The sequence below is a fragment of the Ovis aries genome, chromosome 1 (genome assembly GCF_016772045.2).
Source record: "Ovis aries strain OAR_USU_Benz2616 breed Rambouillet chromosome 1, ARS-UI_Ramb_v3.0, whole genome shotgun sequence".
NCBI classification, from domain to species: Eukaryota; Metazoa; Chordata; class Mammalia; order Artiodactyla; family Bovidae; genus Ovis; species Ovis aries.
In genome coordinates, this window is record NC_056054.1 from 117683401 (window position 1) to 117743939 (window position 60539).

Consider the following 60539-nt stretch of genomic DNA (forward strand, 5'->3'; position numbering starts at 1 on the left):
CATCACTTCATGACAAAAACAATGGAAACAGTGAGAGACTTTATTTTCTTGGGCTCCAAATCACTATGGATGGTGACTGCAGCCATGAAATTAAAAGATGCTTGCTTCTTGGAAGAAAAGCTATGACAAACATAGACAGCATATTAAAAAGCAGAGACATCACTTTGCTGGTAGTCATGTATGAATGTGAGAGTTGGAGCATAAAGAAGGCTGAGAGATGAAGAATTGATGCTTTCAAACTGTGGTGCTGAAGAAGACTCTTGAGAGTCCCTCAGTCTGCAAGGAGATCAAACCGGTCAATCCTAAAGAAAATCAACCCTGAATATTCATTGGAAGGACTGATGATGAAGCTGAAGCTCTAATACTTTGGCCACCTGGTGCAAAGAGCCAACTCACTGGACAAAACCCTGATGCTGGGAAAGATTGAAGGCAGGAGGAGAAGGGAATGACAGAGGATGGGATAGTTGGATGGCATCATCAACTCAATGGACATGAGTTTGAGTGATCTCTGGGAGATAGTGAAGGACAGGGAAGCCTGGAGTGCTGCAGTCCATGGAGTCACAAAGAGCCAGACATGACTGAACAACTGAACCTAGGGATATATAGCCATTTAAAGATATTGATTCTTCTCATCCAAGAACATGTTATATCTTTCCATCTGTTTGTGTCATCTTCAGTTTCTTTCATCAGTTTCTTATAGTTTTCAGAGCAAAGGTAGGTCTCTTGCCTCCTTAGGTAGCTTTGTTCCTAGGTATTTTTTTCTTTTTGATGTGGTGGTGAATGGGATTGTTTTTTAATTTCTCTTTCTCATCTTTCATTGTTACTGTATAGAGATGTAGCTAATTTCCGTGCATTAATTTTGTATCCTGAAACTTTATCAATCTCATTGGTGAGCTCTAGTAGTTTTCTTATAGCATCTTTAGGATTTTATAGGTATAGTATCATGTTGTCTGCAAATGGTGAGAGGTCTACTTATTCTTTTCCAATTTGAATTCCTTCTATATCTTTTTCTACTCTGATTGCTGTGGCTAGGACTTCCAAAACTATGTTGAATAATAATGGTGAGAGTAAGTACCCTTGTCTTATTCCTGATCTCAGAGAAAATGCTTTAACCTTTTCATTGTTGAGTATGTTAGCTTTGGGTTCGGTAATTATACAGTGGAAGTGAGAAATAGATTTAAGGGCCTAGATCTGATAGATAGAGTGCCTGATGAACTATGGAATGAGGTTCGTGACAGGAGACAGGGATCAAGACCATCCCCATGGAAAAGAAATGCAAAAAAGCAAAATGGCTGTCTGGGGAGGCCTTACAAATAGCTGTGAAAAGAAGAGAAGTGAAAAGCCAAGGAGAAAAGGAAAGATATAAGCATCTGAATGCAGAGGTCCAAAGAACAGCAAGAAGAGATAAGAAAGCCTTCTTCAGCGATCAATGCAAAGAAATAGAGGAAAACACCAGAATGGGAAAGACTAGAGATCCTTTCAAGAAAATTAGAGATACCAAGGGAACATTTCATGCAAAGATGGGCTCGATAAAGGACAGAAATGGTATGGACCTAACAGAAGCAAGAAGATATTCAGAAGAGATGGCAAGAATACACAGAAGAACTGTACAAAAGGATCTTCACGACCCAGATAATCATGATGGTGTGATCACTCATCTAGAGCCAGACATCCTGGAATGTGAAGTCAAGTGGATCTTAGAAAGCATCACTACAAACAAAGCTAGTGGAGGTGATGGCATTCCAGTAGAGCTATTTCAAATCCTGAAAGATGATGCTGTGAAAGTGCTGCACTCAATATGCCAGCAAAGTTGGAAAACTCAGCAGAGGCCACAAGACTGGAAAAGGTCAGTTTTCCTTCCAATCTCAAAGAAAGGCAATGCCAAGGAATGCTCAAACTACCACACAATTGCACTCATCTCACATGCTAGTAAAGTAGTACTCAAAATTCTCCAAGCCAGGCTTCAGCAATACGTGAACCGTGAACTCCCTGATGTTCAAGCTGGTTTTAGAAAAGGCAGAGGAACCAGAGATCAAATTGCCAACATCTGCTGGATCATGGAAAAAGCAAGAGAGTTCCAGAAAAACATCTATTTCTGCTTTATTGACTATTCCAAAGCCTTTGACTGTGGGGATCACAATAAACTGTGGAAAATTCTGAAAGAGATGGGAATACCAGACCACCTGACCTGCCTCTTGAGAAATCTGTATGCAGGTCAGGAAGCAACAGTTAGAACTGGACATGGAACAACAGACTGGTTCCAAATAGGAAAAGGAGTACGTCAAGGCTCTATATTGTCACCCTGCTTATTTAACTTATATGCAGAGTACATCATGAGAAACGCTGGACTGGAAGAAACACAAGGTGGAATCAAGATTGCCGGGAGAAATATCAATAACCTCAGATATGCGGATGACACCACCCTTATGGCAGAAAGTGAAGAGAAACTAAAAGCCTCTTGATGAACGTGAAAGAGGAGAGTGAGAAAGTTGGCTTCAAACTCAACATTCAGAAAATGAAGATCATGGCATCCAGTCCTATCACTCCATGGGAAATAGATGGGGAAACAGTGGAAACAGTGTCAGACTTTATTTTTGGGGGCTCCAAAATCACTGCAGATGGTGACAGCAGCCATGAAATTAAAAGACGCTTACTCCTTGAAAGAAAAGTTATGACCAACCTAGATAGCATATTCAAAAGCAGAGACATTACTCTGCTGACTAAGGCCTGTCTAGTCCAAGCTATGGTTTTTCCAGTGGTCATGTATGGATGTGAGAGTTGGACTCTGAAGAAGGCTGAGTGCCAAAGAATTGATGCGTTTGAACTGTGGTGTTGGAGAAGACTCTTGAGAGTCCCTTGGACTGCAAGGAGATCCAACCAGTCCATTCTGAAGGAGATCAGCCCTGGGATTTCTTTGGAGGGAATGATGCTAAAGCTGAAACTCCAATACTTTGGCCACCTCATGTGAAGAGTTGACTCACTGGAAAAGACTCTGATGCTGGGAGGGATTGGGGGCAGGAGGATGAGATGGCTGGATGGCATCACGGACTCGATGGATGTGAGTCTGGGTGAACTCCAGGAGATGGTGATGGACAGGGAGGCCTGGCGTGCTGCAATTCATGGGTCGCAAAGAGTCAGACAAGACTGAGCAACTGAGCTAACTCTATGGCTTTTATTATGTTGAGGTATGTTCCTTCTGTGCTTACTTTCTGCCGAGGGCCAGCGTGAGGAATCCCACCCGTGACAAGGTCATGGGGAAGGAAGCCTGACAAAACGCAAGGACGTGATCAGGCTTCAGGGCTTCCCCCTGGAATTTCCTGAGCATCCATCCCCCAAGACCAGAGTCTGCCTGCTTTACTGTGTTATGCTTTCCACCTACTCTTCTGTCATTAACAGGGGGCTGTCCCCCCACCACCTTTTTCTGGAAAAAATTAGAGCTTTTAGATAATAATTTTCCTGGGCATAATATGAGTGTTTCAATCCAAAAACCCCTCTGATGTCTTTCTAGCCTGCCTGCAGGACTCGTACAGCTGTGCATGTGATTGTTTACAGTCTCCCAACCTCCAGAGGCACAGGAAGCTTAAAACATCCTAGGAATGTAGGGGCTTCCAAGGAGTCAAAATCATTAGAATAGGACTGATTAAAGGTTTCATTTGTTGAGCCAATACTTGCTGCCAAATTTTCATATCTTTTATTTGTTGATATAGTTGGTATATATAAAAAACAAGTAGCAACATTAGATCTTTGAGTTAAGTAGCTTCTTTGTTATAATCCACTGCACCTTTGTTCTATAGAGATGTAACTTTTGTGCTTTAAGGAGATGCAGATTAAAAGAAAAACACTTCAGGGGAAACGAGATTAACATTCATTAAGAAAGAGAGCCAAAAAGTGTTAACAAGCCTCTTGGCCAGAAGATAATGTAAATCACCTGAGACATTTTGTATACAAAAAGATATACAGAAAGAGTCTGGGCTGCTAACCCCGCATAATTTTGTATTACCCCTTGATCTCTATGTACAATCAAAAAGGTATAAAAGGCCTTTCTAGACAATAGAGGCTGGGCCAGTCATTGGAAGGACTGGTTTCCCCATGTCTCCTCTTTACTCTAATTTCAGGCTGAATTCCCATCTGGGGCATGAAGGCTCACCATGTCTGCTTACTTGTCCTGGCTTCTAAGATCCATAAGAGAGAGAGCCCAAGGCGGGGCACTCTCCGATATTCAAACGGGCGCCGGCGCCCTAACGTAAATGGTGCAAGTTCCTTGTCTGGAACTTTATTGGTTTTCCACGTAAACCAAGTTAATCAGCCTCTTTTCTCCACTCATTTTCCTACCACACTATTTCTTCCTAATCTAATCTTATATTAATAAATAAATGTTTTTCTTCGCCAATGCTGTCCACGCTTCGAATTTCCCTGGATCCACTGGGGCTGGACCCCGGCAACTTTCTGTAGAGTTTTTATCATAAATGGATGTGGAATTTTATCAGAAGCTTTTTCTGCATCAAATGAGACGATCATATGGTTTTTATTCTTTAATTTGTTAATGTAGTGAATCACCCTGATTGATTTGTGGATATTGAAAAATCCTTGGATCCCTGGGATATATCGCCCTTGATCATGTTATATGATTCTTTCGATGCATTTTGGATTCAGTTTCCTAGTATTTTGTTGAGGATTTTTGTATCTATGTTCATCAATGACATTGGCCTGTAACTTTCTTTTTTGTGATATCCTTGTCTGGTTTGGTATCAGAGTGATGGTGGTTTCAGTGAATGAGTTACAGTGTTACAATGTTGCATCTTCTTGGATTAATCTCTTGATCATTTTGTAGTGTCTTTCTTATCTCTTTTAGCGGTCTTTACCCTAAAGTCTGTTTTTTCTGGTATAAGAATTGCTACTCCTGCTTTCTTTTCTTTTCCGTTACGTGGAGTACCTTTTTCCATCCCCTTACTTCCTGTCTGTGTGTGTCTCTAGATCTAAAGCAGGTTTCATAGACAGCAAATATACAGGTCTTGCTTTTGTATTGGTTCATCCTGTCTGTGTATTTTCACTGGAGCATTGAATCCATTTGCATTTGAGGTAATTATTGATATGTATGTTTCTATTTTCATTTTGTTAATTGCTTTTAGGATTTTTTGGGTCTTTTCCCCCCTTTCCTCTTTTGTTCTCTTCTCTTCTGATTTGATGATAATTTTTAGTGTTGTGTTTTAAATCCTTTTGTGTGTGTGTTGTTATTGTTGTTGTTGTTTAGTCACTCAGTCATGTCTGACTCTTTGCGACACCATGGACTGCAGCACGCCAGGCTTCCCTGTCCTTATCTGTCTCCCAGAGTTTGCTCAAATTCATGTCCATTGAGTCAGTGATGTTATCCAACCATCTCATCCTCTGTCATCCCCTTCTCCTCCTGCCTTCAATGTTTCCCACCATCAGGATCTTTTCCAATGAGTCAGCTAATGAGTTGTTTGGATGGCATCACCAACTCAATCGACATGAGTTTGAGCAAACTCTGGGAGACAGTGAAGGACAGGAAAGCCTGGTATGCTGCAGTCCATGAGTTCGCAAAGAGTCAGACATGACTTGGAGAAGGCAATGGTAACCCACTCCAGTACTCTTGCCTGGAAAATCCCATGGGCAGAGGAGTCTGGTAGGCTGCAGTCCATGGGGTTGCACAGAGTCAGACACGACTGAAGCAACTTAGCAGCAGCAGCAGCAGACATGACTTAGTGACTAAACAACAAGCCCACATGATTACAGGTTCTGATATCACATTTTACATCTAATTGTTTTGTGTGTCTCTTTATTGCTTATTGTGGATACAGGTGGTTTTTACTACTTTTGCCTGTGAACCTCCCTACTAGATTGTGAGTGTTGATTTCCTACCTTTACTGTAGGTTTGCCTTTCAGTTCAGTTCAGTTCAGTTCAGTCGCTCAGTCGTGTCCGACTCTTTACGACCCCATGAATTGCAGCATGCCAGGCCTCCCTGTCCATCACCAACTTATGGAGTTTACTCACTCACGTCCATCGAGTCAGTGATGCCATCCAGCCATCTCATCCTCCGTCATCCCCTTCTCCTACTACCCCCAATCCCTCCAAGCATCAGGGTCTTTTCCAATGAGTTCACTCTTCACATGAGGTGGCCAAAGTACTGGAGTTTCAGCTTTAGCATCATTCCCTCCAAAAGAAATCCCAGGGCTGATTTCCTTCAGAATGGACTGGTTGGATCTCCTTGCAGTCCAAGGGACTCTCAAGAGTCTTCTCCAACACCACACTTCAAAAGCATCAATTCTTCAGTGCTCAGCCTTCTTCACAGTCCAACTCTCACATCCATACATGACCACTGGAAAAACCACAGCCTTGACTAGACGGACCTTAGTCGGCAAAGTAATGTCTCTGCTTTTCAATATACTATCTAGGTTGGTCATAACTTTTCTTCCAAGGAGTAAATGTCTTTTAATTTCATGGCTGCAGTCACCATCTGCAGTGATTTTGGAGCCCCCCAAAATAAAGTCTGACACTGTTTCCCATCTATTTCCCATGAAGTGATGGGACCGGATGCCATGATCTTCATTTGCCTTTACTGGTGAGCTTTTCCATTTTGTAATTTTTTTGTTTCCAGCTGTGGCCTTTTTTTCTGCTTAGAAATTTCCGTTAGCATTTGTCATAAAGTTAATTTGATGATGCTAAATTCTTTTCCTTTTACTTGTCTGTAAAGCTTTCTATTTCCCCATCAAATCTGAAAGACACTTACTCTTACAGTTTTCTTCATTGAAGGTTTTTCCCTTTAATCACTTTAAATATATCATGCCAATGCCTTCTGATCTGCAGAATTTCTACTGAAAAACTCAGCTGATAGCTTTATAGGGATTTTCTTGTATGTTATTTGTTGCATTTCTCTTGTTATTTTTAATGATTTCTCCATCTTTGATTTTTATAAACTTGATTACTATGTGTCTTGGCATGTTTCTCTTTGGGTTAATTCTGTACAGGACACTATGTTAATCCTGTGTGAGACTTGGGTGACTGTTTCCTTTCCCATGTTGGGGAAGTTTTCAGCTATTATCTCATCATACACTTTCCCAGGCCCTTTCTCTCTTCTGAGATTTGTATAAGGTGAATTTGGGGGCATTTGATGTTGTTCCAGAGGTCTCTTAAACTGCCTTTTTATCTATGTATTCTTTTTTTCTTCATTCTATTCCATGGCAATGATTTCCACCACTCTTCCAGCTCACTGATCCATTCTGCTGCTTCATTTATTCCGCTATTGATTCCTTCTAGTGTGTTTTTCATTTCAGTTATTATATTGTTCAACTCTATTTGATTGCTCTTTGCATTTTCTAATTCTTTGCTAAAAACTTCTTGTAACTTTTTGCTCTGTGCATCTATTCTTCTCCTAAAATTTTGGCTCATCTTATGATTGTTACTCTGAACTTTTTTCTTAGATTTCTTGCTGTTCTTGGGTTTTATCTTGTTTCTTCATTTGGAACATATTCTTTTGCCATCTCATTTCCTTAAAAGTTCTAGTTATACTTTCATGTATGTGGTAGGTTACATTACCCAACCTTGAAGAAGTGGCCCTCTGTATGGGGGTGTTCTATCTAGCTCAGCAATATACTCCCCTCTCATCACCCAAGGGCCAGCTGACCCCAGGGTGAGTTCAGCCCTGTGTTTGGGGACTCTTCCTTAGCTGTAAGCTCCTGGCTCTCTTGCTTCTGGTGTCTGCCCCTGGCCCAGATGCTTGTGCAGGCTTTCCGGTGTGGTAGGTCCATGCCTGCCCACTGGTGGGTGAAGCTGGGTCTTGGCCCTCTGATGGGCAGTGCCAGGAGCCAGCGTGAGGAATCCCGCCCATGGCAAAGGTCATGAGGAAGGAAGCCCAACAAAACACAAAGGTGTGATCTGGCTTCGGGGGTTCCCCCTGAGTCTTCCTGGACATCTACCCCCCAAAACCAGAGTCTGTCTGCTTTATTACTATGCTTTTCACTCTTCTGACATTCTCTGGAAAAAAGTTAATTCAGGGCTTCAGTCTCCTGCATCAGCTCAAACCCCTTTGATAGCTCTCTAACTTGCCTGACAGGTTCCCCCGGACTTTTTACAACTTGTGAATTGCTTACAGCCCCCCAACCGAGAAAGGCACAAAGCTTAAAGCATCTTAAAGATACAGAGCCTTTTCTAAAGAGCTAAAAATATATACTGGTGACGGGTTTTCACTGTTGAGTCAATGACTGCTGCAGGCCTCCATTTTCTTTATCTTTTAGGCACCTGAAGGATATTAATCAATGTAATTGGGATATAGAAATAGGAATATAGTAGTTTTGATGTTAGCAACACTAGACTTTTGAGTTAATTATTTTTCTTTGTTATAAATCACTGTACTCCTTTTACTTATTATAAATTGTTGTATCTTTGCTATGTAAGAATGTAACTTTATTTAGTGCTTTCTGAGAGTGGCACCAGACTTTGGGAAGAACAACACTATTAGGAAAAATAAGTCTTCTGGTTGACAAATCCTTATCAGAAAAGGGCCATAAAATGTTAATTGGCCTTCTGGCCAGAAGATGATGTAAATCACCTAAGACTTGTGTATACAACTAAGTATGCAGAGAGAAAAGCCTGGTCTCGATAAGAGTCAGGGCTGCTGACGCTGCATAATTTTATATTATCCATTGATGTCTATGTACAAAAAAATGTATAAAAGGCCTTTCTGGACAATAGAGGATGGGCCAGTCGCTGGGCTGGTTTCCCCCATGTCTCCTCTTTACTCTATTTTCTGGCTGAATTCCCATCTGGGGCATGGAGGCTCGCCATGTCTACTTACTTGCCCCGACTTCTAAGATCTGTGAGAGAGGGAGCCCAAGGTGGGGCACTCTCCACTATTCAAATGGATGCTGGTGGCCTAACGTAGATGGTGCAAACTTCTTGTCCTAAAAGTTTTATTGGCTTTCCATGTAAACCAAGTTATTCAGACTCTTTTCACCACTAAATTTTCCTACTATACTATTTCTTCTTAATTTCTTTTATATTTCTAAATAAATAAGTCTTTCCTCGCCTACGCTGTTCACCCTTCGAATTCCCTGGATCCACCGGGGCAGGACCCTGGCAGGGCAGGGCTGTGTCAAGGAGCAAGTCTATAAGTGGCTGTGGGCTCTGGAATTCTTTAGGTAGCCTGTCTGCTGATGGCTGGGGCCAGGTCTTGGTGCTAATGTCCCACAAGATGTCTGCTTCCACGATAGCTTAGGCAGATGAACACTTCCTAACATCTCCACCATCAGTGCCCATGCCCCAGGGGTAAATGACAGCCACCCTCTGCCTCCTCAGGAGACCCTCCAAGCCCAGAAGGAGGTCTGACCCGGGTTCCTATGAAGTCACTGCTTTTGCCTTAGGTCCTAATGCACACAAGACCATACATGCACCCTCCGGGAGTGGAATGTCTATCCCCCCAGTCCTATGGAGCCTTTGTGCTCAAGCCCTACTGACCTTCAAAACCAAATGTGCTGGTGTCTCCTTTTTCTCATGCTGGGCCTGCAGGCTGCAGAGCCTGACATGGTCCTTAGAACTCTCACTCCCATGGAGAACTTCTGTAATTTATTCTCCAGTTTGTGGGTTGCCTGCCTGGGTGGTACAGCATTTGGTTATACCACAAGTGCACCCTTATTTACCATCTCGTGTGGTTTCTATTATATGTCTTTGGGGGTAAAATGCCTTTTTTGGTAAGTTCCAGTCTTTTTATCAATGGTTATTCAGCAGTTAATTGTAATTTTGACGAGCTTATGAGCAGAGGTGAGCTCAAGTCCTGCTCTGCCATCTTATCCCAAAGTCCCATCTTTCTTATCATTTAGTCCATAATGCCTCATTCACAATTCTGAAACCCAAAAATCTCTGAAAACCGAGTTTTTCTATGGCTCATTTCTATAACTTTATAATGGTGAAACTTGGCCTAAATTGATGTAGATTATATTTAGTTTTTACTTATCCTGCTTAATGTGAATGATCATACATCTAACTGCAGAACCAGAAATGTATTTGATTATGGGGTGCTGCCCCCAACTCTGCTAGGGTGTTTTATACTACACAATATATGTAGTAGTAACTTTCTAAACTTCAAAAAATTCTGAATTCTCAAACACATCTGGCTCCAAAGTTTTTAGATCTACACCTTGCTAAAAGGAGCAAGCAGCAGCCAACTCACCCTAAAATTCTGGCTCTTTCCAACTGCTTCTTCCATAACTACAGGCTCAGGAGAAACTTGTAACTGCCTTCCTGGTTATATCAGAAAGTGTTGTACCAACGGCATTTCCCTCAGATAACAATGATCTAAAGCTCTCCATTTCCTCACTGCATGCTGCCAAACTGCTAAGTCAGTGCTACGTATTTTTGACTTTTATTACAGCAGCACCTCCTCCTCATTCTAATTTCTAAATTTTTAGAGTAGTCTGAAGTGCTGCAATAAGACAGAATACCAAAGTTAAATGGCTTAATCAAAATAAACCGTTATTTCTCATTCATGTAACATCCTGGGAAAGCTATTCCAGGTTGGCAAGCAGCTCTCTTCATAGAATCGTGCAGGCCCAAGGCTGATAGCACCTCTACCATCTAAGGCTATTCTGGTCATTGCCATTCTAGCTCAGGAGAAGCAAGAAAGGAAAGTGCAGGTAGTCTTCTGGGTCAGGTCTGGAAACAGCAGACCTCAGCTTCTGTTTACACTGCATTGCTCACACAGCCACACCTGATCACAAGAGAGGTTAAGAAATGAAGTATAGGGGATCCCCTGGTGGCCCGGTAGTCAGGACGCTGTGCTTTCACTGTCAAGGGCATGAGTTTAATCCATGGTCAGGGGACTAAGATCCCACAGACCACATGGCATGGCCAAAAAATAAATAAAAATAAATGAAATGGAGCTGGACAATCTTTGCCAGCTACCATTTATGTACAACCAAACATTCCTGATCACACTTGTTCTAGCCAAGGATGAGCTTGGCTAGGTTATTTTTGGGGATTTTTAGGGATACAAAATATGGCAGAAATGGAAAAGGAGGGGCTAGTGATCCCTGTTAAGGCCAGGGGAAGGATTTGGGGAAAATCTGGAAGAGAGGAATGAATGAGAACATCTGTGACGTATGAGGAATATAAACACAAGTTGGAAATGAAGCTTTTCAGAGTAACACTGTAAACTGAAGTCCAGTTTGTGGTATTCAGGAGAAATGCAAAAAAGGGCCTGAATACTTTTGAAATTGTTTTTTGACTAATGAGTTATTTAGTTGGTAGCAACACGACTTGAAGCCACGATGGGTCATAGATTTACATGTGCAATAAGATGCTAAACTGGAAGTTTTGATTGAGACATGAGATAGCAAAGTAAAAGGAGAGAGAGAATATCATGCAGAGAGGTGTGATCAGGCTTCCAAAACCCAATTAAATGAGTAATGCCTATCAAAGGTACAAAAGGGTTTGAGGGGTTGAGGATCAGAAAGGACTTAGGAAAAGTCTTCTGTATTGAAGTTCCAGCCTACCCCAAGGGGTATGTATAAGCGAGTGGTGCTTCCTGTGTACCTCAAGGATGGTGGGATCACCTTTAAGGACACTGCTTTCAGAGCTTATTAGATGTTCCCTGGAGGGAGGGCTGTGTGTTTTTTGGTGTGGAGAATGATAAGTTGAATAGATGAAAGAGCAGATTGCACTGGAAGCCAGCTTGCCTCCCTAATGAGGGTAAATGGTGAGCGAGTGCTGTTGAGGACCTCATGGAGGCCACCACAGGGAGAGGAAGTGGGCTGCAGCCCATCCAAATTCTGACCAGCAAGGGTCTCCTTGAAGGATGGTGGGAAGCCTACTGAAAGTCTGACCAAAGACACCACAGGAAAACCGGAGGCTGAGAGAATGATGGACACAACCTGTATTGTGAGAAGAGCCAGCAGAGATGCTGCTGGAGAAGCCAGGAGAAAGGCCCACAGAGAGTCAGCCATAATGACCTACCTGACCCACAGAGTTCTAACCTGTTCACTCATTCAACAGATATGTATTGAGCACCTACTGCATGCCAGAAAATGCTCCAGGCCCTCCAGCATGTATCAGTAAGCAGTGGAGCCTGTGTTCTTTAAAGAAACAGCAGGGGAGGGAAGACAAACAGTAACAAACGACATGATGAATATATGAATTATAGAGTATGATAGATGTTGAAAAGTGTTAGAGGGGATAAGATAGGAGTCATACTTATTTAAATGTACATATATAAATTTTATATTTAAAAAATATTTTTATCAGGGAAAGGATAATGGTAGTTGCATTTTTTCAACTTTTAAATTTATAACAATTCCAAACTTATAGAAAAGTTTTAAGAATATTACAGAGAACTCCCATATGCCTCCTATGTTCATATATAAGTACATATTACATATTATCTATATATTATCAGTACAGCTCACAGTCTTATTTAATGAACTGTAGCTTATTACTATCCGTATTTATGTTAAAAATCAAAATTTCTTACCACGTCTTTACTTTTTAGCACAACAAAAATTTCCTAGGCTACCCTGGTCTTCAGCCATTTCTGCAGAATCCCTGGCTTCCCCTAGTGGGGAGTGGCATTTGTGTATTTGATTTCTTTTTGGCTGCACTAGGTCTTGGTTGCTGGTCAGAGGCTCTCTCTAGCTGCAGAGCACAGACTGTAGGTGCAGGGGCTCAGCGGCTGTGGAACGCAGGCTCTAGGGCTCAGGGTCTTCTTTAAATGCAGCATGTGGGCTCAGATGGTCTGGCTCTCCAGCTCTAGGGAAGGGGCTCAGCAGCTGCGGTGCATGGGCTTAGCTGCTCCATGGTGCACAGAATCTTCCTGTATCAGGGAAGTATCAGGGATCGAACCCATGCCCCCTGCCTTAGCAAGTGAATTCTTGTCCACTGTACCACCAGAAAAGCCCAGGAATGGTATTTAGAAATCAAAACAATCAAGATCTTGGTCCTACGTGTGTTCCTCACTACTTGGATGTCATTACCCTTTCAGCAGACAAAGTTATAAATATTTGTATATATATATTTATATACATATACGCATATACTATGATCTGAATATTTGGGTCCCCTCTTCAAATTCACCCTGCTTATTTAACTTATATGCAGAGTACATCATGAGAAATGCTTGGCTGGAGGAAGCACAAGCTGGAATCAAGATTGCTGGAAGAAATATCAATAACCTCAGATATGTAGATGACACCACACTTATAGCAGAAAGTGAAGAAGAACTAAAGAGCCTCTTATGAAAGTGAAAGAGGAGAGTGAAAAAGTTGGCTTAAAGCTCAACATTCAGAAAATGAAGATCATGGCATCCGGTCCCATCACTTCATGGGAAATAGATGGGGAAACAGTGGAAACAGTGGCTGACTTTATTTTTCCGGGCTCCAAAATCACTGCAGATGATGACTGCAGCCATGAAATTAAAAGACGCTTACTCCTTGGAAGGAAAGTTATGACCAGCCTAGGTAGCATGTTAAAAAGCAGAGACATTACTTTGCCAACAAAGGTCCATCTAGTCAAGGCTGTTTTTCCAGTGGTCATGTATGGATGTGAGAGTTGGACTATAAAGAAAGCTGAGCACCAAAGAATTGATGCTTTTGAACTATAGTGTTGGAGAAGACTCTTGAGAGTCCCTTGGACTACAAGGAGAGCCAACCAGTCCATCCTAAAGGAGATCAGTCCTGGGTGTTCATTGGAAGGACTGATGCTGAAGCTGAAACTCCAATACTTTGGCCACTTGATGCAAAGAGCTGACTCATTTGAAAAGACCCTGATGCTGGGAGGGATTGGGGGCAGGAGGAGAAGGGGATGACAGAAGATGAGATGGTTGGATGGCATCACCGACTCGATGGACATGGGTTTGGGTGGACTCTGGGAGTTGGTGATGGACAGGGAGGCCTGGCGTGCTGTGGTTCGTGGGGTCGCAAGGAGTCGGACACAACCGAGCGACTGAACTGAACTGAACTTCAAATTCACGGGTTGAAATTCTAACTCCAAGTTGATGGTATTAGGTGATGGGGCCTTTGGGAAGTGATTAGGTCATAAGGGCAGAAAGAATAAAGTGAGAAATCTGAGACTCAGAAGAGGGCCCTCCCCGACCATGCTGGCACCCTGATTTTGGACATTCAGTCTCCAGAACGGTGAGAACTAAATTTCTGTTGTTTATGTAAGGCATCAGACTGTGGTATTTTGTTGCAGCAGTCCGAACAGATCATACAAATATATACGTATATATGTAAACACGTGAAAATACGGGAGGTCACTCATATTTATTTGCCTGACTGATAAATGTGTATTTTTCCTTTTTCCCAAGAGAAAGAAGAGAGAAGTTGAGCCAGCTGTGTTCAGTTTATTCTTCCCAGAGTCGCCCATCAGGTTAAGCCATTCTTCCTCCCTGGGGACAGCCTGGGCAGGGGCAAAGGGGGGAACCAGGAGCCGCAGTAGTCGAACTCTCTCCACCTGGAAGGAAAGTAGCGTGGAGATAGGTGTGCTTTCCTGATTCTATTTCCCTAGTAAAAGATATCATTTTTATTTTTTATCTCCCTTCCTGTTTAAATATTAAAGTCTCTCCACTTCTTCCATCTACCCCTGGCTGGCCAAAGATTGCCTTCTTCAGTCATACCATTTCTTACAGCATCAGATTTTCTCCTCATTTTTATAATAAATTATATACATTTACATATATATTTTTATTTTTATAACAAAAAGCCTGTTGACCCTTTATTTTTCTACTTCCCCTCACAGCCAAACATTAAAAAAGAGTTGTGTATACACTGTTATCTCTGTTTCCTCATCTGCAATTCTTTTTTCAATCTACCTTTAGTCAAACTTCCTTCCTTCCCCATCTCTCCTCTGACGCTGTCCTTATTCACGTCACTTCTCTTTCCAAACCTTACTTGACCTTTTGGCACTATTTGCCAGCTGACCACTCCTTCCTCCTCTGTCGTCTTGGTAACGTCATTCTCTCCTGGTTTCCCTCTGACCTCATTGGTAATGAACACTTACCTTCTTGTTTTCCTATGCCAGTTCTTCCTGCTTGACCCACCTCCAAATGCTGAGGAACCCAACAGTAGGGATCTCTATCCAGACCCCATTCTATTCCATCTGTGTGTGACTTTAAATACCATCCACGTGTCTTTCATTTCTAAAAGTGTGCCTCACGCTCACACTGGGAGCCAGACTCTTAGGGTAACTATCTTCTCCTGGATATCTAAGAGGTATCTCAAAATAAGACATAGTGGAAGAGACCAGCTTGTTTATTTATTGGCTGCACCAGGCCTTAGTTGCATCATCTTTGTCGTGGCAGGTGGAATTTTTAGCTGTGGCTCTACTTGATTCCTGATCTGGAATCAAACCTGGGCCCCCTGCACTGGGAGCATGGTGTCTTAGCCACTGGACCAACAAGGAAGTCCTGTTGAGCTCCCAGCCAAGCATTTCCTAGCTTCCCCTGCAGCCAGATGTAGCTCTAGAGCAGGACAGAGTCACAAGATAGAGCTTAGATTCATGAGTCAGTACACAAACATCACCCACTGAATACCCACATTGAACTGTTTTATCAACAAGAAAAAAAAACTCTATTGTGTTCTGCCATTGCTATTTTGAGGTTACTTGTTCAACAGCAATTAGCTTACCCAGGCTATTAGAGATGTCAAAAGCTGAGCTTGACTCCCTTACCCAAATTCTTTCCCCCATCAACTTGATAATTCCTCGAAAACTGATTCTGCTGAAAGACAAAAGCCTTGATTTCTTCCTTTTCCTTATCCACACATCCAGCCTACAAGCAAGCTCTCTTGGTTCTATCTCTTGGTTCTCTCTCTGTTATTCCAGTTTTGCTAAAGTAACTTACAAACTCAGACTTGCAGTGAGTTACAGTAAATATTTATGTCTCATGCAGAAGTTGGCAAGCTGGTTGTGCTTGTGCTAGGCTTGGCTGACCTTGTTTGTCTTCAGCCAAGTTTGGCTCCATATTGCAAATCAGGTTTGGATCTGCAAGCCATGTATCCCATTCTGGGACTCTGAGTGAAGAAGCAATGCTTCCTGAAAAATGTTCTTTTCATGGTGGATGACAGAAGCACAAAAGAGACAATAGAAGTCATTCCTGCCTCCTAAAGCTTCAGGTTAAAATCTCAGTCACAATCTGTGATTTATCTTGCTTTCACTGTCTACTAAAGTAGAGTTCTATTACTTCCTGGCATCTAGTAGACACTCAACGAATGCTTACGAAACTAAAGTTAAATGAGAAGATTCTGGAAAAGCAGTTTAAAGCTAGACTGTTAAAGAATCTTGGAATATTGTGTAGGAGAGTTTGGACTTCCTTCTAAAGCTATACATCAGTCACCAAAGGAGAGGTCTGCTTTGAAAAGGTAACTATGACGGTTTCTGGGTGATGAATGTTTAAAGAGAAGCCAGTTAAAAGGTTACAGTCATTGTCTAGGTTAGAGGAGACTTGAAGCCCAAACTAGGGCAGAGGAACTAGAAAGGTGACTGCTTTGAGGTGTCATCAATAAAAATCAGTTAGTAAGAGCATTAATTAAGTGCCCTTAGTAGGCTCAGGCTTCATGCTATCTTTACAGGAGCCAAGCAAAATAGTTATTAGTATACTAAATTTACATTAAAAAAAAAAAAAAGCTTCAGAGAACTTACACAATTCCCTTGTACCTCACCCAGAATCACACTGCTAAATAAAACACTATTCTGGAATTCCATTGCAGGAGTATCTGATTTCCAAGGACAAGGAGTGGAAGACAATTATCCAGCCAAGATAAGTGTTTAGATGATGTCCTTTGCATACACACAAGTTTGCTGGGAAGGTAATGAGCGTGGTTTTGGTTACCCTGTAGGTTAGAGGCCTGTGATACAGTAAACTGTTCTGGCTGAAACAGAAACTGACTTTTGTTAGCTCACTGAACAGGCTATTTCCTGAAAGGCTATGGGGACTCACAGAATCGGTGGTAGGCTTGAGGGACAGGCTCCATGAAAAGGTCACGAACCCAGGGAGTTCCAGACAATGAGGCAACAAAAACTAGCCATCTGTATATTCATGAAACAGATGGTTATTGAGTGTGTACCCCGTATCAGGCACCTCAGAGCCCTGGGGACACAGCTGCAAAAATTCCAGAAGCATCCTCACCTTCATGCAATTTTCATTCAAATGAGGGACTTGGGTCATAAATAAATCAATTGATTAAATCCAAAAATATGTCAGATGGTAGAAAATAACACAAGGAAGGGGGATAAAGAGTGCCTTGAGGAGAGAGAAGTTGCAGTTGTCAATGGAGTGGTCAGAAAAACCTCCCAAGAGTTCTGGTCCATCCACTGCTACAGACACATGAATGAATGAGAATTCCAAGTGTCCCCTTGTTGCTGCTCATTCTCTTGAGTGTCGAAGTCTTAGAGTAATATTTGACTGGCAGAGATGAAGACATGTGCCCAAACCCTTAGCTCCTCTGAAATGAGGCAGAGAAAGAATTGCCATTCAACTCCGATATTTTGATAAGCACTACCTCCAAAGAACATACAGAAAATGAGAGAGTTTCCCCAAAGAGAAGAGGGTTTGGACTCTAAACAACCCAAATAACCACAGGAGTGGGTGTAATCAATAAGGCAGAGTCAAAGACGAGATTCATCAAAGAGAAGAATGAGAATGAAATAAAGGACAGTGCTTTAGAGAATCCTGGATAAGTTTTAAGATACAAGTCGATGAAGAGGAACCAGTAAAGGAAAGCAGGAAGAAAAGCATCTGGAGAGAGCAGTGTTTGAGAATCCAAGGACAGAGAGCTTAAGAGGTCAAAGGCAACCTTATGGAGAAGCTTGGAAGAAGACACTGTAAATGGAGAAAAGAAGCAATAGTGAATGCAATAGGGATAAAGTAACCTCTGAACTAAAGTGTTCCAGAATTCATGCTGCTGTAAAGGAACTTGAAAATTACATTATCCTGTGTCAAAAGGAGTGTAGGACTTCTGCCCTCACTTCACTGAACTTTCACAATAACCTTGTGAGAAAGAGCTTATCCTCACTTGGAGATGGAGGGAAATGATATAATACCCAGTGTTGGAGATTATAAACACTTTCCTGGGAGTACATCTTGTCAATAGATAGCAAAAGACCTTAAACGTATGTATTCTCTGACCCTTCCTCTTTAAAGGAATTTAGCCAAAAGGAATAATCAAGAGCGTGCAGACAGATTTATCTACAAGGTTGTTCACTGGCTGTAATAGTAAAGAATTGAAAACAAGCTAGTTCCAACACGAGGGGATTGGTATGTCCATGCTGTGAAATGATGTGCAGTCAGTACCAAACGAATGTTGAAGAATGAACTATTCAAGAAAAAAAAAAGAGTAAATGGTTTATAATTTATGAAGCAGAAAAAGCAGAGACAACAAAAAGTATATACAGTATGATTCCATTTTTGCTTCTTATGGTTTCCTGCCACATTTTCCAAAATGTCTGCAATAAACAAATACTACTTTTATAAAACAAACACTATTTATATGAGACTACAGATCTCTCCAAGAAAATTAGAGATATCAAAGGAATATTTCATGCAGAAATGGGCAAAATAAAGGACAGAAACACTATGGACCTAACAGAAGCAGAAGATATTAATAAGAGGTGGCAAGAATACACAGAAGAACTATACAATAAAGATCTTAATGACCCAGATAACCATGATGGTGTGATTGCTCACCTAGAGCCAGACATCCTGGAATTTGAAGTCAAATGGGACTTAGGAAGCATCACTATGAACAAAGCTAGTGGAGGTGATGGAATTCCAGCTGAGCTATTTCAAGTCCTCAAAGACAATGCTGTTAAAGTGCTGCACTCAATATGCCAGAAAATTGGGAAAACTCAGCAGTGGCCACAGGACTGGAAAAGGTCAATTTTCATTCCAAAGAAATGCAATACCAAAGAATGTTCAAACTACCACACGATTGTACTCATCTCACACACTAGCAAAGTAATGCTCAAAATTCTCCAAGCCAGGCTTCAACGGTACATGAACTGAGAAATTCCAGATGACCAAGCTGGATTTAGACAAGGCAGAGGAACCAGAGATCAAATTGCCAACATTCACTGGATCATATAAAAAATCAAGAGAATTCCAGAAAAACATCTACTTCTGCTTCATTGACTACACTAAAGCCTTTGACTGTGTGAATCACAACAAACTGTGGGAAATTCTTAAAGATATGGGAATAGCAGACCACCTTACCTTCCTCCTGCGAAATCTGTATACAGGTCAAGAAGCAACAGTTAGAACTGTTGCTGAAACAGCAACTGGACATGAAACAACGGACTGCCTCCAAATTGGGAAAGGAGCATTTCAAGGCTGTATATTGTCATCTTGCTTATTTAACTTATATGGAGAATACATCATGCAAAATGCCATACTGGATGAAGCACAAGCTGGAACCAAGATTGCAGGGAGAAATATCAATAACCTCAGATATGCAGATGACACCACCCTTATGACAGAAAGCAAAGAGGAACTAAAGAGCCTCTCAGTCAAAGTGAAAGAGGAGAATGAAAAAGCTGGCTTAAAACTCAACATTCAAAAAAACCAAAATCATGGCATCCGGTCCCATCACTTCATGACAAATAGATGAAGAAACAATGGAAACAGTGACAGACTTTATTTTGAGGGGCTCCAAAATCACTGCGGATGGTGACTGCAGCCATGAAATTAAAAGATACTTGCTCCTTGGAAAAAAAGCTATGACAAACCAAGACAGCATATTAAAATGCAGAGACATTACTTTGCCAACAAAGGTCCATCTAGTCAAAGCTATGGTTTTTCCAGTAGTCATGTATGGATATGAGAGCTGGACCATAAAGAAGGTTGAGGATGGAAGAATTGATGCCTTTGAATTGTGGTGCTGGAGAGTCCCTTGGACTGCAAGGAGATCAAACCAGTTAATCTTAAAGGAAATCAACCCTGAATATTAATTGGAAGGACTGCTGCTAAAGTTCCAATACTTTGGCTACCTGACACAAAGAGCCAATTTATTGGAAAAAAGACCCCAATGATGGGAAAGATTGAAGGCAAAAGGATAAGGGGGGAACAGAAGATGAGAGTTAGATAGATACCATCACTGATTCAATGGACATAAACTTGATTAAACTCTGGGAGATACTGGAGGACAAAGGAGCCTGGGGGTCCTGCAGTCCATGGGGTCTCTAACAGTCAGACACAACTTAGCAATTGAACAACAACAATCTGTGTGATTAAGTACTTATTTGTGTCAAACAGGGATAACTGGGAAGGGAATGGCCAGAATTACTCTTGACTCTTCAGTCATTCCTTCTACCACCTCAGGCTGCCTTTTCTTACATAGAACAGTCACCAAGTGTTTTACTGCTGGCCTACTGCTATAACATAAATACCACAGTATGGGTGACTTAAACAGTGAACATTTATTTCTCTGAATTCTGAAGCCTGGGAAGGTGAAGATCAAGGTGCTAGAAGATTTAGTGTCTGATAAGAACCTTCTTCCTGGTTCATAGATGGCTGTCTTGGCTGTGTCCTCATACAACAGAAGAGCCAAGGGAGCGATCTGGGGTCTCTTTTACAGGGATACTTATGCCATTTGTGCAGGCCCCACCCCCATGAATGGTTGGATGGCATCACAGACTTAATGGACGCGAGTCTGAGTGAACTCCGGGAGTTGGTGATGGACAGGGAGGCCTGGCATGCTGCGGTTCATGGGGTAGCAAGGAGTCAGACACGACTGAGCGACTGAACTGAACCCTCATGAACTAATAGCTCCCAAAGGCCCAACCCATGAATACCTTCAGAGAGGGGATTAGGTGTCAACGTATGAAATGAGGTGGGAGTAGGGAGGAGTAGGGGAGGGGCGGGAGGAGGGATGGTGGGAGGTAGACCAAAAGACTACAACAAAGAACACCCTCAATCTATGGAAGCAAAGGAGTGGGGAAATGCCCCTCAATAATGTACAAATGCTTTCCTACTCTTTTATTTGCAGTGTTCAATGAAAACTGTTCTTTGCCAGAAACCCTAAAATACAAGGGGTTCCCTGGTGGGTCAAACATAAAGATCTGCCTGCTATGCAGGAGACCAGGGTTCCATCCCTAGGTTGGAAACATCCCCTGGATAACGGAATGGCTACCCACTCCAATATTCTTGCTTGGGTAATTCCATGAACACACAAGAGCCTGGCCGGGCTACAGTCCATGGGGTCACAAAGACTCTGGGCAGGACTGAGCGAATAACACCTTCACTTTCCCTTTACTGAAGAAGTTGAAAGCGTGAGACTGGTTGGAAGTTGTTGAGACAACTATTGTTGAGTAACTGTTTTATGAGCCCTCAAAATACTTCCGGGTACGTGAATATGAAAAATTACTTAAAAGGAAAAAAACACCCAACCTAGAGCCTTTCCAAGATCAAGATTCCAACCTTTCTACACCTCAACCTGGAAGCACTGGCTCTCATAGAGAGAGGAAGTACCCCTACATCAAAGACACTAGGGTTGGCTCACATGCGGCGATCCCCTAGTAGGATGTGGTGTCCAGAGTAAAGGGGTGACGGGCCCACTGAAGACACGTGAAAACTGGAAACTGGTGCTTTCTGCAGTAGACTGTTCCGGGGCTGAGCTTACAGCACTTTTAAGTAAGCTCCACTCTTTCCAGCTTGACCCAGCCTGCAGCCCTCACTTAAAATCTCACCGCACCATGCCCAGACTAGAGGGCCTAACTGGGGCGGAAATTCGCTGTCAAGGATCTCTGGGTCCCTGAGGCAGCGCGGTCTCGTTTCCGGAGAGCTGGAGCGGGCGAGCGGGCAGTGTGTGTGAAGAGGGGGGCGAATGGGTGCGGCCATCACGCTCGAAGTGCTGGGTGCCCGGTTTTGGAAAAACTAACAATATTAGGGAAACACACCGGCTCTAACATCCCTAAACCCTTTCATCCGGTGAATGCAGCAATCTAGGACCGCGAGCGCCTGCCCCAAACTAAACGCAGCCAGAACATACGCACCCCTCCCAGGTAACCTCTGCCTGCGCGCCCTCCCACTTCGCGCACGCGCCCTTCCGCCCTCACCGCAGAGCGCCTAGAAGCGAACTACGGTGGCTCTGCTAGGGATAAATTATTAAGGTCCTACCGTGCAGCCTGGGTCGGGAAGTTCCCCTGGAATAGGAAATGGCAACCCACTCCAGGATTCTTGCCTGGAAAATCCCATGGACAGAGGAGCCCGGTAGGCTACAGTCCATGGGGTCGCAAAGAGTCGGACACGACTGAGCGACTTCACTTCACTTCATGCAGCAAATGCAACCCGAGAAATATGAACTGGCTGGGAGAGTTTAGGAAGGCGGCCACGACGGCATTTGCAGAAAGGAACAGATAAATGTATTTGGGGGTGGGAGGGTTAAATCTCCCTGGAGAATGAAATGGCAATCCATTCCAGTTTTCTTGCCTGGAAAATTCCATGGACAGAGGAAGACAACCGTAAGGAGGAAGAAAATTTAGACTCTGCCTCAAAACCAGGGGCCCGGGGGTGGTACTCTGAAGTCCCTCTCGGGCACCCGGAGCCCAGCCTTGGGGGTGTGGCCTTGTGCTGCCCGGGGTTGGGGCGGGGACTGCTCCGGGCCACGCCCCACTCTGATAGAGGCCAAGGACGCCGCACCTACAGTTCCGCTGCGCACTACGGTCTGCACCGGGTGAGCAAAGGTGAGTCCCGGCCCCTGTGGGCAGCGAAGAGAGTGGGCCTCGGGGCGGGGGGGGCGGGGGGGGGGGCACTTCAGCTTCTGCGCTGGGCACTGCCCATATCTCTGCCATCTCTAGCTGAACCCAACCCTAGCCAGCTTGCTCGCTGGCTCCCTTCTTTTTTCTACTTTTCCAACCCCTTTGCCCTCCATCCTCCCTATGATGTAGTGAGTGGAACGTCTGAGTCAGGCTAGCCTCGCTATCTGAAACTCAGGGAGATTCTCAAGGTCAATGCTTCCTCAGTTACTTCCTTTTTTCTCCCCCGTTCCCTGAGCTGTGTTGACCCCGGGCGCTTTCTTTCTGCCTCCCGGAGCCCACCCGACTTTGCCAACTGCATCTCTGGTGCACAGGATGGGCGCGCAGGGCACTGCAGGAGCAGCTGGCAGTGCAGGCCTGATGGGTGACACAGGTTTTTTAAGTGGCCTGCAAGAAAAGCGCTGCGCCAGCTGCGGCTGTGCATGTGTTGCTAGGAAGTTTCCGGGAGGACCTCCCAGGGAATTGTGTTTATTTTCCTCCGGCCTCATAGAAACATTTTTCCGTATGTTTGTATTGGAACCTACGAGTGGGTCATTTCCTACCGCCGCCTTAAAGCAAGAGAGGAGGCGGAATCTTGGTTTAGATTCTGTCTTGAATTTCAGAGGAGCCCTTCGTCTGATGTGGATGCAGGGAGCCCTAGGGCCCCAGGGGTGGGGCAGCTGCAGGGCGGTGGAAGGGGCTGGGGGCTGATTGGTAGCTTATTCCCCCATGTTCTGGCTTCTGCTAACACTTTCCTCACGAAGTTTACCGCTACATTGTAGCTTCGGGGACCAGAGTGTGGGAAAAGAGGTAAAAGAAAAGCAGAGACAAAGAGTGTGGGTAGAAGAGCCTCGGGCTTGTGGCGTTAATCCTCTAACAGAGAAAAACGGTTCTCGAGGGAAGGACTCCCAACTGCCCTGCAGATGTGGTTCTTTGCAGGTGCTGTAGACCTGGGCGTGGTCGTGTGGAATTGCCGCAGATGTTAGATTTCTCTGTCCGTGGAGCGGGAGCAAGGGCACCCCATGGGAAATCTGTAGATCATCGGGAGCCTACAGTTTCTGGGAAGCACCCAAGGTTACTGGTCAAAATTACAGTCTGTGTTTAATTTAGGTCAACCAATTCAGTAATGAGCATATAGTACCATAGTCAGGGAATTGTTTATTCTCACAGAAGTTAAATTTAACTGAGTTTAATACGTTTATATCTAAAATCCAAACAAATACTTTCTGCCGGGAAAGACATTCTGTTAAGCTTCCCTCCTGACACAGTGTTACAGAAATAGAAAACTTTGTCAAGCCATTCCCACCCCACTCCCAAATGATGTTACTATATATAAAACAGAGATACTGGTAGAGGTACTGTGTCCAGTCACAGAAACCGCATTTCGGGGCTTATTCCATAGATAAGGAACAAAACTGGAGAAGGGCAGTCTTACCCCTTATTTAGACTTAATCCTGCCAGTTTAGGGTTCTGCAGAGATGCAGTTTGTGAAGGAGAACCTCCTAAGCTGGAGAATAGTAAAGGAGCTGAACCTACATGGAGAAATCTGGAATGAAGTGAATGACAAATCAATCTATCAAAAAGTAATTTAGTGCCAGCTGCACAGATAGCAATATCTAAATATATTCCCTATAAAGTGAAGTGAAGTCTCAGTCGTGTCCGACTCTTTTGCGACCCCATGGACTGTGGCCTACCAGGCTCCTCCGTCCCTGGGATTCTCCAGGCAGGAATACTGGAGTGGGTTGCCATTTCCTTCTCCAGGAGATCTTCCCAACCCAGGGATCGAACCTGGGTCTCCCGTATTGCAGGCAGACGCTTTACCATCTGAGCCACCAGGGAATCTATATTCCCTATATTTCTATTTAAATATTCTGAATTAAGTATTCAGAACAGCCTTGCCAACCACAATTGATCATGAACTGTTTACCTTTTTTAAAAGCAATATTTGTTTAAAAGAATATACTGCTACGGTTTTTTGCAACTGGTTTCATTAATACTACTTATGAGTGTATTTATAATACTACTTATGAGTATACCATCCTTTTGAAAAAGAAGAATTCAGAAGTTACCAGGTAGGTTACTACTATGTAAAATAGAATTTTTGTGTTGCCCTGTCTGGTGGCTAAGAGGTTAAAGCATCTGCCTCCAATGCGGGAGACCTGGGTTCGATCCCTGGGTCGGGAAGATCCCCTGGAGAAGGAAATGGCAATCCACTCCAGTATTCTTGCCTGGACAATCCCATGGACGGAGAAGCCCAGTAGGTTACAGTCCACGGGGGTCGCAAAGAGTCAGACACGACTAAGCGACTTCACTTTACCTTACCCTGTCTCTTATGTTGTCTGCCTATTTTCCTATGGGGAAGTTATACTACCTTCCAAATATATTTGCAAATACCTTTAAGGATTTCGGCAATTAGAATCATCAATCCTCTGTTACCCTCTGAGTTCTTTCTTGAGTCCACCTACTCATTAACTGGAACTTGTATTCTAATATTTTGATGCCTTAATTCAATCTGTTTTATTTAACAGCCTAAGAAATTTATTTTTATCTATATGCTTAAGAAATGTGAATGATTGTGACACAGCTTCAGTCTAAGTACAGACAGGCCTGAAGAGTTAGACTTGCTTCAGACAAGCGCCGCCGCCTGTGCAGTTCCTTCATTCAGAGGGACTCTGAATGGAGACTCACGGGAACTCAGCAACTGCTAAGAATTACCTACAGTCCACCCACATTTCTTGTGATGGAAAATCCAAGTGGTGTCAGTGTGACTCAGAGGTTTTTTTGTTCCTCTTCAGAAGCCAGAGCTTAGTTTCACTCTGCCCCTCCGATCCTATATAATGCTAATTAAGGGACAGGCTGTATGGGAATCATAATATAAGAAGTGCCAATTTCTTGCTGCTTTGCTCCTTACAGACCTGTACACCTGAAAGATTAGAGGTTGGTTTTTTTTTTTTAATTTTCTGTAATATCTCCTCTGTCATACTGCAGCGCTGCTGCTGCTGCTGCTAAGTCGCTTTAGTCGTGTCTGACTCTGTGCGACCCCATAGACGGCAGCCCACCAGGCTCCCCCGTCCCTGGGATTCTCCAGGCAAGAACACTGGAGTGGGTTGCCATTTCCTTCTCCAGTGCATGAAAGTGAAAAGTGAAAGTGAAGTCACTCGGTCGTGTCCGACTCTTAGCGACCTCATGGACTGCAGCCTACCAGGCTCTCCGTCCATGGGATTTTCCAGGCAAGAGTACTGGAGTGGGGTGCCATTGCCTTCTCCAACTTCAGTGCTAACACTCATTAAAAAGAAAGGAAAAAAAAACAAACTTGGACCTTTTCCAAGTTTTTTTCTTCTTGCAATTAGAAAGCTCTCAGGCTTTAATCAGTCACAGACTTGGAGTTAATTATTAGCTTTCTATTCTCGTTAATGTATTTTATCCTCAGGAGAGGGTCTGGGGAAGTAAAAAAGTTGCTCCCCAACCTTGTTGAGAAAGGATATATAGCCAAGGGTTTAGAGCACGACTCTTGAGCCAGACCACCTGGCTGTGTGTGAATCTAGGCTTTCTCTGTGATAGCTGCGTGTCCTGGGCAAATGACTTAACCTTCTCATGTTCAGTTTCCTCCTCTGCAAAATGGAGTAATAATATATCATAGGGATGCTGTGAGGATTTAGATGAGTTAATATTGATATATATTGAGTTAATATACTTAGAACTGTTTGACACATAGTAAATAATGTAAATACTAACAATAATGTTATTAATAATCGTTGATTTTCCTACCACTCTTTGTCTAGTCTATATCACTACTCTCCAGCCAACACTGGTCTCCTTTTTCTTCCTTATACAAGTGAAGCCCTTTCCTTTCTCTGCCTCTGTACTTGCTGTTTTCTCCACTATATTCTCACATCTCACATCACATCCTTCAGAGACCTTAGTTCAGTCTCTTCCCCTCCTCCCAAGTTGTCGTCCTCCTTTTGACTCCATTCTGGAATGTCAGGACCTCCTTTCTCTGTCTCTGCACTGCACGGGGTACCCAGCATTTAGTAGGGGATAACACGGGGAAGGCCTCATCTTGAGGCAATACTGAGGAAGTAAGTAGGTGTGGACTTGGTTAAAGTGAGCATTCCTTCTGATGAAATGGTTTGTTCTGAATGGATTGTATCAAATCAGCTCCCTTGAATGAACTGTTGTTGTTCAGTCTTTGTAACCCCATGGAGTGCAGCACACCGGGTTTCCCTGTCCTCCACTACCTCCTAAAGTTTTCTCCAGTTCATTTTCATTGAGTCAGTGATTCTATCTAACCATCTCATCCTCTGCCGCCCTCTTCTCTCTTTGCCTCTCCCAGCATTGAGGGAATGCGTTGTTACAAGAGTTTTATTCTCTTCTGCATCCCATGACTTCTCCCTATTCTCCCCGTTGTCCTCTGAGGTTGGTGCCCTTAGACCATGGGACATGTTCTGCAGCCTGTCCCTGGGATCACGCCTCCCTGGAGGCCGAGCTCCAGATGGTCCATGGTGGCTCAAGGCTTCTAGGCCAGCACATCAAGGAACTCTCGCCCGTAGGGTCAATTATTCTTGGCTCAAGAATCTGTTTGGGAGAATTCATCACTGCGCAAACAAGGGAACCCAGGATTTGTTCAGTCTTATAGTCTAGTATTCTTCGATTCCTGATGAGCTGACTTAGCAGTTCTTCCCAAGGGCAATTCCATTAGGCGAGTGTGTTCAGTGTGTTTTCACGCTGAAGTCAGACTCCAGAGAAGAAGAGAGCAAGTAATTTGCTTTGACCTTAACAGAGTGTGGCTCAGACGGTAAAGCGTCTGCCTGCAGTGCGGGAGACCCACGTTTGATCCCTGGGTTGTGAAGATGCCCTGAAGAAGGAAATGGCAACCCACTCCAGTACTCTTGCCTGGAAAATTCCGTGGACTGAGGAGCCTGGTAGGCCACAGTCCATGGGGTCGCAAAGAGTCGGACACGACTGAGCGACTTCACTTAACAGAGTATGCCTGTCAGTGCAGGCTCATCCAACATAACCAGGAAGCATTCACTCAGACTTGAGCATCAAGCTGGTCCTTCACCAGCCCCTCTCCTGCTCCCAGCGAGTATAGTGGTATAGCCATGTATCCTCAGCTCTGACAGTTCACCAAAACATTGGAATTAAAACGACACATGTGAGGCTTCCTTATGGCCCTGGGGTAAAGAATCTGCCTGCCAGTGCAGGAGACATGGGTTCGATCCCTGATCCAGGAGGATCCCACGTGACTGCAGAGCAACTAAACCCACTGCCCCACAACTACTGAGCCTGAGCTCTAGAGCCCAGGAGCTGCAGCGACTGAGCCCACATGTCGTAACTATTGATGCTCCACAACAGAGAAGTCACTGCAATGGGAAGTCCATACACTGCAAATATAGAGCAGCCCCCTGCCTGCCACAAGTAGGGAGAACCTGCACAGCAGCAAAGACCCAGCACGGCTGAAAAAGATAAATAAGTATTTTTTTTAATGGCCTGTGGAACTTGAATATTTTATATTCCAAGCTGTGGCTACTTAATCTTCAATGGAATAGATTTGAATCATAGGATGTTTATCTCTTAAAAAGACAGCTCTTCCATTCCCCTGAGTTATAGCTGACTTCCACCTGCTGAGTGTTCTGCTAGCAGTGTTGGTGAGGAATTAAAGAATGTGAGAAACTCGGAGAGACCCACTTTATGATCTGCCTCTGCTGTTTGCCTCACTTGAATTAATAGTTGAGACTGGAGAAGTGATGGCCTGCCTATTCAACTGACTTCATTTTTAGCCCTTGGAGAATTGTCTACTGAATATGCAAAACAATTGTGGAGAATAGTTCTTCTTTCCTTCTCTTAACTGTCCATGTCTTCCTTTTAAAATCTAGCTGCCATTTGAAACTTTGACTCTCAAACAGATTTTACCATCTGTTTAGCATAGAAGTTACCAGACTGGCATTTCAAAAATGTAGGATGAGCCCAAAGAAACTTTTTTTCCTCTCCCATCATGGAAATAGAGAATTACTTTTGTGCTACTTCTCTCCAAGCTCTTAACTTTCTCCATGGAGCTTTATATGGGCTCAGCTCTCTTGCCTGGAAATAATTTTGAGGCCTTTTCCTTTGTAGATACATCTGGAGGCAGAAACGAGGCTGGATGACTACTTCATTAAAGGGTATAGGCTGAGTAGACCTCTGGCACAACTTCTGAGTTTTTGGAACCACCTCCCAGTGATAGAAGTCCATTTGATATGGTCAGATGAAGCCCTTTAAGTTACCATCCTTGTATTATTCTCATGAAAAAATACCACATAAAATGTAAAGTAAGGAAGATTGAATTAATAGCACAGGCAGCCAAATAAGGATTTTAATGAAGTCCTGGGGAATGGCGCCCAGTCAGCTGTCCGTGCTCTAGCATTGGCCCACTCCTGGTACATTAACAATAATAATAATAATAATAAAAACTTGAGAAATTGCTGTACCGATGGAGAAAAGCAATCTTGAAATGGAAGTAGGGGTTACCATTGCCCACTCTGGCTTTTATTTATTTGTTTGAGGGCAGAGAGAGAGTTGAAAGTTGAAATGCTCTCTCCCTTGAAATATTTGATTGATTTTCATTTAGTAAAAGATAAGTTGTTTTAACTTCATGACTCAAAAGTCATAAATTATTTGAGACTGTTGTTGCCCAATGCTCCAGCTTGCCTTTTGCTCCATTTGCGCACGGCTGATTGTGCCTGGGGAATTTCTGTTGGCAGCTCAGAGGGAGTGGAGTGAATAGTGAAGGAGAGCTTTACCCCAGGAGTACTCTGCTGAGTGTAGTTCAGGAAGTTCTCTGATTAATCCTTTTGTAACTGAAGGAACCCCTGCCCCACTGAGATAAGGGGAGTGCTGGCAGAAGCGGGAATTGGAGGAAATAGTAAGTGAAGTATAAGCACTGCAGTGGTGGTGTTTCTCGGAGAGTCAGCCAGTCATTCCTGGAGGAGAGACCTGAGCCAGATAGCATTATGAACCCCATGCATTCAAGCACTGGAAAAGAGCGTATCTTCTAGGGGTGAGACAACACAGCCTCATTTGAGTCCTCAAGTGAGACTTGACGGTGGTGCCTTGTAGCTTTTAAAAAACCCACGCCTATTCACTGGTTGTACCAAAGACTTGTTGCTCCAAGTCCTGCTCCTTCCAACGCAGACGTCAAGGCCCCACCAGTCACCAGGGCACCAGTGTTTTCTGATCTTCTAGAAACCCACTGGTCTGGTCCCATGCCCCATCTGCTTAACTATGCTTCCTAGGTTTTTTCCCTCCAACCTGATATGTGCTCAGAAAGTTATGTTTGGCCAGTAATAAACATTTTGATAAATAAAAAAGTTACAAACAGAAATGCTGCTGTTTAAATATATATATTGTAGGAGTAATTTGGTTTCTAAGGTATTCTCAAAATATGCAAACATCCAAAGGTAGAGCCCAAGGCTGGTGAGGGTCCATCGGGAAGAAAGGCTGCCTGGGAAGGGGTAGGACTCACACAGGCCGTATTGGCGGGACTGGACAGTGGGAGCGAATTCAGGAGGGAGTGCTGCCCGAGATGTATTCCCTTACAGCCCACTTGTCTCTTGACCTTCGACACATGGACTCCACTTTCTACTGTTCCCCTAAAGCCTGGCCGCACAGGGTCCCCCTCACCAAAGTCAAGGGCATATTCTATTCATGATTCTTCACAGAGGGGTCCACTTCTTTTCAGAATTCTTTCTTCCTTACCTTTAGGGTCTCTCCATTTTCATACCTGGAAAGCTCTTTCCATGTGTTGGAGTTGAATCCACCCCAAGGCTCACATGGTTAACGATGGTCATGTTTCCTTAATCAAGCGCCTTTCCCTTTGGAAAGTGATGCTTCCTCTGCTAACACTTAACAGTTGCATACGCTTTCTTCTTCTGGTCATCTCATCTTAGTCCCTTGAGGGAGAAGCAGAAGTATTGAAACGTTACATGGCGTGTAAAGACCCTCTCATAGTCTGGACCTGACCCTCTAACCTTATCTCCAGCTGTTCTCACCGTTCACTGGAGTCCAGGCCTTTCCTTACCCAGAGCCTTTCTTTGCACTTGCTCTTCCCTCTGATTGGAATGTTCTTTTCCTCAGTGTTGCATGTCTGTTTCTTCTACATTCATGTGTCAGAGCAGAGGCTGGCTGCAGAAAAGCGATCTTCCCGCAGATGATCCTGCTGTAGTAGCCCCCTCCCCCAGCCATCCCCTTTTCACCACTGCCTCGTGTGTTCTCTGTGATAGTCACTGCTGAGGACTTCCCTGGCGGTCCACTGGTTAAGAATCTGCTTTGCAGTGCAGGTGATGCAGGTTCAGTTCCTGGTTGGGGAACTAAGATCCCACACGCTGTGGAGCAACTAAGCCTGCATGCCACAACTAGAGAATCTGTGCACCATAATGAAGGGTCCTGCAGGATGCAACTAGGACCTGATGCGGCCACACACACACACGCACACACACACACACAGTCATTGCTCTCTCAGGTTGACTTTGCGTATTTCATGTCAGTCCTCTGTCATTAGAATGTCAGTGTGCTGAGATCAGGGACTGCGTCTTGTCCACTGCTATATTCCAACACCTAAACAGTGCCTGGCATAGAATAGACACTTTGTATACTGTGGTTGAATAAATGAATTAAATGTTCTCATGCTATCCACACTAGGAAATTAACTTCTTCTGTCATTATGCTGTCCACATCAGGAATCTAATAGACCAGCTTTTTGCCAAATTTGAATCTATCCCAAACTATCAGAATTAATTCCTAAGTCAGAGCACATTACTGATTTGGAGAAAAGTCGATATCCTCCTTATTTAAGAGGTATTCACATAGATGGACAGATATGTATACTTGCCAGCACGTATGATATGTCTTTGTATTTGGATCAACACTTAATAAGTGTTCATACCAGATGCTTAGTCTAGCTTATCTCATTTAACTCCTCAAACCATCCTGTGAAGTAAAAGTATTCTCCAATTTCGCAGAGAAATTAAATAGCATTTCCAAGCTCCCAGAGGTGGGGTCTGAACATGAGTCTAACTGCAGCATTCCCACTGTCTGTGCTTCCTTAGAGTTTCCCATAGCAGAAGACAAATCATAAACAGCATTCAAGTCTGCTAGGAATAAAAACATTCCCAAAAGGATTTCTGCTATTAAATAAGAGACAAGAATTTTCTAAATAAAAAGAAAAACTAATTCTTTGTAAACCTTCAGTTTAATGTTCTCTCAACTGTTTTGACTTAAGTGTGCCAGGAAGCAGTTAACTAGAAGCAAATACCTCTGTAATTACTAAGTGAGGAGAGAATAGAATAAAATAGAGAATAGGACACACTTGTGTCCTATTTCTGCCTTTCCCCAACCCATTTAGCTTCATTTTTGAGAGGAGTTTTAAAAAATAGTTGTTTTGGCGGCATCAGGGCCTGGTTGTAGCATCTTTTTTTTGGTAGTGCGGGCTTAGTTGCCCCTTGGCATGTGGGATCTTCATTCCCCAACCAGGGATCAAACCCACATCCCATTGATTGAGAGGTGAATTGTTAACCAGTGGACCACCAGGGAAGGCCCTGGTGCGGAGTTTTTGTACTTGGTTTCTGATTATTGCTATGAGGGAAAAATCTGGAATTGAATATTTGTTTTTTTATCTGCCTCCTTCCTCCAATAGAACATGAACTGGCTGAGGGTAGGGGCCAAATCCAGCGTATCATCTTCTCTCTTACACCAGCCCACGGAGCAGCCGTAGTAGGCACGCAATGAACCCGACAAGTCAATGAACACGCGCTCGGCCCCATGCAGTGTGAGGGGGTCTGGCTACAGGGGGGCTTGCATGACCAGAGCTTGCTGATTTCCGTGCTCTTCAGTCGTGTCCGACTCTTTGCGACCCCATGGACTGCAGCCTACCAGGCTCCTCTGTCCATGGGATTTTCCAGGCAAGAGTACTGGAGTGGGGTGCCATTGCCATCACCTTTTATCACTGAATCAGAGCAAAGACAGTTAACGGAACATTAGCACACATAGTGTAACCTGATATATAACATTCTTGGGTACTTACTATGTGGCAGGTAGCTTGATGGGTGTTTAGAGACAGTGTCCCTGTTTAGCTTTACAACTACTGTATGAAGTGGGGTAGGTGCCATGATCATCTCCAGTTAACAGGCGAGGAAGTCGAGGCTGCTGAAAGACACTGAGTAATTTTCTTGAGGACACACAGCTAGGAGTATGAGATCCAGGTTCTAAACCCAGACAATTTGATTTCAGAACTGCACACTTACCTGCAAGGCTGTGTACTGCACTTAGTGAGTGAGTAACAGGGTTCAAGCTAAAAGTCAGGCCTGACTCTTTGACTCCATTATAACGTACTGCCTGTTCCTTTGTCTCCTCAGTTACTAATTATTGTCAGACCTTTTTTTTTTTTTTGCTGGTTTCTTTTTTAATTTACTAATTTTTAATTGGAAGATAATTGCTTTACAATGTTGTGCTGCTTTCTGCTATACATCAGCCTGAATCAGCTGTAGGTAACGTATGTCCCCTCCATCTTGAACCTCCCCACTCCACCCCTCCAGGTTGTCACAGAGCACCAGGTCCAGCTCCCTGCTCAGCCAGCAGAGTCCCGCTGGCCATCCCTTTCACATATGGCAATGTATATGCTCTAGAGCTAGTTCTTCAGTTCATCCCCCATCTCCTCCCCCCACTGAGTCCACAGGTGTATTCCCTCTGTCTGCATCTCTGTTGCTGCCCTACTGTAGATTGATCAGTGCCATTTTTCTAGATTCCATGTATATTCATTAATATATGATATTTTTCTCTTTCTGACTTACTTCACTCTGTATCAGGCTCTAGGTTCATTTACTTCACTAGAACTCACCCAGATTTGTTCATTCTCATGGCTGAGTCATATTCCATTGTGTGTATGTACCACGGCTTTCTTATCCATTCATCTGCCAATGGACATCTGGGCTGCCTCCGTGTCCTGGCTATTGTAAACAGCGCTGCAGTGAACACTGGGGTCCATGTGTCTTTTAGAATTGTGGCTTTCTCAGGGTATGTGCCCCATAATGGGATTGCTGGGTCATATGGTAGTTTTAGTCCTAGTTTTTAAAGAAATCTCCATGCTGTTCTCCATAGTGAGTGACTTTATCAGTTTACATTCCCGTGAACAGTACAAGAGGGTTCCCTCTTTTATCCTCATTCTGTCTAGCATTTATTGTTTGCAGATTTTTTTTATCGTGGCCATTCTGACCAGTGTGAGGTGAAACCTCGTTGTAGCTGTGATTTGCACTTCTCTAATAAGTGATGCTGAGCATTTTCCCACGTGTTTCTTAGCCATCTGTATGTCTTCTTTGGAGAAATGTCTGTTTAGGTCTTCTGTTAGGCCATTTTTCATATAACTTTTGGGCATATATTTGCTCATTTTAGACATGCTAGAAAGGTACAAAGGAAAATCTAATTCAGCCATCTAAAAATAACTATGCTTATGATTTTGATATTTTCTTCTTTAATTTTTTCTATTATTGAGAAAACTAAGATATACACTTTGTTGTCTTTTTTTAACCTAACATTCTGTATTTTAAATCTGTTTCACCATCTGAAATATTTCACTATTTTTGATAATTGTATTCTATTTTATGGCCATCTTATTTATTTAGGTAGTCCTTTTTGTTTGGACATCTGTACCATTTATGTTTTTGCTATTATAAACAGTGCTGAAGTGAATGTCTTTGAACCATATCTGTTGCCTTCCTGATTACTCCCTTAGGATTCCCAGTAGAATTATTGAGCATTTTAAAAATATGAACAGTATAAAGCATACTACCTGCTTTCAGGCTGTTCTCCAGATGGTTCTGTTTTACATGTCCCCCAGAAGCATGTAACACTGCAAAGTAACTAAATTTTTATTTGTACAGATCATAAATTTTAATCTTTACAGCTGGTGTGTGACTAACCTTGAAAACTGCATGAAAATTAACAAGTGCTATTATACAACCAAGATAGTTACAGAGTAATCTATACTGGTCATGAAAGTTCAGTTCTAAAAGGACCAATATGTGTCTGTCACCATGTAGAAGGCAAAGTCTAGGGCAGAGTTCCCACCCCACGAACCTTATCTTGCTGGGTAGATATATGGGTTGCTGGTGACACAGAGCAGGTATATAATCAACGAACCGTGGTGTGCAGTCCGAATGAGTGCTCCTGTCAAAGGGAGGTTTATGTTCCACATATCAGCTTCTCAAGCCTGTGCCCGGGAGCTATCTACTAGCTGCGGGTGGCCCAGCCTTGGGTGTGACTGGTGCTGCCTGGCACACGGCTGCTGTGAACTGAAGTGCCTCCCCTTTCCCAGTGCACACACCCGAACCCACGACAGGTTGCAAGTGTCCAGCTCTCTGTCCTGGATTTCTCAGAAAATAGGGATTCGTCAAATGAAGTTTTTTTTTTTTTTTTTGGACCCCTCCATGAAGTAAATGGATTCTTTTCTTAAAGAACAAGCTGTAAGCATTTTCAGTCCCCATGGGATTTGTGTCTTCATCAGCTATAGTGAAAGAGCTTTTCTGTGTGCTCTGATCTCTTTCTCCAGGAATTCATACATCCAATTGCTTCCATTGTTTCAGTAGATACCTTAAGGGGGATAAAAAGGAAACTGACATGGGTTAGGCACATACTTGATGCCAGGCACTGTGCTGAGTGGAGGGATCATTTTGAAAGCCACCTGGACGTACAGCTTGCTTCATTTATTCTACAGCTTTCTATAAGCACACACTCTGTGCTTGGCACGGAGGATGCTGGACAGTTGGTTGCTCTCTCTATTCTAGTCCTGATCACGCCAGCTGGGAAGTGCTGGCTGCAGTGCCAGTGAAGCAGGACTCCTCACTGGGTAAAAGTGCGTGGAGGTGTCTGGGCGGGCTGAACAGGCTTGGCTCCGGCACTTGTGCAGGTGTGTCCATGGCCCCTGCAGGGAGAGCCTCGGGGAGGGCCTCCTCTCTCTTCCTGCCCCTGGCACATTTACAGTTTCTGACCCATTACACCATCTTTTGCAAACCACCTACTTTAGCATCAGACTCTAGGTCCCCCTTAATGTAAATTCTCTGCCCTTCAAAGGTCTTGCTCCTGCTTCTGCTTGCCCCCACCCCGATTCCTTTTCCCCCAGTACCTATCACCACAGCAGCGTGTGAGGAGATGCACTTTCATTAGGGTGTGACTGCCTGAGCATGTCCTCCAAAATGGCATTTATATTTGGAAGAGGAGCACAGCAGTAAACATTAATTTCTAATTGCAGATTTTCTTAAACATTTATGTATTAGTTATTTATTTGACTGCACTGAGTCTTAGTTGCGGCATACAGGGTCTTTAGTTGCAGCGTTAGAACCCCTATTTGCAGTATGTGAGATCTAGCTCCCTGACCAGGGATCGAACCCAGGTCCCTTGCACGGGGAGCATGGCGTCTTAGCCAGTGGACCACCAGGGTAGTCCCAAATTGCAGATTTTTGAGCAGTTGCCTTTCCAAGTTCATTGCCAGCAGTAGAAACATCTGCTCAAAACTCTGTCCTGCCACCTACCTTCTTCTACCCAAACCCTTACAGGCCAGAGAAACAGAGGCCAGTGACTTGGCCACAAATTCTAATGTTTTGCCAGGGCTAGTTGGAGTATTTGGGGGGAAATTCTACAGCCTGTTCTGGTCTTAGCTCTGCCTTCACCTCGCTACGTATGCCTCTATTTCCTTTTCTGTAAAATGGAACTTATGGGATTTGGGGGAAGATTACAAGCATGCCAAAAAGTCACAAGGTGACCCCAGGCTGTGAGGGAGCCCAGCCTGCCATCCAAAGCTGAGGTCTGAATGGACTTTCAGCTTGGAAACTTTGACCTAACCAGATAGGGAAGTAAGTCGTTCAGTCGCTCTTTGCGACCCCATGGACTATACAGTCCGTGCAATTCTCTAGACCAGATTACTGGAGTGGGTAGCCTTTCCCTTCTCCAGGGGATCTTCCCAACCCGGGGTCTGCTGCGTTGCAGGCGGATTCTGTACCAGCTGAGCCTGACCGTATAATTCTTAAACAGGCAGCTTTTGGCATAGTCAGAGATAGCTTCATTTTCAGTAGGGTGTTTGGCCTAGACGTGTTGAACTCCAGGGTAATCAGGTAGTCATGTTTATTTTAATTTTCAAAGAGGTGTTTGGTATTCACTCCATATTTTTGTTTTACTATCTACTACTAAAGCTTTCTCCCCAAGCTGATTTTCTAAACTCTGAAAATGACTAACTCTAGAAGCGAATGAGGGCAGGGGAGCTTGGAGGGCAACCAGAGACTCCTTGCTCTCTGCAGCCACACGTGATGGCCCAGGAGAGGCTGACCTGGTGGTGACTTCGGTGCTGAGTCATGGGAATGGCCCTTTGCAGAATGTGTCCACGGTCCCAAAGAAGAGGGTGGTAGGTACCCCTCAGCACGCAGCTCCAGGTGAAGAAAGAATATAGCAAGGGAAACTGATGGAAATTATTGTGAAACATGGTGAGGAGTGAGCAGATTTTAGGATTTTGTTTTCAAATGTTATTTTGCAGATTCAAGGGAAACTGAAACTTTTAAAGAGCTGAGCTGTTTACAGGCCCCAGATTCCACACTGAGAAAGATGCTGTGACTGTGGTGTCAATTCAGCTCTGCATCGTCAAGTGGAATTGAAAGGGGACATTGGAACCTAGTCGGAAGCTAAATTTGAATCCCAACTCTGCTACTTTCTCTTTTAGACCTTTGGAACATTACTTAACCTCTGGGCATTCTTTGGAAGATGGGGAAAATACCATCTGGTAGGGTTGTTAGTGAGGATGACTGGAAACATTTTGGAGCAGGGTAACCCTCCCAGGTTTATGGGAGAGATGGTAGCCAGACTGTTAGCAGGGATGGAAACTCTAGCTGAAGGCAGAACACACACAGGAGCTGTCGGCCTGCGGCATCCGTGCACGTGGCGGGCCAGCGGCTGAGAGCTCGGGAAGCGTTGTCGCTCTTTCTCTGTGTGCTGCCGTGCTCTTTGGACATCTGGTGATAAAGCTCAGAGAGGTTGGAGATGCACCAACTACTTTGAAATTATTAGAGCTTCTTCCCAACCACCAAGTTTTCTTCTCCTTGGCCTTCCTTCTTTCCCTCCTGGGGCAGGACAGGAACTCAAAGAGCTGAAACTGCTGAATACTGAAAAATGCTGAGATGAGCTTTTTTTTCCTCCAAACATTTCATTAAGAAAATTTTTCAAACATGCAGAAAAGTTGAAAAAATTGTACATTTATCGTACATATATCTAACACAGGTTCTAGAATTAATATTTTGCTATATTAGCTTATATTGTCATTTTTGATACATTTCAAAGTAAGTGGCATTGCAGGCACCAGGACACAGCATGGGGTTAGTTTTGAAGTATTGATTTGACGAACACCTTGGGTTCTCCAAGAGCTGCTCAGAGCCCCGTTCTGCTTTCGAAGCACTATAAACAATGCTTTCCCTTCCAGTTCGATGCTTCTGCAGCTGTGCTAGCGCGTGCCTCAGGATCCAAGGGAGGCCTAGAGGTTCCTGCCCTCAGAGTGTCCCCCATGCCACCAGACAAACGAAAGCCTGGAGTCACCTTGCACTCACTGGTTTATACCCCGTTTCTCTCTCTCTTTCTGTTTTTCCCTTTTCGTCTGTCCGTCTCCTTCTGGTAATCTTTTAGCATTTTGCCTTATGAAATATTTCTTTAAATTGTGGTTTTTAGTGGCCAGACCATCCTGTGGCAATGACCCCTGCAGTGGTTTAGATAAATCTCACAAATGCAGTGTTGATCAAAGGAACTCCAGCACAGAAGAGCATGTGATCGTGAACTTTTCTGCACGTATACTGCAGACGTCAGTCATTTTTTTAGAGATTCTTCTGGGTAGTTAATATCTCTGACTACCTCTTAGAGCCATCAGATCACTCACACCTCTTTTCCATCTGTAGGGATACACTTGCTGGTAACAGAGCATCGCACTCCTGAGACCTCCTGCGGCACAGCGCCCACGGTGCCGGGCGGCACCCTAATGTGTTCTTTCTCCCACAGAGTCAGGATGGCCGTGCTCTCTAAGGAATATGGTTTCGTGATTCTAACTGGTGCTGCCAGCTTCTTGATGGTAACTCATCTAGCCATCAATGTTTCCAAGGCCCGCAAGAAGTACAAAGTGGAGGTGAGTGGGAACACAGTGGTGCCCTTATAGGCGTGTCGGGGGCAAGAACCTGTTTTCAGCCACGGAGAGAGAGGTGGGATGCTAGTGGCGCTGGCGCTGTCCCTATTAGAAACTCTGCCCCTGTCTGGCAGGAGCAAAGAAAGGAATACAGGCCCCTGCTAGAGAGTCACTTTGGCCTGGTTTCCCTTTTGTCTCTTCTATAGAAAAACCAGGTGTGCTTTTGTCTGGAGCTCTTTGCTGGGAGGAGAGTTATTTCCTAAAGGAGGTTAAGCAGGGAACTCCCTGGTGGTACAGTGGTTAGGACGCCATGCTTTCACTGCTGAGGGCCTGGCTTCAATTCCTGGTTAGGTAACTAAGATCCCACAACCTTCGAGGTGTGGCCAAACATAAATAGCATTTTAAAAGGGGGGGTTAAATAGCAGTTGTTTCCTGGTGTGCCAGTTTAAAATGATGTCTTCTGGTGATTTTCCTGTCTCCCGAGTAGCAAAGAAGCACGTGGTGCCACGGTTATCCCGTGCTTGGACATTAAGATGTAGGGGGCAGGTCTACTGAATGCTTCCTTTAGTTCCAGCTCATCTAGAAGGGATAATGACTGAAGCGATCCCTGGAGAGCAGCTTGAAATGTCTACTCTGTTGAATAATTATAACTGGGCTCTCTAAGTAGAACTCCTTTTGAAGTTTCTTTTTGTCAATGCACACATCCATGACCATTCTCACACACAGTTTCGGTTCCCCTAGTAAGGGAACCTTAAAGAATGTGGTATCTGACTGCTGGCACGGAGCTGTCTCCCAGTTGCTGCTCATAGTGTATCTCAAAGCCACCAGTGGCGGCATAATGTCAACGAGAGCACTGAATTTCGCGCATGCTGCCTCCATCCCTTGAATGGCACAGACATACATCCTTGTTCTGGATATTAATAGACCCAGGCTGAGTCTGCCTCTGAGAACGAGACCTCTCTCACTGCATGTATTTAAGCAGAAATTGAATGATCATCTACCAAGGTTATGACAGAAGATGCTTTGGGATATATTGTCTTTAAGGCTGATTTTAATTCTCAACACTGAATGCTACTCTTGACCATATGATCACACGCACTTTGTTTTCACAGTATCCTACCATGTACAGCACTGACCCTGAAAACGGGCACATCTTCAACTGCATTCAGCGAGCTCACCAGAACACGTGAGTGCTGGCCCGCCTGGGCCCCTGAGACATCTGCAGAGTGGGTGCTTTCTGTCCTACACTTCAACCCTTGGTTTGCTGAGTAATTGCGATGATGATCATGGATACTCATTAAAAGTATCGTAAAATGTGTTTATGAACAGATTAAATATTAAGCAGAATTAAGAGTTGTTAGGATGGTGAGAGACTGGATAAAAGTTTTCTTTCCATTTCTTTTTTTAAATTGAAGGTGATTTACCTTGTTGTGTTCATTTCTGCTGTGTTATTTTCAGCAAGGTGATTCTGTTACACCTCCATTCTTTTCCATGGGGGTTTTCTCCAGGCTATTGAACACAGTTCCCTGTGCTATACAATAGGACCTTGTTGTTTATCCATTCTGCGCATAATAGCTGACATCTGCTAACCCTAACCTCCACCCCCTCCCTCCCCCAACATGTCTTTAAAACTACAGCACTCTTCTGCAGTATTTGCAACAAGTCTTCTCGAAACTGATGCTGAATGTCCCAGCCTAGGGCTGAGCGGCTTTGAGCTCTATAAGCAAGTGACTCTGATTCACCTCATCACTTTGTTAGCTTTGAGGCCTTGGATTCACTGTCTTCTGAGTTACCTCTAATGCCAAGCAAAGCAAAAGAAGGTGGATGATCTTAGTGGTCCGGCCTTCCGCCTCTACTCAATGATTATTTTTACTCTCAAATTTCTAACTTGGCAAGTAAGAATGTAAAAAGTTCTTAGTTTTACATGGACATACTTAAGTAGGGTGCTTTTCTTAAAAACAAGTTTTTTTCTATCCATTCCAGGTTGGAAGTGTACCCTCCCTTCTTATTTTTTCTAGCTGTCGGAGGTGTTTACCACCCAGTAAGTACTGAGCACGCACAGCACAAGTGTTTTTTGGGGGGTGCGGTGGGGGTGGTAGGTAGACGAGAGAGGCATCTAATTAGATTTCGTAGATTTAATTCACTGAGCCTTTGGGGAGAGAAGAGGAAATGAACATTTAATGAACATCTTTGATGTCTAGGCACCACATATTTTTAAAGACTTAAATTCTGTTACTTCTTACAAGAAGCTTCCCTTGATGGCTTAGAGGGTAAAGCGTCTGCCTGCAATGTGGGAGACCCTGGTTCGATTCCTGGGTCGGGAAGATCCCCTGGAGAAGGAAATGGCAATCCACTCCAGCACTCTTGCCTGGAAAAATCCCATGGACAGAAGAACCTGATAGGCTACAGTCCACAGGGTCGCAAAGAGTGGGACACAACTGAGTGACTTCACTTTCACTTTCACTTCTGACAAAGTTTCTTAAAGCAGCTAGAATTTTTCCCATTTTTTTTTTCAACAGATGAGAAACCTCCTGAATACCGTATAACTTTCTCAAGATCAAATAACTAGACTAAAAAAGTCATAATTTGAACCCAGGACTATCTGCTCCTGTTCATGTTTACCGAGTTTTCCTTTGCTGTGTTTATTCAGGCAGCAGGAAGTTCCTGGACGCCTGAGGTTACTGCAGCGACCAAAACAGGCAGAGTCCTGGTCTCATGCACTGACTCTTAGCTGGGGTTACAGACGAGAAAGTAATGCAAGTATTGGGTTGGCCAAAGAGTTCATTTGCATTTTCCCACATGGCTTATAGAAAATCCCAAACAGACTTTTTGGCCAACCCAGTACATGATGTCAGTTCAGTTCAGTCACTCAGTTGTGTCCGACTCCTTGCGACACCATGCACTGCAGCACGCCAGGCCTCCCTGTCCATCCCCAACTCCTGGAGTCCACCCAAACCCATGTCCATTGAGTCGGTGATGCCATCCAGCCACCTCATCCTCTGTCGTCCCCTTCTCCTCCCACCTTCAATCTTTCCCAGCATCAGGGTCTTTCCCAGTGAGTCAGTTCTTCGCATCAGGTGGCCAAAGTGTTGGGGTTTCAGCTTCATGCACCGTGTAGCATGTTAGAAAGTGGTGCACCCCACAGAGGAAGCACAAGCGGGCATGGTGGAGAGGGAATGCTGGGGGCCAGTGCTGAGGGGCGCAGTCAGGAGGGGTTCCTTGCTGCGAAGGTGACACTTAGGCAGTTGGGAGGGAGCATGTGCCTCCAGACACCCCCAGGCGGGGATGGGCAGGGGAGGCCCTGGAGCAGGAGCCGGTCTGGTCTGCCTGTGCGCAGTGAGCAGCACAGCTTCGGCGGTGGACAGAGGGTGAGGGCAGGGCTGAGGGGGCACCTCGGCGCCTTGTAGGCTGCTGTGGTCCTGTGAGCCCTAGGTTTGGTCTGCACTGCACCTTATCTAAATAAAGCAAGGTTCTCTGGTTAGTTGCTGTTTGGGTCTTACTTTGGACAGAAACTTTCCTTTCAATGGGCCAAATGTCCCCTCCATTGGGTTGTGACCAGAGGACCGCGGTACCTCACATTTTGGGTTCTGAGACTTCATAAGCCTCTGCTCCTGTCCTGCACCCCAGGATCCTGTTCCTTGAGCTTAGTTCTTTAAAAATACTCTGAGACTACTCTGAGGACAAGTGCCTAATGCAGCTCCTGGGTTTACAGAGTAACCTAATAGAGGCTACAGACCTCCTAGATAGAGACATATGTGCCTGGGTGTTTATTGATAGTTGTTTCATACGCCTACCGATATTTAACACTCCCTAAAATCATGGAAACAAACAAATAAAAACCCTGAAGTAGGAACCTCACCCCACTGATGACAGTGCTGAGTTGGAAAGATGCTTGAGGACTGTGGCACCCAGTGACTCACGTCCTCACCTCTTCTCTCTCCTTCTCCCTGGCCTCCTTTGGACCACATGGGTTGTCACCCCAGGAGGGCGGCCAAATGGAAGGATTTTTCCATCTCTCATGAGTTTTTCCTCTGTCTTCTGAAGGGTGTTGGAAACAGGGAGACTGTCCCCCCACAAGACTGCATTTTCTGGGGTTCAGAACACAGCACCCTCTGGCTTTTTCTGGGCGAGCCCCACACTTAGGCGTAGGGCGCAGCATAGCCCCTCGGAGCTCTCTGGGGCCCCTCACTGATGAAGCAGCACTCAGCAGCGGAGCACCCAGGCCGCTGCCCACAGCGCTGCCCCCAGCCCTGCCTCTCCGTTGGCTTCCTCTCCTGCTGCCCTGCAGCCCCTAGGCCTGCCTCTCCAGAGCACAGCCACCGTGCTCTAGCACCCTGACTCCTCCAGGGCAAGCCCGGCGGTTCCTGCCATCCCACCTCCCGAGGAGCAGGCCAGCAGTCACCTCTCAGGTCTGTGAGCAGTGCACAGAAGGATCACAGTGCTTTGATTCTCCTGACTGAAAGCAATTTCATTCTACCCTCACTTTGGTAGGGAGTACTTTACCATATCTGTGAAATTGCTAACTTTTTATTAAAGTGTGTAATCAATCCTCGATGTCAATAAACATCTGCCTGTTTCTTGAATGCAAACGCTGACAGAGCCCTTCTATTTTAGCGCATAGCTTCTGGCTTGGGCTTGGCCTGGATCGTTGGACGAGTCCTCTATGCTTACGGCTATTACACTGGAGGTAAGGACACGCTGCTGTCTGCCAAGGAAACAAAGTTAAAATCCTGCACTACTGCACTTCCTGCTTAGCAAGGCTTTTCAAAAAGCAAAGTACCTTAATTTACTTTGTCTTTCTGTAACTGGATAACCAAGCTGTAGCTATCAAAGTAACTTGATAACCAAGCTGAGAGATTGGTTATCTTCTTTACTTTTGTTAACCTTTGAATAGAATTTAATAACAAAGCTCATTTTTATTGAACGTTTTCAGTGTGTCTGTTGCTGTTCCTTAGAACAGCACAGCATTTACATAGAACAGCATAGCATAGCTGTTCCTTAGAACACTATAAACGACCTCAGCATATGTCGTTTAGCCCTATAAGAATTCCATGACATAGACAGTATTAATATATAGATGAGGACACAGGCTTAGAAAGATTAAGACAGAGCTACTAAGTGTAAACTAGAAAGCCAGGATTCAAACCCAGGCACGCAGACTTTAGATCCCCTGCTTCTCAGCAGTACTATAAATGGTGTTTCTGAGAGACGAGTGGGGAAGGGACTTTTCTGGCTGTGCTTACCTTTCGGAAGAGGAAAAAGGTTCCCAAAGATCCTAAAGCAAAGGTGCTCTAATTATTATCCTATAATTCGTTTTCAAGTCCAGTACTATTGTGACACTTTACATGCAGTATCTGACAGTTGACAGCTTAGGCTAAAGAGTTGCCTGACCTCTTAAGACCAAGTGGTCTAATGTACGACCCCAAGTGCCTTGATAGAATGGCTGGTGGATGTTGACAGCATTGTAATTGTGGAGCGTCCCCAGTAACTTCTGTTCTTTCCTCTTTTTTTTAGAACCCAGAAAGCGGCAGCGGGGAGCCCTGAGCTTCATCACCCTCATTGGCCTCATGGGCACCACTGTGTGCTCTGCCTTCCAGCATCTTGGTTGGGTTAGAACCGGCTTGAACAGTGGGTGCAAGAGCTGCCATTGAAGAATTATAGGGTTTTTGGAAACTCTCATTCATTTTGAGTGACTTTTATTTTCAGTTACATTTTTTTTTTCTTAAATAAAATCTTCGCTGGCGTGAGCCTCCTACCTAACCCTGACTCTATCATTTAATTCTTTTTGAGTCTTTATCTAAAATATAAGTATCCTGTTCCTACTAAATGAGCGAGGGACCACAGGTATTAAGCACCCCTTCTACCCTGCCAGAGGATCTTTACTTAAGGTGTGAGCTGAGAAAATGTCTAATTGTGAAAATATTTGTAATCATGCCCACTGAGCCACCTGGGAAGGGCCCCCACAATCATAACATGGCAGTGAAAACCTGAGGCTTGAGGGAAAGTCTTTTTGTGCTAGTTGGGATATAAGATTCTCTTATCACTTGCTAATATATAGAATGACAATAGGATTTTAAAAAATCTCTCCTGAAGATTGCTTCTAATAGTTAAAAACTGAACGTGAAGTTGCTCAGTCATGTGTTACTCTTTGCAACCCCACGGACTGTAGCCTACCAGGTTCCTCCATCCATGGGATTTTTCAGGCAAGAATACTGGAGTGGGTTGCCATTTCCCTTTCCAAGAGATCTTCCTGACCCAGGGATTGAACCCAGGTCTCCCACGTTGTAGGAAGACACTTTACAGTCTGAGCCGCCAAGTGACAGACTAAGATTATGAGAGTTAATAAAGATGAATCTAATTTTCTGCGTGTGTATGCTAAGATCTGATTGCATAGGTGCAAATGGAGGACACCCTTAGCAACAAAATACAGAAGACTTAAACAGCTTTAGCTGCCCTGGGTTTCTGTTACCTTGGATGTGGGGTATCTCTTCACGGCTGCTCCAGCAAAGTGCAGCCGCTGCTCCTTACCTTAGACATGGGGTATCTCTTCATGGCTGCTGCCCCTGGCCTTGGACGTGGGGTAGCTCTTCTCGGCCACTGCCCCTGACCTTAGACGTGGGGTATCTCTTCACGGCCACCGCCCCTGACCTTGGATGTGCGGTAGCTCTTCTCAGCTGCCACCCCTGACCTTGGACGTGCCCAATATGCTACTGGAGATCAGTGGAGAAATAACCCCAGAGAGAATGAAGGGATGGAGCCAAAGCAACAGCAACACTCAGCGGTGAATGGGACTGGTGATAGAAGTAAGGTCCGATGCTGTAGAGAGCAATATTGCATAGGAACCTGGAATGTCAGGTCCATGAATCAAGGCAAATTGGAAGCCGTCAAACACGGGATGGCAAGAGTGAATGTTGAAATTCTAGGAATCAGTGAACTAACATAGACTGGAATGGATGAATTTAACTCAGATGATCATTATATCTACTACTGTGGGCAAGAATCCATTAGAAGAAATGGAGTAGCCATCATAGTCAACAAAAGTCGGAAATGCAGTACTTGGATGCAATCTCTAAAATGACAGAAGGATCTCTGTTCATTTCCAAGGCAAACCATTCAGTATCAGAGTAACCCTAGTCTATGCCCCAACCAGTAACCTGGAAGAAGCTGAATTTGAATGGTTCTATAAAGACGTACAAGACTGTCTAGAACTAACACTCCCAAAAGATGTCCTTTTCATTATAGGGGACTGGAATGCAAAAGTAGGAAGTCAAGAAACACCTGGAGTAACAGGCAAATTTGGCCTTGGAGTACACAATGAAGCAGGACAAAGGCTAATAGAGTTTTGCCAAGAGAACGCACTGGTCATAGCAAACACCCTCTTCCAATAACACAAAAGAAGACTCTACACATGGACATCACCAGATGGTGAACACTGAAATCAGATTGATTATATTCTTTGCAGCCAAAGATGGAGAAGCTCTATACAGTCAGCAAAAACAAGACCAACGGCTGACTGTGGCTCAGATCATGAACTCCTTATTGCCAAATCCAAACTTAAATTGAAGAAAGTGGGGAAAACCACTAGACCACTCAGGTATGACCTAAATCAAATCCCTTATGACTTAGATTTAAGGGCCTAGATCTGATAGATAGAGTGCCTGATGAACTGTGGATGGAGGTTCATGGCATTGTACAGGAGACAGGGATCAAGACCATCCCCAAGAAAAAGAAATACAGAAAAGCAAAATGTCTGTCTGGGGAGGCCTTGCAAATAGCTGTGAAAAGAAGAGACATGAAAAGCAAAGGAGAAAAGGAAAGATATACCCATTTGAATGCAGAGTTCCAAAGAATAGCAAGGAGAGAGAAGAAAGCCTTCCTCAGCAATCAATGCAAAGAAATGGAGGAAAACAATAGAATAGGAAAGACTAGAGATCTCTTCAAGAAAATTAGAGATACCAAGGCATTTCATGCAAAGATGGGCTCAATAAAGGACAGAAGTGGTATGGACCTAAGATAAGCAGAAGATACACAGAAAAGGTGGCAAGAATACACAGAAGAACTATACAAAAAAGATCTTCACAACCCAGATAATCACGATGGTGTGATCAGTCACACTCACCTAGAGCCAGACATCCTGGAATGTGAAGTCAAGGGCCTTAGGAAGCATCACTACGAACAAAGGTAGTGGAAGAAATCCAGTTGAGCTATTTCAAATCCTGAAAGATGATGCTGTGAAAGTGCTGCACTCAGTATGTCAGCAAATTTGGAAAACTCAGCAGTGGCCACAGGACTGGAAAAGGTCAGTTTTCACTCCAATTAAGAAGAAAGGCAATGCCAAAGAATGCTCAAACTACCACAAAATTGCACTCCTCTCACGTGCTAGTAAAGTAATGCTCAAAATTCTCCAAGCCAGGCCTCAGCAATATGTGAACCATGAACTTCTTGATCAAGCTGGTTTTAGAAAAGGCAGAGGAACCAGTGATCAGATTGCCAACATCCATTGGATCATCGAAAAAGCAAGAGAGTTCCAGAAAAACATCTACTTCTGCTTTATTGACTATGCCAAAGCCTTTGACTGTGTGGATCACAATAAACTGGAAAATTCTGAAGGAGATGGGAAACTAGACCACCTGACCTGCCTCTTGAGAAACCTATATGCAGGTCAGGAAGCAACAGTTAGAACTGGACATGGAACACCAGACTGGTTTCAAATAGGAAAAGGAGTACGTCAAGGCTGTATATTGTCACCCTGCTTATTTAACTTATATGCAGAGTACATCATGAGAAACGCTGGGCTAGAAGAAGCACAAGCTGGAATCAAGATTGCTGGGAGAAATATCAATAACTTCAGATATGCAAATGACACTACTCTTACGGCAGAAAGCGAAGAGGAACTAAAGAGCCTCCTGATGAAAGAGGAGAGTGAAAATGTTGGCTTAAAGCTCAGCATTCAGAAACTAAAATCATGGCATCTTGTCGCACCACTTCATGGCAAATAGAAGGGGAAACAGTGGCTGACTTTATTTTGAGGGGCTCCAAAATCACTGCAGATGGTGATTGTAGCCATGAAATTAAAAGATGCTTACTCCTTGGAAGGAAAGTTATGACCAACCTAGACAGCACATTAAAAAGCAGAGATATTACTTTGTCAACAAAGGCCTGTCTAGTCAAGGCTATGGTTTTTCCAGTGGTCATGTATGGATGTGAGAGTTGGACTATGAAGAAAGTTGAGCATCAAAGAATTGATGCTTTTGAACTGTGGTGTTGGAGAAGACTCTTGAGAGTCCCTTGGACTGCAAGGAGATCCAACCAGCCCATCCTAAAGAGATCAGTCCTAGGTGTTCATTGGAAGGACTGATGCTGAAGCTGAAACTCCAATACTTGGGCCACCTGATGCGAAGAGCTGACTCATTTGAAAAGACCCTGATGCTGGGAAAGATTGAAGGCAGGAGGAGAAGGGGATAACAGAGGATGAGATGGTTGGATGGCATCACCGACTCAATGGACGTGGGTTTGGGTAAACTCTGGCAGTTTGTGATGGACAGAGAGTCCTGGTGTACTGCAGTTCATGGGGTCGCAAAGAGTCGGACACGACTGAGCAACTGAACTGAACTGAACTTGCTTTTTCTGTGATCCAGTGGATGTTGGCAATTTGATCTCTGGTTCCTCTGCCTTTTCTAAATCCAGCTTGAACATATGGAAGTTCTTGGTTCATGTATTGTTGTAGTCTCACTTGGAGAATTTTGAGCAATACTTTGCTAGCATGTGAGAAGAGTACAATTGTGGGGTAGTTTGATCATTCTTTGGCATTGCCTTTCTTTGGGATTGGAATGAAAACTGACATTTTCCAGTCCTGTGGCCATTACTGAGTTTTCGAGATGTGCTGGCATATTGAATGCAGCACTTTCACAGCATCATATTTTAGGGTTTGAAATAGCTCAACTGAATTCTATCACCCCCACTAGCTTTGTTCATAGTGATGCTGCCTAAGGCCCACTTGACTTTACACTCCAGGATGTCTGGCTGTCTTGATTATTGTAGCTTTATAGTATCGTCTGAAGGCTGAAAGGATTATGCCTCCAACTATGTTCTTTTTCCTCACGATTGCTTCAGCAAGTCAGGGTCTTTTGTGGTTCCATATAAATTTTAGGATTATATGTTCTATTTCTGTGAAAAATATAATGGGTAATTTGATAGGGCTCACATTAAATCTGTAGATTGTTTTGGGCACAACGGCCTAATGTTTTAACAATATCAATTCTTCCAATCCAAGAGCATGGGATATCTTTCTATTTCTTTTAATCATTTCCAGTCTCATTTATCAATGTTTTACAGTTCTCAGCATATAAATCTTTCACCTTCTTGGTCAGGTGCATTTCCAACTATTTTAATGTGAGTTTAAGAGGGATTAAAAAAAAAAAAAAAACCTTTCTGTTATTTCACTGTTGGTATAAAGAAATGCAATTCATTTCTGTATGTTAATCTTCTGTCCTGCTACCTTGCTGAATTCATCTATCAGTTTTAGAACTTTTCATGTGGAATCTTTAGGATTTTATCCATATATTATCATACCATTTGCAAATAACAACAAATTTACCTCTTCCCTTCCGATTTGGACACCTTTTGCTTTCTGATGGCTGTGGCTATGATTTCCAGTACTGTTGTAAATAGAAATGGTGAGAATAGGCATCCTTCCTTTGTTCCAGATTTTAGCAGGAAGGCTTTCAGCTTTTCATTAGAGTATCATGTTAGCTGTTTGTCATAAATGCCTTTTATTATGTTGAGATATATTCCCTGTATACCCACTTTGGTAAGAGTTTTTATCATAAATGTATGCTGAATTTTATCAAATGCTTTTTTTGCATCCTTTGAAATGGTATGTAGTTTTTGTCTTTTGTTGATGTGGTGTATCAAACATGGACTGATTTGCACATGTTGAGCCGTCCTTGGGACCCTGGGATTAATGCAGCTAGATCACCGTGTGTGATCCTTTTTATGTACTATTGGATATGGTTTGCTAATATTTTGTCGAGAATTTTGTGCATCTATATTCATCAAAGATATTGGCCTCTAATTTTCTTTTTTGATAATGTCTTTGTTTGGTTTTGGTATCAGGGTGATGATGGCTTCATAGAATGACTGGGAGTTTTCCCTCCTGTTCAGTCTTTTGGAAGAGTTTAAACAGGATTGGTATAAGTTCTTTTTTGCCTTGTAGAATTTCTCATGCCACCATGTCCTGCCTGCGATCTGCTGCACACAGTGGGGTATCACTCCATGACCTTGCTTCAAACATGTAAGATCCTCGTAGCCATTAAGACACTGAGGTCTCTGTTGCTGACTCCCGGCTCTTTCTTCAGTCTCAAGGATGGATAGGTATAGGGCTTGCAGGCCTGCAACATACAGCCCAACTCCCGTGAGCACAGACATTGGGAAATAAGGATGAATAGTGGAAGCTGGAAGGAGACTGTCCACTAGCGTGTGTGGCCCAAAAATTGCAGGGGTAATCCTGAAAGCTGTGGGGCAATCCTGGGAGTGGCTGTCTTTGATGAATGAGAGTCACCAAGAAACTATGGAGTGTAATGGCCCCTAATGGCTCAGCTATTGTATCCAACTGAAACTTTGGTAACTGGTTCGGCTTTTACCTTGGGTGTGTGCACGAGTTCCCAGTACTTGAGTCTAAGTCCTGTTGTCTCTCCCTGGTTTTGACCCTTGTTGGAGGTCCTAGTAACTTGAATGACGATTCATGTTCCTCTGAAACTGATGCATATGAATGTGAGTGATATGTATTACTATTACTGTTATTTGTTTTAATTGTATTGGCTATTTAGAAACTGGAAAAGAAAAAAAAAACAAAAACCCTGAAGACGCCCAAGATGAGACTCTTGACATTCTAAAACTGGTTTTGGCATGTCTGTGTCTCCAAATGGCATGGCCAAGATTGGTTTCTGGATGAGCTCTGTTTAACTGGCTTAAAAGAAATTAAGCACTTAGATAAATTTTCAGAAGTATAAAAGAAACTGGCTAGAATGAATTTCAATTTCAGGTTCACATGACTTAGGAAATGTTCAGTACTGAATCGATATCTGGTATTGAAGCTACTTAAGCTTGTTGGTTTGATTAATACAGATATGTCTTGAGAGTCACCAATGATAAATGTGGTACTTCTACTCCTGCTGTATACCTAGGTTTACTAGAGATCAAATAAGACCTTATTATGTCTGTTGCAAATCTGTCTGCAAGGAAAACAACTTAATATGACGAAACTTTGAGGAAATGTACATGAGATAAGAGCTTTTGGGTAAACTCCCTAGGAATAATTATGTTTTGTGAATGCTTGTCTAAAACAGTCTCTCCAGGTTTTGACAATGTAAACTAAGATAAGTGAAGAGAATTCATTGACTATGTGGGTCATTTCAAATAGGATAAGATATCGGAACATTAATTGCTAGCCGAGTCTAAGTTTACCTACCCTCGCCTGCTTAAGAGAGGAACACTGAAGCGTAAGTTTTCCAATCAGGAAATGCTGGAATGAAAACCAGTTCACAATTACTTGCTCCTTGGTTTTTGCCAGAGACTACGGTTTTTATCATCAAAAAAGCAAGAGAGTTCCAGAAAAACATCTATGTCTGCTTTACTGACTATGCCAAAGCCTTTGACTGTGTGGATCACAATAAACTGTGGAAAATTCTGAAGGAGATGGGAATACCAGACCACCTGACCTGCCTCTTGAGAAACCTGTATGCAGGTCAGGAAGCAACAGTTAGAACTGGACATGGAACAACAGACTGGTTCCAAATAGGAAAAGGAGTACGTCAAAGCTGTATATTGTCATCCTGCTTATTTAACTTCTATGCAGAGTACATCATGAGAAACACTGGGCTGGAAGAAGCACAAGCTGGAATCAAGATTGCCGGGAGAAATATCAATAACCTCAGATATGCAGATGACACCACACTTATGGCAGAAAGAGAAGAAGAACTAAAAAGCCTCTTAATGAAAGTGAAAGAAGAGAGTGAAAAAGTTGGCTTAAAGCTCTACATTCAGAAAATGAAGATCATGGCATCCGGTCCCATCACTTCATGGGAAATAGATGGGAAACAGTGGAAACAGTGTCAGATTTTATTTTGGGGAGCTCCAAAATCACTGCAGATGGTGAGTGCAGCCATGAAATTAAAAGATGCTTACTCCTGGGAAGAAAAGTTATGACCAACCTAGATAGCATATTGGAAAGCAGAGACATTACTTTGCCAACAAAGGTCCATCTAGTCAAGGCTATGGTTTCTCCAGTGGTCATGTATGGATGTGAGAGTTGGACTGTGAAGAAAGCTGAGCGCCAAAGAATTGATGCTTTTGAACTGTGGTCTTGGAGAAGACTCTTGAGAGTCCCTTGGACTGCAAAGAGATCCAACCAGTCCATTCTAAAGGAGATCAGCCCTGGGATTTCTTTGGAAGGAATGATGCTAAAGGTGAAACTCCAGTACTTTGGCCACCTCATGCGAGGAGTTGACTCATTGGAAAAGACTCTGATGCTGGGAGGGACTGGGGGCAGGAGGGGAAGGAGACAACAGAGAATGAGATGTCTGGATGGCATCACTGACTCGATGGACGTGAGTCTGAGTGAACTCCAGGAGATGGTGATGGACAGGGAGGCCTGGCGTGCTGCGATTCATGGGGTCGCAAAGAGTCGGACACGACTGAGTGACTGAACTGAACTGAAGGTTTTTAAAGCACAAGATTATAATCAGTCATAATTCTAGTTATTGTAACTGAGTTCCTGTATTGATTACATTATAATCAAGTTTAACTGGGCCTTTTACAGTCTTCTGTCATTTACAGGCAGTTATTGCTGTACTCTGATGCTTCTGCAAAAAGTAGTTCAAGAAGATTCAGAGGAAGGACTTTTTGACAAGTGCAGGTCTCTGTTAAATCTTAGATCATACTGCTGAACTGGGTAAGTAACCAGAGAATCCTAAAGGAAAACCTGATGACTTCATAAAAAGTTGAAAGATTGGTAGCTAAGTTAACTGGTGAAAATGGTTATAATTTTTGTGGGTTTTTTTTTCTTTATCTGGAGTATGATCTGTGTTATCCAAATATAGAGAAGCCCTTCCTTGAAGTTAATTATGACTTAGCAATTTGGTAAACTATACCTATGGGTAGAACTGAAACATTCTTCCTTTCTGCCTGGTCCCTTTAGAAATTGGAGATTCTTGGGTTCCAAGCAACCTTATCAGGTGAATAGGAAAGACTCTCTCTTGGCATGTTCAAGAATCTCAGTATTTGGGGGCCGTCTGTAAGAGGGGATTTCCACTGAGGCAGAGTCTGATGGCCGACCCTGGCTTGACTTTCCTGGCCTCGAAAGGTCTTTTGGGAATTCAGTCTGAGACACCTGAGGAGTTCCACCACAGCCAGTTTCGAGGAGCCTGTGCAGTCAGTTGACAAATCTGTCTTGATTTGGCTGTGTTTAGTGGAAATGAGGGTAATTTTGGAGAGAAAAAAACTACATTTCAGTGGATATTAAATTCTAGTAGGTCCGTCTAGTCAAGGCTATGGTTTTTCCTGTGGTCATGTATGGATGTGAGAGTTGGACTGTGAAGAAGGGTGAGCACCAAAGAACTGATGCTTTTGAACTGTGGTGTTGGAGAAGACTCTTGAGAGTCCCTTGGACTGCAAGGAGATCCAACCAGTCCATTCTGAAGGAGATCAGCCCTGGGATTTCTTTGGAAGGAATGATGCTGAAGCTGACACTCCAGTACTTTGGCCACCTCATGAGAAGAGTTGACTCATTGGAAAAGACTCTGATGCTGGGAGGGATTGGGGACAGGAGGAGAAGGGGATGACAGAGGATGAGATGGCTGGATGGCATCACTGACTCGATGGACATGAGTCTGAGTGAACTCTGGGAGTTGGTGATGGACAAGGAGGCCTGGTGTGCTGCGATTCATGGGTTTGCAGAGTCGGACACGACTGAGAGACTGAACTGAACTGAACTGTTAACTGAAGTCTAGATTTATGAAAGTTATTCTGTTAGCCACACTTTTGCCCTGATGTTCAGGAGGAAAAGAAAATTCTCTAGTGAAGCTGTCACAGAGTATAACTACTCACCATACTAACACTACTTGCTTTAAGCTATTGCTAAAAGCACATGAACCATATTTGTAACAATTTGGTGTAACTGACAAAGTATGTAGCCTCTAAAATGTTTCCCCATCAACATACCACAGAGCTTATCAACAGTATCTGATCAGTTTTCCGGCAATGTAGCAAACTAGGCAAATATAAAGGAGGCCTGGGTGCAGGAACATGGTCTGGACAGGAGTGCAGGCAGCATTCGCTCTTGCTTTGAAGGACATATACTTTGATTTATCAAAAAACTGCAATCAAAAAGGGAAATGATGGGGAAATCTTCACATACAGATATATGGAGAAGTCATTCTGACTTATATATGGTTTAATTTAAACTTTACTGACTGGTGGAACCTGCATGGCACAGCTGCTTTGGCCATTGTGGAGGAGAACACATTTGAAAGTCCAGATGGAGGAGCTGTGGCTCAGACACCCAAGGTAAGGCTAGGTGGCCACTGGAGATGTGATTTTGGACATGTTCCTGTATATTACTGAAAACCTGAGTTTTCTGAACTGCAGCCCAGACCAGGACAGCTGTGGTATCCTCTCAGAATGTGGACATTGCTTGTGTTTTGCTTAACAGTCCTATCTTCCCTGTGCTGTGCCTGTCAGACGTCTTACATCTCGTCCCTAGCCTGAACAGAGGAAGTCTGAGAACCTCACTGAGAAATGAATCAGATTGCTAGGGGTATTGCAAGAGGCCACTGTTGTCTTCCTCTGGACTTCTGTGAAAACTTGATCTGGCTCATGAGACCACATGGGGGAGGGCTGACCGTGGGGGAGGAGTAATACTCTTACCAGCTCCTGCTTCCGCATGCCAATATGCCAGAAGGACCTGTCAGCAAACGTTACCACAAAATACCGCTCACATTTTGCCAGGGTGACTGCCCATGAGCCCCTTATCCCAGGCTATGCTGTGTGGGCTGGAATAGAGCTGGACACACACGTCCAACTAGGAGCAATAACTGTTTTTCACTGGGAAGACCTAATGTGTGCACTGCTAACAAAACACTTCTGGCTAGAGCACTGGAATGCTTCCTTCAGAGCTAAGGCCTTCCCTGCCCCAGGCGGGTGCCTCTGGGTTTGTGAATGCTTCCTTCAGAGCCAGGGTCTTCCTGGCCCCATGCGAGTGGCTCTGGGTTTGCGAATACCAGGGGAGGCCTTACCTTTCTTGTAAGCAGACAGGGCACTGCTGCTCTTATTGGCTTCCTCTCTGCTAACCCAGTAAGTGCTTGGCTCCAAAATCGGTCCCCATTCTGGCAAATGATTGTTCTGGGCACACCAGGCAGCTTACTGTTGATGCCCTTTGGCTGCTGCCATCTGTATTTGTGGTATTCGCTTGCAGTGCCCCCTACGCACCTGTCCCAGGATCATGGAAGAGAGGTGGAGGACAGGGACTGTGCGCGTCACGCAGGGGACATCGGCATGGAGTATACGAGCAGGTCCCCAAGACGGCTGTTCTCCTGCTTCCTGTACACTCACTGCTCGACAAGGGCCTGCACCCTACATGACTGACCTCACATGACTGACCTTCCTGTACCCTTGCCCCCACATCAGCTAGTGACTGTTCTAATCTTTAGATCAGAGTCTCTCCTCCGTGACCGCTTATCAAAGCAGGGGTGAGGAGCATGACCCTCTGCTAGTTTCCCTGGTAACAGGTAAGACAACCTAACCTAACCTCAATCCCCTCATAACTGGTATCCTCCCCTCATAACTGGTCTCCTCCCCTCGGGAGTGAAGACTGCCACCATGTCCTGCCCCCTTTCTGCTGCACTCGGTGGGAGCTTGCTTTAGACATGTAAGATCCCCCATCCATTAAACCACTGATGTCAGTCACTGACTCCAGGCTCATTTTTGGTCTCAAGGATGGGAAGTGCAGGGCTTGTGGGCCCATGGGGTGCAGCCCGACATTTCTAAATGATACTTTAACTGGGTAGAGTATCCTAGGTTGTAGATTTCTCTCTCCCAGGACCCTGAGTCTACCTCCCCACTCCCTTCTGGCTGATAGTCTTATGGAGGTTCCCTTGTAACTGCTTTTCTCTTGCTGCCTCTAGGACGCTCACTTTATCTTTTGTCAGTTCAATTATGTCTTGGGGGAGGTCTGTTTGGGTTCATCTTGTCTGGGACTCTCTCAGCTTCCTATGCTTGGATATGTGTTTCCTTCTTTAGGTTTGGGAAGTTTTCAGCTAATTTCTTTCAGTTGCATGTTTGACCCCCTTCTCTCTTCTCCTTCTGGGATCCCTATCATGTGTAGATTGGCTCACTTTGTTCTCCCATAGGTCTCAAATATTGGTTTCATTCTTTTAATCTGTCTGATGTTCTGATAGGGCGAGTTCCATCATTTCATCTTCCAGATCACTTATTCGTCCTTCTGCATCGTTGTTTGCCCTGGCCAGGACCGTCTGCGCAGGTCTCTGTTCCGCCTGCCACGGTGCCGCCGCTGCACTCTCCTCCAAGCCTCTGAAGCTCCCTTTGTGTGCCGGCTGATCCCCCAGCCACTGAAGGGGCTTCCCAGAATGAGGGAACATTTCCTCTCTCACAGCTCCCTCCCAGGGCCGCATGTCCCATTCCAGTTACATTTTTCTTTTGTCCTACCCAGAGATCTTTCCTACAGCTCTGGTTCTATGAGATCTGCCAGCGCTCAGCGGGTATTCTGCCAGAACTGTTCCACACGTTGATTGTTTTAGATGTATTTGTGGGAGGAGACTGCCACGTCCTTCTAGTCCACCATCTTGACCTCGGCCCATCCTTACTGTGTGAGGCTCTGAAGAGTCAAACCGGTGCGTGCAGTGCCCAGCTCTGTCCTCCAATGGCTAAGGGCCAGCTCAGGCTCCAGCACGAGGCGAGGGGGAAAGCATGAGCGCCACCTGCTGGTGAAACTTCATCAACCGTCAGCAACCAGAGCAACCTCGTGTTCCAAGGACCCCACCCACCCAGAGTTGGGCCGGTTTCCCTTTCTCCCCTATAGCATTTGCTTCCAAAGATGCTCTCCCAACTCAATCGAAAACAGCTCTCTCAGTTCCCTCTCTTAAGCCGCGCTGTCCAATAGAACTTTCTGATATGATGGAAATATTCACCTCCACTGTCCACTACAGGAACCACGACCCACATGTGCCATGGAATACTTGAAATGTGGTGAGAGCAACTAAAAGGCTGAGTCTGCGTTTTGTTTTGTGTTTAAACAGCTACATGTGGCTAGTGATAGCACAGCAGTAGGGCAGTGGCTCTCAACCTTGACTGTCCCCTAAATTCACCCTGGCAGGAACCTTTTAAGAATACAGACGAGTTAGGCTAAATCCCAAATCAATTAAATTAGAATCTATTTTCAAAGCTTTCTCTGGGTATTTCAGACATGTGGCCAAAGTTGAGAACCACTGTTCTAAAGGCAGTGTTTGGTAAACTATTGTGCTATGAATCTCCTGGGGCTCTTGTGAAAATACAGACTCTTGATTCATAGGCCTGCTGCCCTGGGACCATACTGTGTACCAGGGCTCTACCCTACCCTTCTAATCCGTTCACCTGCACACACACTGAGTACTTGTGAGCCCAGTGGCACGGCAGTTCTGGCTTTTAGTCTCCATTCTAGCCAGAGAAGATGTAATAAGCCTGTAATCTCAAATAGTGACAAATGCTTTGAAGTAAATAAAATAGCATAATGGGATGAGGGTGTGTGCAGCTACTGCAGATTTAAGGAGATAAATGTTTAGTTTGGGGCTTTCAGGAGCTTATAGGGAGACCATGGGAAATCTGGGAAGACATGCTCTCTGGGGAAGAGGGACAGTGAACGTGAGGTTCCTGAGGCAAGAACAAGTCTGGCAGTGTAACGCACAGGTGAACAGAGGAAGCGGCAGCAGTGAGATCGCAGGGCACGGTGGTCACGGTAAGGAACATGGATTGTGTTCTAACTAAAAGCCACAGTCGGTCTTAAGCCAAGCATGAGGAATTCTAGCTTACAGTAAGGAGACTGCTCACTGCTGATCTGACTTGATAGTTTTTCACAGCATCTCTTAACTGCTAAGGCTTAGTCTCCTTTTTCCCCTTTGCGGATTTTTTCCCCTCAATACCCTAGAAAGAAAAACATAGGTCTTTAGGTATTAAAAAAACAAGGAATTATTTTTACTTCAAATGAGAGCCAAATTCAGAACTAGGCACTTTGGAGAAGCCAGGGTGGAAATTGCCATTGTAAGAAGCAGGCAAGGGTTCGTGGCTATCCAAACCCCCATCTCTGGAAGCTCCTGGTAGGATGGCTTCCATGCTGCTGTCAGCAAACTGTAACCAACTTTCATTCTGCCAGATTTTTGCCTTAGGCAGCAAGAGACTCTAAGGTAAGAAATAGAGGAGCAGGTGGAAAGAAGGGGCCCAATGGCTACCTTTTATCTGAAAAAGACCTGCCCAAGTGAGCAACTGCTTCTATATGGAATCACTGAAAAGCCAGACCAGAGATCAGCACTCTGAGCTACTGCAAAGGAGTGAGCCAACATGAGTCTTGGTTTTCCTCTTTCCCATTAATACAACTCCAAGACAGTTTCTATCAATAGCCATTAAATGACGGTTTCCCACAAGAATTTGTCAACCAAAGAAATCCTAAAATGCATATGAAGGAACATGAGCTGAATACATTTACACGTGGCTTCATCAAGATACAGGGTTAGTTAAGTTATTACTACTAAGAAAATCTTGGGAAAGATATGCACCCAAATATTAACAGTAGTTACCTCCAGAGGATCAGATTAGATGGGAGGAGGGAGAAAGAAAGATACCTTCTGCTTAACTTTCAAAAGTGAATCAAAATACTGGTGGAGAAAAAAAGATTCCAGGAGAATTTAACTAGATGACACAACTTCTTCTAAACCAAAGGAAGGCCTGGACTCTAGGCTAAATCATGTTTCCTTAAATGCATTTTATATATATATATATATATATATTCTTGTCCTAAGATGCTTCTTTAACAGCTAAGAATCATTGTTCAGGCCAATTTGTGAAATACAATAGCTGTTAACATCTGGAACACACTGGACAAGGCTGGGGTGGCAGCTGGAATAATGCTCCCCATCAGGTATGCCCATGTCCTAATTTTTGGGACCTTTGAATATTACTTTATATGGCAAAAGGAGTCTTTACAGATATGACTAAGTTAAGGGTCTTGAGAGATAATTATGGGCCATCTGGTCAGCCCCCAATCCTGTCACAATTGTCCAGAAACAGAGGGAGATCTGCCTACACAGAGGAGGGCAAGGGAAGCAGGGAGAGACTCAATGTCAAGCTGTTGGTGCTGAAGACAGAGGAGGGGCCACAAGCCACAGAATGCACTCTAGAGAAGGAAAAGGCAGGAGGGTTCTCTCCTAGAGCCTACAGAGGGAGCTGGGCCCTGCCAACACCCTGATCTGCCCAGCGAAACCATTCTGGACTTCTGATTCCAGAGACACAAAATAATAAAGGTGTTGTTTTAAAGTCCCCACATTTGCAGTAAACTGTCATAGGAAATGAATACAAAGAACTAAGGACTAGGAATCGTGGAAGGAGCAGAAAGCACAAGAATGACAAGCCTACATTCCTGGGTTGGAACCGCGCTCCTCAACCTATGACTCGACTATGGTCAAGACCTTTCCAATTCTGAGTTTCTTCATCTAAAAATTAGGGCTAAGAACTTCTTCATGTTTAGTGTGAGTATTTGATGAGAGGGGAAGTAGCAGATGGAACAACCTAGCTACTTTCTCTTCAGAGGGACTGCTAGAAACTTGTCTTATCCAGGTGGTTCCTACTGATGAAGTCACACCAGGATCCCCTCAGATATGGGGTGAGATCCCTGTTGGCCTTGCTCAGTATCCATAACCCTCTGTACAAGTATCCATCAAGAGAGGACCCTGTGTGCAAGTATCCACCAAGAGAGAGGACCCTGTGTGCAAGTATCCATGAAGAGAGAGGACCCTGTGTGCAAGTATCCACCAAGAAAGAGGACCCTGTGTGCAAGTATCCACCGAGGGAGGACCCTGTGTGCAAGTATCCACCGAGGGAGGACCCTGTGTGTAAGTATCCACCGAGGGAGGACCCTGTGTGCAAGTATCCACTGAGAGAGGACCCTGTGTGCAAGTATCCACCAAGAGAGAGGACCCTGTGTGCAAGTATCCACCGAGGGAGGACCCTGTGTGCAAGTATCCACTGAGAGAGGACCCTGTGTGCAAGTATCCACCAAGAGAGAGGACCCTGTGTACAAGTATCCACCAAGAGAGAGGACCCTGTGTGCAAGTATCCACCGAGGGAGGACCCTGTGTGCAAGTATCCACCAAGAGAGAGGACCCTGTGTGCAAGTATCTACCAAGAGAGAGGACCCTGTGTGCAAGTATCCACCAAGAGAGAGGACCCTGTGTGCAAGTATCCACCGAGGGAGGACCCTCTGTGCAGTTATCTATCAAGAAAGGATGATTCAACTGTTCTCATCCCCTAATTACAGTGTTTTCCCACCACAGTATACATAAACAGATGCAGGCCCGGTAACAAGAATCATCCCTCATC

The 60539-nt window shown here is 44.2% G+C and overlaps 1 protein-coding gene across 2 annotated transcripts; it reads left to right on the forward strand.

Annotated features, from left to right (window-relative positions):
- Window positions 1–22641: 22641 nt before the first annotated feature.
- MGST3 (microsomal glutathione S-transferase 3) lies at window positions 22642–44660 on the forward strand. 2 transcript variants are annotated; one of them, XM_060403455.1, is made up of 6 exons: window positions 22642–33246; window positions 38780–38903; window positions 40013–40086; window positions 40884–40941; window positions 43515–43587; window positions 44415–44660. In XM_060403455.1, exons 2-6 carry the CDS (start codon window positions 38787–38789, stop codon window positions 44549–44551), a joined length of 459 nt encoding a protein of 152 aa, XP_060259438.1. In that variant the 5' UTR covers window positions 22642–33246; window positions 38780–38786; the 3' UTR covers window positions 44552–44660. The 2 variants fall into 2 exon arrangements, with proteins under 2 accessions (XP_060259438.1, XP_012040842.2); XM_012185452.3 differs by having other exon boundaries at window positions 22642–22675.
- The last annotated feature ends 15879 nt before the right edge of the window (window positions 44661–60539 follow it).

Coding starts and splice junctions, on each gene's coding strand:
- MGST3 (XM_060403455.1), top strand. CDS start 38,787: ATGGCCGTGCTCTCTAAGGAATATGGTTTCGTGATTCTAACTGGTGCT. Junction 38,904..40,012: donor GCAAGAAGTACAAAGTGGAG/GTGAGTGGGAAC, acceptor TTGTTTTCACAG/TATCCTACCATGTACAGCAC. Junction 40,942..43,514: donor TCGGAGGTGTTTACCACCCA/GTAAGTACTGAG, acceptor CTTCTATTTTAG/CGCATAGCTTCTGGCTTGGG.